At 32.5% G+C, this 72,089-nt stretch overlaps 1 protein-coding gene and 1 long non-coding RNA gene across 3 annotated transcripts; both read left to right on the top strand.

Annotated features, from left to right (window-relative positions):
• The first annotated feature begins 21,494 nt into the window (after nt 1–21,494).
• On the top strand, nt 21,495–22,677 carry LOC129943297 (uncharacterized). Its single transcript, XR_008781200.1, has 3 exons — nt 21,495–21,571; nt 21,693–21,852; nt 22,068–22,677. It is a non-coding gene; the product is annotated as an uncharacterized LOC129943297 (long non-coding RNA).
• Nucleotides 22,678–31,230: 8,553 nt separating this feature from the next.
• LOC129938778 (protein obstructor-E) lies at nt 31,231–70,386 on the top strand. Of its 2 annotated transcripts, none has more exons than XM_056046522.1 (5): nt 31,231–31,400; nt 60,086–60,295; nt 61,181–61,369; nt 61,465–61,675; nt 70,226–70,386. In XM_056046522.1, exons 1-5 carry the CDS (start codon nt 31,358–31,360, stop codon nt 70,278–70,280), a joined length of 708 nt encoding a protein of 235 aa, XP_055902497.1. In that variant the 5' UTR covers nt 31,231–31,357; the 3' UTR covers nt 70,281–70,386. The 2 variants fall into 2 exon arrangements, with proteins under 2 accessions (XP_055902497.1, XP_055902496.1); XM_056046521.1 differs by lacking the exon at nt 70,226–70,386 and adding an exon at nt 62,112–62,936 and having other exon boundaries at nt 31,232–31,400.
• Nucleotides 70,387–72,089: the final 1,703 nt, after the last annotated feature.

Below are 72,089 nucleotides of genomic sequence, written 5' to 3'. Positions count from 1 at the left end.
GCCCACCACTCCTTTTGTTGGAGTGGATGGCGGCGGCGAGGCCTGCCGCGGCCGTTAGAGCCCATTGTCTCTATTCTCTATCAATAATAATGCCGTTATAACAAATGCCTGTGATGAAATAAGTCAATGGGCATTCCAATTTTTCGCAGAATTGCACTAATTTACCTCAATCTATACGACTCGCCGCCCCGTGTTGCCATTACCATCAGGCCCCTTCCTTTTGTGAGGCTTGAAAAAGTTACCAAAAAGCAAAGCAAAAACAACAAAAATATAACTTGATTGCAGAGCTAGTTGCTTACTCATAGGTCGGCAACATGACGACGACGACGGAATCAACGTTCAAAAACCCAAAAACCAAAATCGACTGCGACAGATTCAGAGTCAGCGACAGTGAAGGTAGAAATTTAAGGGTGCACACACAAGGAGACCCGAACGAAAATGCGAAAATAAAACACACGTCTCCTGTCTCCGGTCTACGGTCTCACATGTGACTTACGCTGTTCAACCAGCACCGCTGCTCCAATCACTCATTCTAGAGGTCTCATTGGTTAGCAAATAATATCGTACGAGTACCTAGGTCTATCTACACACACCTCAGCATAATGGTATCCACTCGGACCCGTTCTGACTCTGAGTATCGGCTACAGTCAGAGCCACCTTGAAAACCCGTTGTTGCAATTTGTATGATTTTCTTTTTGTCTTTTGTTTTCGTTTCGTTTCGTTTTCCTCTTGACAGACCAAATAATGACACAATGCCGTTGCTGACATTCCTCATAATTCTCTGAAAATACCAATCATCAGACATCGGTAAAGCATCTTGTTAAGCCGGTCGGTCGTCGGCCACCTCTTGATCCGTAATGCTGCTAAGGCTGAGAAGAAAGCTCCAGAAGTAAATTCTCTAGGCTTGTTCTTGTTATGCAAATATTAGGTTCGACATTTGGCACAGCATTACTCGAATTCGAACAAACCGGGTTCGTATGGCATTATTATCATTTCAGAATATTCACAACATGGGCAACCGGCTTGAACCTATATACAACTAGAAAAGGTACTAGTACGTTCCTACCTTCAGAGAATCTATAGATAGAAGACCGCCATGTGAGTAACGGCGGCGGCGGCAGTGGCGGTGGATGGCGTGGCGTTTATTGGTTTGTTGTTTTACGCTGATGGGGAATTAATCAACAGCCAGCCATCAATATCGTGGTCATTACACCAACAACAACGGAACGGAACCTTACCTAATGAAACCGAACTCCATCTCCATCTCAATACTCCGTGATGTTTGCCCTGAGTGAGCATTTAGTTACGTACAAACATATTTGTTGTGTTGTTCAATGTTCAGTTCAATTCAGTTCGAGGGGGTAGGGTACTGGGGGGTGTGCAGAGCAGAGTGGTCCAGGTTGGTTTATTTGCTGGTTGAAGCTTAAGCTAGAGCTGGGGTTGGGTTTGTTATGCGTTCGTTCAAAGTGCATTTAAGTGATTCAAGGTTTCGGTATGCAGGAAGAGCATTGCATACACGACCGACCGACGACCGTCGACGACCATACGAGCTCTGTGCTGAGGCTGAAGCTGAGCTAAAATAAAGTCTCGAAAGCTAGTTTTTAAGTGTGAAATGCATTTATAAGACGGGAGTGGCAAGAAACACGAAGAAAGACAACCCACCTACCTTGTCAGAGTCTGTTATTTACTTTTTTCTGCTTTAACTTGATTCTGAGACTGACGACCGTAACGGTGGTGGAGGTGGCAACCGGCGACGGCGTGACAACGTGACGCGACGACCGACGACGAAATGGACAGTTTGAATGTCTGTGATGCAGTTTTGTGGAATGTAGGTGACCATAACGTTGTTGAAAATATATTTCCAAGTGTTATTACTACACGAATTAAACGCATACTTTTCATATAGTGGTTTTTATACATAATTTCCAGATCGTACATATAAATAAAAATACATAGCTACTCAAGCCTATACCTACCTAAGCTTGATCTAGTTTAGGTGAAGTAAACTTATTTCAAAATAAAGAAATCGGTAACTGGTTTTATCCGCATGCTGCATCTATGGGGAACTCCATATTAAAATACACTGAACGAATTTGTTTTTATTTTTAATAATTGTGAAAAATCTTTACATAAGACTTACTGTTGCTAAGAGATTTTTTTCAAAGCTGCTAGGTCAAAAGCATACAGTTCCTGGTACTTACTGTTATTTCACTAGTAAGCAAAGAACTACACTTTAAAATAAGCTATAGATACATTCCTTTGGCGTTCTTTACCTTGCGCAAAAAGTCTCACTAGATCATCATAAAAGTTTAAAGATCACTATAACCGGTTATCGTAAATATCTTAGTTAGTTGAGCTTCAATGATGTCAATACCCATGCTCTAAATTTTCAAGCATTTGGTTTGCAACAATTTTTGCCTCAATTTTTGCAGTACTTCAAATTCATACTCCGCTATCTTGACTGCTTGACCTATTGTTCTACTTGCAGTCGGCGCCCGCCATAACTTGTCGAAATCCATTTTAGACGTTGATTGGTCTATACAGCAATCCTGCTATCTTAACTTGGCTTGTTATATTGCTTATGGTTAACCTACATTGTCGTGTCAAATTATTTGGGATGCCGATATATCTAATAGTATAGTTCTACTCTATGCTATCGAAGGCAGTCTTAAAGTCTTTAAACAGATATTATTATTTCATATAAGACAAATTTAGTTTTAAGAAAATATCTCAAAGTTTTGACAAGATATTTAAGTCGAATTCAATTTTTACCAACTTTTGTCAATTTTTTCGTTCGATTTTTCTTAAAATTTTTCCGAATGATGAATTCAATATTTCTTATAAGTTAAAAATAGATGAAAGCAAAATTCTCAAATATTTAAAAAACAATTTGAGTAGAAAATCATTTTTTTTTTATTTTTTTAAGAAAACTGTCAATTCATTTTCTTTTATTTTACAAGATGTTGAAAACATTATTCCTCGTTGCACAACATTTTTTTGCTGTAGAATCAGTGGTTTGGTTAAAAAAAAAAAACAGTTAATTAGAGTTTTTTTTGCAAGAAATACATTTGTTTGGTATCATGTCACAATATAAATATAAAATTTAATTCAAGTCTCTAGTGTTATTGGTTCGTGAGATATTTAGGATTAACCAAAATGTGTACCTTTTTAACTTCACATAGGAAAGTTATTGTAATTGGTCCGATTTGTCAAATTGAAAATTTTGACATTTCTCGACATTTCAAGGTTCCTATAGTCAAAATAAAATTTTTTTAGAAAAATGTCTGTGCGAGCGTGTGCACTGTGCACAGGCTCTCAAGAAAATTGCTTGGGTGGTTTTTTTTACCATATCAGTGGGGAGAGGTGTTTCCACTAAGGCACCTCTCCTTATCCAGACGACAGCGTAGTTCCAGTAAGGTTGAACTACTTAGCGAACAGCTTATAAGGCTTCTTCGACTTTATATATACTATGGTGACTGCTAACATGAAAAACAACAGCGCTTATTTGGATGCGGCTTCATCATTGGAGCCAGACTAAGGCAAAAAGTCTTGAGCTATAAGTGCATCAATGAGCGCATCATGACATCAAGGATAACGCTTCCAGCATTATGGATGTACGAACTTTCCGAGGAGCTAACATCGATTCGGACCACTACCTCGTTGTAGCCAATGTAGCAATTCGGATTTCCAGACCCAAGGAAAAACAGGGAGGTGCTGGGAGAAGGTACAAAGTCGAATGGCTACAATCGCCAGAGATCGCCAAATCTTTTTCGGACCGAGTTACAAGTAACCTCTGTCGAAGTTCTTTGCCGCCAATACAATGTATCGAAAACCAGTGTCAACATTGCCAAGATGCAATCAAAGAAGCCGCCTCTGATGTGCTGGGTTTCAAGCAGCCACCAACAAAGAACCCCTGGTTTGATTAGGAATGTCGGCAGGCAGATGCAGCCAAACAACAGGCAGGCAAAGCGGCGCTGCCTAAAAGGACGAGAGCTGCTCATGAGCTCTATGAGCAGAAGAGGCGAGAGGAACTCCGACTTCTCAGAAGGAAAAAGACAGGGCATGAGAAGGGTGCGGTTGAAGATGTTCAGAGGTTTAATAGCAGGAATGAAGTTCGAAAGTTTTATGAACAGGTGAAACGAAACACTCAGGTACATAAACCTAGAACCGAAGGCTGCAAACACGAAAGTGGAAACATCTTAGTGGAACCGCAGTCAATGCTGAGGATATGGAAGGACCACTTCTTCAGACTGTATAACGGCGACGAGGAACCGCATTCCGCTATCAGGCAGGATGATCCATTCAATATAGACGACGAAAGCCAACAGCTCAGTCCTCCCGACTTAGACGAGGTAAAGATTGCCATATCTAAGCTGAAGTCTAATAAAGCCACCTGAAAGCCGAGCTCTTTAAAGCAGCTGGAGATAAGTTGGTTAGGAGCATGCACCAACTTATTTGTAAGATATGGTCAGAAGAAAGCATGCCCTATGAATGGAACCTCTTGCCCGATCCTGAAAAAAGAAGACCCTCTAAACTGCACAAACTATAGAGGAATCAGCCTACTTAACATCGCCTACAAAATTTTCTCTGCCGTCATATGTAAAATTCTAAAGCCCATCGTCAACAACCTGATAGGTCCTTATAAGTTTGGTTTTAGAGCAGGAAAGTCTACAGTTGATCAAATATTCACATTATGGCAGATCCTACTAAGATAGCTGGGCGCATGGAAACCAATGCTCCGGCCCGGAAAGTCTTCGAATCCACACCCACAGGACAGCGCAGTAGAGGAAGACCGCGGATCAGGTGGCGCGCATAAGTGGAAGGTGACCTCACCCAACTTGGAACGCGAAACTGGAGACATCTAGCTAGGGACTGAGCTAGATGGAGAAGTTTGTTGGGAGAAGCCCTAGTTCACACAGGACTGTAGCGCCACCTTAAGTAAGTAAGTAAGTTTAAAAAAAAGTTGAACATTTTGGTTAACCCTAAATATCTCACGAACCAATGATGCTACAGACTTAAATTAAATTGAATTTAACATATTGTAACGTAATACCATAGAAGTATATTTTTCAAGAAAAGTCCAACTAACGGTTTTTTTATAAACCGACAAAAATTGAAAAAAAAATTAGTCACCTCGAAAATTTTGTTTTCGATATTCGGTAGTTTTTTTTTTAAATTAAATCCACAAATAAAATCTACAAGGAATAGTGAGCAACTTTGGTAAAAATTTATGTTCGGTTCTTAAAAATTAGTTTTTTTTTAATTTCATAAAATATTATGATTGGAATCAACTCTGTGTCAACCTCAGGTTTTTAAAAGTGCCTCAATATCCTTCTATTGGTTTTCTGTAAAATAACAATTTTGTAAAATTAAAAGAGTTTGTTAATAGGGGGAGTTGTAGATAGAACAAACTCAAATATTAATTTTAAAGCAACCAAAACTTGTGCCACATGACTTCAGCATCAACAATCAATACAGCCCATAAATATATTTAAGGTCAATGGGTGTTTTGTTTTTTTAGGGCTAGAGAATTTTGTAGAATAACTGTCATTACAGTTCCTTACAGTTCATTAGAGATTTCCAAAAGCGCTCTTGTTGTTTTCAAGAAAATTATTCTTCTGTTGCGTGGTTTTGCAATTTGCATCATCGTTATTATTAAGTTTAATAAAAGTTCACTTTCCTTATCGAATCCAAAATTTGTCATCTTTACCTGTTACTAGTCGCATACGTTATTTTTTCTTAAAAAATGTATTTTTTTTAAGAAAAAATCGAAAACAGATAACCAACAAGTCGTTAGGCTATTTTTTACCGATTTTGAAAGCCAAAATTTATTCACCAGAAAATTCTGTGTTTGAAAGACTTCTACATGTACACAACCTAAATTTCTATTTAAGTCATTTACGTAAGACTTCGATCGAAAGTTCATGGATTTCTTTATAAATAACCTTAAAAATCAAATCAAAATATATGACTTGTAGTAGACTGCAAATTTCCACTTTGATGCAACGACAATCATTTTTGCGATTGGGTCCAGGTAAATTCTCACAATTTCTTCTAAGTTCTTAAATGTCATCTCATATATATAGTTGCTGAACTCGTTGTTCGTCTTAATGCTATCAATACCAAAACATCAATAGCCGCCACATTATGTCTTTTTAAACATGTAGCTATCATTTTTTGTGTTAATTCCTACTTCCCTAGTTTCTGATACTATTCACCATATGACGTTGAACTGGAAAGTATCCAAAGAACACTTGTCCTTATATCCAGTTCAATATCAATGTAGATGAAAATCCATATCTATTGACTTTTCAAAACTATCGGGAAACTGAGGTTTACTTAAACCTGGACTATCGAGTACTTCCTCTAACGCTAACAACAAGTCAATGGCATCACCTCAGTTATAAATAGCTCGCTAAAAATCGCCACAAGGGTGGGCCTCAGAGCTTTACTCGCTCAGAATAGAACGTAGGAAACTCTTTAACCGAGCCAAAGTCACAGGACTATCCTTAGCCTGCAGTATAGAATTTGGGTAAATATTTTTCTCAAACAAGGAAGAATCAAAATGCCCCTATCGTTTGCTGGTGAGTTAGGATCTCCTTTTTTAAAAATTGGACAAAATTGTGGCATTCAAAATAATTGAGGTATTTCTTCTTTTTCAAGAAGAAGATTTAGAAAAGACGGGAATGATTTTTTATAAAATTCAACTGGAATTCCATCTAGCCCGGCTGCCTTGCTGTTTTTCATGTTTTTAAGGGTTGCTTGCTATTCATTTATTGTAATAAGGTCGTCTAGGTCTGAAATAGTGATTGAGGGTGAAACATATTGAAATAGTTGTGAGTTTGTTGACGCGTTAAGAAGTTCCTTGAATTGGTTTGCTAGTAACTCTACATTTATTGTAGTTGCTAAAATATTTTTAACGCCACCTAACAATCTCACTTTAGACCACAATGATTTTGAGTCTTTACATTTTGATAAACCTACTGCTAAACCAGCCATAAAAGTTTTTGTTTATTTTTGCATACTCGCTTTTACGTTTTATTTGCATCTAGGTAGAGCGATTTAAAGAAATTGGACTTTTTTTCCTAAAAAATTTAAGCATTGCAAAGGACTTTTTTCTCAGTTTTATGCATTCCCAGTCGTACCACTCAGCATTAAAATATTTTGTTTCTATTGGGTGGCATGGTTGAACTCTTAATAACTTCTATTATTTTCCCAGCCGACTGGACTTCTCACAGGACCAGGATACATGGCTTGAAAGACTATTTACTTGCGCATCGAGTCTACGCTTGTACACTACTACCTGACTATCAACCCATTTATATTTTAGGACTAGTTCGTAAAATCGAAGTTTTGAAGTTTTATAAATGTCACTATTGGAAGGTGGGCTAAATAGCTTGCGGTTTGTACCTCAAAATCCTTTATAACAGTAAGCCAACCGCCTCTAGCCAAACAGTAATCTATCATAGAACAACCTTGACCAGAAATAAATTTCAATTCACCTCTGCTATCTCTTTTAGAAATTCCATTTACAACCATTAGACCGAAGTCCTCCACCAACTCCATTAAACGCCTGCCACAACTATTTATAATTACGTCCGAAGACCTTCTCAAACTATTAAACGCGTGCGCCGTGTTGTTCATCTGAGAAGCTGGATTTTGAAATTCACCGATTCTAGCATTTAAATCGCCTAGTATTAAAATGTTCTTAAAATCAATTTTACTTAAAATGGATTGCAGTTCATTAAAATCGTTATTCCAATTAGTACAATTTAAATAGGTTGGAAGAACGTAATATTGTTCATGCCTGTGATTTAACATTATAACAGTCTTTCTCCCTACAGATTTAATACTAACACAGCTTTTTAAACTACATCGAACTACTATGAAATAACCTCCACTTGCTCTTCCAAAAATACTACTGCGGGTGGCAGGAATAAATTTAATAAAAAAATCTTTGAAAAATTTGGCGAATTGTGTTTCATGACCATCTTCGAGAAAAGTCTCTAACAAAATAATAATATCAAAATTTAATATAAACCATAAAAAGTCTGGAATTGTTAATTTGTTTTTAAGGCCAGATACATTATAACATAAAATTTAAACAATTGATGATGTTGACTCCGCTGAACACTGCATCCAGGCTGTTGATGTTGACTGTATGATGGCGCTGCTATCGCATAGGATTCTTAATTATTAATGTAGCTGTCAAAAAATCGGAGGCCACTACCTCCAAAATTGTTTTTGACAAACGAATATTCCTTCGCATTGTTTACAATCAATCCTTGTGCAAAGTTGAAAGAAAACGCGAAGTTACTGATGTAAAGTTTTACTCCTCTTATTAAAATTTTCGCATTTGGTTCAAGCTATAAACCGCGACAATTTTAATAAAGTTATACGTTCAGCTTTTCTATGTACAAGCGGCACTGGACAACTTACTGTGCAACCTCTTCATATACTTATCAAACAAATAGCTGCAAGCTCTGCTATTTGCATCAAAGCTTAGTCGCAGTGGCTTAACAACAACATTGGCCACTCCTTAACTTTCGGGTTTTTAGAATCGATTCCAAAGCAGATGAACTCGCCAGGAAAGGTACAATAGAACCCATTCTACTACGTTTGACAAACGCTGTCATACTAATCGCTTCTTGCTATCGCTAAGCAGATCGGATATACGCTCGAGAAAAGGTTTCATAACCGAGCACTGTCTAATAGGACAGCACTCCAAGCGGGTAGACTTTTGCAGAAGATCTATGGACGAGGAAGAGGAGGAAACAGTTCTTCAGATTTTTTGTAAATGCCTTGCTCTAGCTCAAAAACTCAAGAATTACCTAGGGAAATTCTTCTATTCTTAAACTGGTTTCATTGAGCTTTGGAGAAAACATCATATATGGTTCTCATATGGTATCGCAATGGGCTATTTAATTGGCCTAAGTGTGTCCTATTCAATGACGGACAGCCACTTCAACCTATTCTAAACTAACCTACTTCCCAATTATTCTTCAGATATCTTGAGAAGACATAACTTATGAATTGGCCTCTTGTAGAGTTACTACTTGTACCAAAGAGAACCTATATTATCTAGAATCCCGACCTGTATCTACCTGTCCTGCCTGAAACACCTTCAAATTCCATTTGAAGTGAACTCCCTTAAGTTCCATATCGGTGACTGAATGTGAGTAGTGGAAAAAAAGCAAAATGGCAGATTGGACTTCAAAACGACTTATAGAATTTGTGTGTCTTATCAAAAATGACAATTCCACAATATCAATAATTCGTAAATCGATAAAATGTATCCATAAAACGTTGAAACACCCAAATTTTCTTTTAGTGTATTTAATCGCACAGAAAGTCAACAACAAAAAGATCGGAGGTGATGCCAAAGGGTTTGAACAAATACATAAATCGAAGTTTTGTCAAATGACTGCCCGTTGAGGATAAGGCTGACTCAGATTCGCAGATATTTAAAAGATATACTCAAAACAAAACTACAAAAAATAGACCATTACGTGACAATATGGAAACAGTATAGGTCATTGTTTAGAGCTTAAATTGTACCAACCCATAAGTTGCAGCTGCAAAAAAGTAGCAAAACTTATAAAATGTTTTTGGCGCGGATATTTCTCGCATTACTCTCTTACATGACGTGAAAACCAAAATAAGCTGCCTTCATATTAACAACATGCGTCCAATGTCCATATAGCCATATTATTCGTAATAAACTGATCCGATTTGTGTAAACATTTTTGTGCTACTGCGATATTTGGATTTTGGACTGCTTCCTTGATTATAACCAAACGAGATCTGGGTGTAAATCAATGGTGCATGACTTTCCAAAAATAGTGAAAATAATATTATAAAAGTCTACATTATTATTGGAAATATGAGTTGAGTATGAGTATAAGAAAGAAAAGAGGTTTTATGACTTTTGATGAAAATTATTCAATTAATTTTTTTATTGATTCGATAATAAATCATCAAACATTATAGACCAATAAAATGAAATTGAGTTGATGGAGTGCAAGGTTGAGAAAGTAATTTATTGTTCATAACCATTCGCCATCATTCTAATCACTTTCTTTTAGATGCATTTCCATTTATTATTCAGAATTTTCACCTACCTTTATGTAATGGAGCTAATGTTTTTAGAAATATTATATTCATGTGACATTAGACTTTTGAATATTTTCCTTTTTTATATTTCCAATATCGTGTTTATCCTTTCTGTATTGGTTTTTTCGAAGTGTTGTATTAAGAATTCTAAGACGTCATTAATTGGCTTATGAATATCACAAAAATAAGATAATTCTATTTTACTGCTAAATGGCATCAAAGAGTTTTCGACAAAAAAGTAGAATATTCAACTTTTTTACTCTAAAGCAATATCGATAACATTTGGTAAGCAAATTTAGTAAATATAGCGTCTTCTAACACCAACTTCCAGCTCTAGGCTTAGGTGTTCGTTTAGATTGTTAAATGTTCAAAGAAATAAACTTATGCAAAAATAAAGAAAAAACGATATTCTTGAATCGAAAATCTTAATAGGTCATCAATAATTCTCCATTAAAACGACAACTTCGGGAAATTTTTATATTCTTAACCTGGAACTCATTTTAAGACGAACTGATGAGTATAGATTTTGTTTTTTTTTTGTCACACGACAAGAATGTAGATTACCTTAACTTCGTTTTTTCCTCCTTTTTTTTGTTCAAAATTTCAAGATTAATGTAAACGGGTATCTCCTCTTATACCTTCCATTTTTCCTAGCGATTTTACTACGTTTTACAATATTTAGTATCGTTTTTAATGTTTAAAAAAAAAAACTTCTAGATCTCTTGCACGTACTCTAATTCCCACTGATCAATACATTTTATCATTCTTGAAGAATTTTTGAAGTTTACATTAACTTTTGGTATTGCTTAATTTAGACAATTGTTAACAATAACAATAATTTTAGGGCCATAAGACTGATTTTTTTAGAAAAAATAAATCAAAAAGCAGTCAAGTTTTATTGGTGTTTGGTCAATAGGTCTTCAGTTAAGGAATTTTAGAATTCTTTGAGGTACTTAAAAGGGGAATATTAAATGCCTTGCGTCGGATTTTTCCGTTGGACGTTTTACTTGGAATGGGCAATATTGGAAAAAAAAGAAGAAAATGAGATAATTCGACATTGAACTTCACCTAAACCTCAGAGTCAATGAAAAAATAAACCATCAAAGGGAGGGGAGGTATGATATTGATGTTTCGGAGAGCATTCAGTCAATATTCAATCAGTTATGGTTGGAATATTTTTTATTATGAGAAAAAGGGTGTATTCCACGCCTATTAAATCACAAACCTCAAACTTTTCATGTTTTCTTTTATAGTATAAAAAAAAAATCCAAGAGTTCAGAAGCAAAAATAGATCTGCTAGAGAGAAACCTAGAAACACAGTAAATACCGACTTCACTGCTGAAAACAATACTAAGAAGGAACCGTCTAAAAAAGCTGTTCAAAATAAAAGCGATGAAAATAAAGCTTGTTCTCGGTTGTTAAAAACGTGCGGAAGAATGAAGAGACTTCCATAAAAGAAATCCTACAACTTATTCTTTAAAAATTGATACATAGGATTTGAATATCAAACAGCTAAGAGAAAAGGTCATATCAATATTTGCCTGATGTCCGAAACTCATTTCTCCAATGTTCAAAGTCTAGATAATGTTATAGAAAACTATTCATGTTACCACGCTCCACATCTAGCTGACAAGGCAAGAGGTGGATCGGTGATTCTTATAAAAGAAAGCTTAAAACATTATGAAGTAACCAAAGTTTACTAGTAAAAATATGCAAGTAACAACTATTAGTATTGGTATGAAAAAGAAAGAGTTTAAGATAGCAGCTATATACTGCCAACCAAGGTGCTCCCCGACAGAAGATAACTATACAGATCTTTTTAATCTTCTTGGGCATACATTTCTTGTTGGTGGAGACTTCAATGCGAAACACACCCATTGGGGTTCAAGACTTATATGAACAAAAGGCAAAAGACTTTTTCAAGCTGGCCGTAAATAAAATTGCAAATGCTATTCCTTTATGTCGCCAACTTACCGGCCTTCAGATACTAACAAAATACCAGACCTTATTGACTTTTTCGTAGCTTAAGCAATCAAATAAAATGACATTAGTGTCGAAGGTAATTATGACCTGTCATCAAAGCATACTCCAGTGATTCTTTCACTAAGGGAATCGGAAGTACTAGAAAAAGGTAATCCAAAGCTTGTAAATAACAAAACAAACTGGAGTGATTTTAGGGAAAGGATTTAAGTTTTATAAATTTAAGATCTTCCATGGATACAATCGAGCAAATTGACCATGAAGTGAAACAATTTATTGCTGATGGGCAACAGGCCGCTGAAGAAAGTACTCCAACATTTTCTAATAAAAGACAAAATGAATTAAAATATCCTTTAGAGATAAGCTCGTTGATAATAGAGAAAAGAAGAGCTCGAAGAAAATGGCAAAATAGTAGATTTATAGATGATAAAACAACGGTTAACCGTATAAGCAACAATCTTAAAAAACAAATTTACAAATTCAAAAATGATTCACTCAGTACATTCCTAAGAAATTTAACGACTGATGCTTCAACCGATTTTTCGCTATGGAAAGCAGCCAAGCGCCTGAAAAGACCGCAGTTACAAAACTCGCCCTTGAAATTTCAAGATGGGAAATGGGTCGGTAACCCGAAAGAAAAAGCTAACCTTTTCGCTGAACATCTTGCGAATGTTTTTAAGCCATACTCATCAAATGCGGTTGAAAATAACTTACAGTTTGTTGATTAGATAGATGAAAGTAAAATGCCAATTGTACAACTTAAAGAAATAAAAAGTATATGTTCACATCAACTATCAAATAAAAAATCACCAGGTTACGATCTAATTACTGCTCAGGTTATGAAAGAAATTTCATTGACAGCCTTCATAAAACTCCAATATATAATAAATGCATGCCTTAAGCACCGGTATGTCCCACGATATTGGAAAATTGCTGTAAACCACCTACAGAAGTGACGGCTTACAGACCAATATCGCTTATTCCAATTATGGTAAAAGTTTTTGAGAAACTGCTTCTGAAGAGACTTAGCAAAATCATAGAGGAAAAAAAGTTAATTCCAAGCCATCAGTTTGGCTTTAGAAATAAACATTCCACTTGACAAGGTTTGGCATGAGGGACTTGAGTACAAACTGCAAAGGGATCTTCCCAGGCAGTACTTTGAAATATTAAAATCGTACATCTCAGACCGATTGTTTATAGTAAGGTACGCTCAAGATTACTCGGAATTGAAGAAAAGAGAAGCCTTTGTACCTTGTGGCCTAGGTCCTACCCTATATTTTACTATACACAAGGGATATTCCAGTTGGCAATCACACCATAATGGCTACTTTTGCAGATGGTACCGAAATTTTGTTAGTCGACAAATGTGTCTCTAAGGCAGCAGTAAAACTACAAAATGCCGTCGACACAGTGAGAGCTTGGACTGAAAACTGGCGTATCAAACTCAATGAAACAAAATCTTCACATATAAACTTTACAAATAAAAAGATAAACAATAATATTTAATAATCAAGCTGTACCTTACGCCAATACGGTCAAATACCTTGGAATGACTTTGGATGCAAAGCTTAAGTGAAAAGAGCACATCAAAAAGAAAAGAGAGGAACTAAACTTGTAATATAGAAATATGTACTAGTTACTTGGTAACAACTCTGATTTATCAATCACAGAAAAATTATGTATAATGAAGTACTAAAGCCTGTTTTGACCTATGGAATCCAATTATGGGGCTATACAAAGAAAACAAATACCGAAATCATCCTCAAATTCCAAAACAAAGTCCTTCGTGGAATAGTTAATGCACCTTGGTACATAAGAACTACCGATCTACATCGTGACTTACAAATAGAAATGGTTACAGAAGTTGTTAAAAAATACGCTGTATCGCACAACCAGTGATACTAATTCTGAAATGGAGTCCGTCTTGAATATAAGAAACCATGTTCGGAGACTAAGAAGAACCAAACCTCAAGAGCTTATGGTCTAAAAAAACATGGGAAAGTATTAAAAGTTTAAACTTTCCCCAAAGTGATTGTACAAAGTTAAGAATGAAAAATCTGCAGTCGATCCTTCAAGATTAGTCCTGATGAAGTGGTGGTTTTAGTGGTTAAGAGTCCCACACTACTTGATGTCGAATGCTGCCAAGTGTCTTTTGAAGATTTCCTCCTGTCAAAAAAAAAATATCGGATACTGCGCAAGTAAATCAGTGAGTTACGGATTTCTTGATTTTTGAAGTACCAAGCTGAAATTTAGTTAGGGGAATTTCCATGACAATGAGTTATCAAATATTTGTTTGGGTAATGCATTTCTAAAGGCCAAAAAAATCTCACTTGGATCTCATTGAACCCATTATGCTTCCTAGGAAAGGAGTAGGATAGGGAAAGGTAGGTAGGTTTGTTAGGATTATAGTTGGAGTACATCCCCGAACCATGCCGTTTCCTGGGAAAATCTTAGAATGTATCTAAGTGCAAAGGACGAAAAAGGGTATAGGTTGCCGAAAATATGTTTTCCTAATATTATAATTCTTCGTTTAGCTAGATTTGGACCTAGATTCCTCGAAACTCTACAAGCCTGTTGTTTCCAATTTATTGTGGTTTAGTTAGTTTTCTGCTCTAGTGGCTCGAAAATAATTGATACCGTATGGCTTGACAGTAGCACATATGGCCTTGAATGCTGCTTGTCCGTTGATAAATAACGGGTTATCCTACTACAAAAAATGGTGATTCTGCCACAGCCATATTACTATGCTGCGGCAATTTTTCGAACAAAATTTTCTAATAATCCTCAAAGAAATTTCATTACATACACAAAAAGTCACTGTTTGGCGCGCTCTTTGGTCCGGAGAAGTGATTGGACCTTATTTTTTCAAAACTACGATAGAACTACCATTACTGTCAATTCATATGATAACCGAATTTTTTTGCCTGCTATTGAAGAATACGACTTGGTAAATAAGAGGATTCAACATGAAGGTGCCACATGCCACGCTACTCGAGCGATTATAGTTTTATTAAATTTCCTGACCGCGTAATTTCTTGTCGTGGCGATATTAACTGGACACCAAGATCATGCGATTTGATACCGCTGGACTTTTTTTCATAAGGGCTAAGAAAGTCCATGCAGATAAACTTTTAACTCTTGAGCACTTAAAAACCAACATTCGTCAAGTTTTGGCTGAGAAAATTTAAATATAATGAAAACAACCATTTTATATGTGTTTTATTCACGTTTACTTTTGAAACCGCAAACTTTATAACACTATATTTTTATTAATTTCCAAGAACAAAGATCCTAAGCGGCTTTAGCAAACGTCAGTACTTCTGCTTGAAACACAGTGCAATAATCTGGCAGTTTTATTTTATTTTCTAAGGCACGAAAATTTAAAAAGGATACCAGAACCTATAGTCCAGAACCCCTCCGTTTTGAAATAACCCGTAAAGAACGATACATGATATATTTGTGTGACCATGTTGCGTAGAATGAAACTCACTGTACCATATGCAAAATGTGAAGGATCAAATCAGTTTTTTACAGCGAAACGTCAATCAGTTTTTTTAGAATCATGTCCATCCATCTTTGTTGAATAGCGACAACTCTGCTTTGATGTCACGACGAGATGCCACCTACAGACAATGGAGACGTTACAAACTGGAGCACTTATACAAATTGTATTCAAGACTGCGTAATCAAGTTGTCGTGATGGTCAGAACGGCAAAAGGACTTTATGGAAAAAAGTGCGTGATGCCAAATAATCTAAAAAGCTGACGTCGATTGTGATGCACTCAACAAAATGTTTACGTCCTTAAACTTTGTTTCAACCTTTCATTCCCTTACTGAGGAGAAACCAACTGCTATCAACAGCTCTCTTAGTCGTATAAGAATACAAGAGGAAGACATTGTAGAGGCAATAATATCGTTTAAATCCAAATGGACCCTAAGTTCTTGGGACTACTGCTTCCATATATACTGCGCCATATAACCTACATATTTAACAGCATATTGACTACTTCCACACAGAAAAAAAAAAAGTTGTCATATTAACAATCGTCGATAGTCAACCTGAAATTTGGCCAAATTGTCGCATTGACTACCAAAATAGTCAATATGACAACCTTATTTTTAAAAATTGACTACTGGATAGTCAATAGAACAATTTTCGATTGTCAATTTTGGGTAGTCAATATGACAACTGCGGTAGTCAATAGAACAACTTCAGTAGTCAATACGACAATTTGGTTGTCATATTGACTACCCAAAATTGACTATCGAGAATTGTTATATTGACTACCGCAGTTGTCTTATTGACTCCCGCAGTTGTCATATTGACTACCGCAATTGTCCTATTGACTACCGCAGTTGTCATATTGACTACCGTGGTTGTCATATTGACTACCAAAATTGACTATCGAGAATTGTTATATTGACTACCACAGTTGTCTTATTGACTCCCGCAGTTGTCATATTGACTACCGCAATTGTCCTATTGACTACCGCAGTTGTCATATTGACTACCGTGGTTGTCATATTGACTACCAAAATTGACTATCGAGAATTGTTATATTGACTACGGCAGTTGTCCTATTGACTACCGCAATTGTCATATTGACTACTGCAGTTGTCACATTGACTACCGCAGTTGTCATATTGACTACCGTGGTTGTCATATTGACTTCCAAAATTGACTATCGAGAATTGTTATATTGACTACCGCAGTTGTCTTATTGACTTCCGCAGTTGTCATATTGACTACCGCAATTGTCCTATTGACTACCGCAGTTGTCATATTGACTACCGTGGTTGTCATATTGACTACCGAAATTGGCTTTCGAGAATTGTTATATTGACTACGGCAGTTGTCCTATTGACTACCGCAATTGTCATATTAACTACTGCAGTTGTCACATTGACTACCGCAGTTGTCATATTGACTACCGTGGTTGTCATATTGACTACCAAAATTGACTATCGAGAATTGTTATATTGACTACCACAGTTGTCTTATTGACTCCCGCAGTTGTCATATTGACTACCGCAATTGTCCTATTGACTACCGCAGTTGTCATATTGACTACCGTGGTTGTCATATTGACTACCAAAACTGACTATCGAGAATTGTTATATTGACTACGGCAGTTGTCCTATTGACTACCGCAATTGTCCTATTGACTACCGCAGTTGTCATATTGACTACCGTGGTTGTCATATTGACTACCAAAATCGACTATCGAGAATTGTTATATTGACTACCGCAGTTGTCTTATTGACTCCCGCAGTTGTCATATTGACTACCGCAATTGTCCTATTGACTACCGCAGTTGTCATATTGACTACCGTGGTTGTCATATTGACTACCAAAATTGACTATCGAGAATTGTTATATTGACTACGGCAGTTGTCCTATTGACTACCGCAATTGTCATATTGACTACTGCAGTTGTCACATTGACTACCGCAGTTGTCATATTGGCGACCGTGGTTGTCATATTGACTTCCAAAATTGACTATCGAGAATTGTTATATTGACTACGGCAGTTGTCCTATTGACTACCGCAATTGTCATATTGACTACTGCAGTTGTCACATTGACTACCGCAGTTGTCATATTGGCTACCGTGGTTGTCATATTGACTTCCAAAATTGACTATCGAGAATTGTTATATTGACTACGGCAGTTGTCCTATTGACTACCGCAATTGTCATATTGACTACTGCAGTTGTCACATTGACTACCGCAGTTGTCATATTGGCTACCGTGGTTGTCATATTGACTTCCAAAATTGACTATCGAGAATTGTTATATTGACTACGGCAGTTGTCCTATTGACTACCGCAATTGTCATATTGACTACTGCAGTTGTCACATTGACTACCATAGTTGTCATATTGACTACCGCTGTTGTCATATTCACTACCACGGTTGTCTAATTGAAATCCTTAAATCTAATTGTCAATTTATTTTATTTTGAGTGAGACAAATAATTTGAAGTCTATATCTTTATTTGTTCTCCTAACACTTGAGTCGAAAACATTTTTTTTTGTTTTCAGCATGTTTTCGTGTTTTGCTAAAAAAGTTCTCAATTGAGTTTTTCGATGAAATAGTTTGATTTCAAAATTCAAAATTTTAGCACAAAATAAAATCAATATATTTACAAGATATCGTGAATCGAATATGTCTGTTTACCAATTTTAATTTTGATGAATTGAACTAAATCTCGAAAATAATATCTTCTATAAGATGAATGAATTGTTTCAAGCCAATATCTTAAATTTTTGGAAAGATATTTGAGTTGAAAATCAATTTTTACTAATTATTTTATGTTTGAATTTTTTCTTAAAATCGTCAATTAAAACTTTTCTAAAGTTTGATTGAATGTTGAAAAGCATAGTTTTTTAAATAAATACATTTTTTTTCTTAAAATATTCATGACAAATATTTTGTTTCATGTTTTTATTTTTATCAAAAAACTGACTGATTACAATAACTTCCTATGCTAAGTTAATAACAAATAATTAGGCAACCAAAGTAAATACTTAATGGTTGTCTTATAAATAAACGCTAGATTTTGACAAATAATAACGTTTAGTGAGAGTGTAGCAATGGTATTTAAATTCTCCTGGTTTTCCTGTGCTGAGATTCTCCAGTGTTTAAAAAGTGCATATACTTGACTTTTTCAAATAATTTTTAAACATATTGACGGCGCTTCAATTTTATCGGTTTACAAATCAACAGTTTGAAATACGAATACGTTTATAGAATGTAATAACTTTTACTTTAATAATAATATTTGTATGGTGCTGTAAACGTACAGGTTTTAACAGGTTTTAGTTTCTGCTGCCTGTTTGTATTGTTTTTTCTGAGCTTTCTGTATAATTTTTGCAAATTTGTCATAGTTCACTTTTGCACTTTTTTAATACATGTCCATAGAAAAAAGCTTAAAAACTTGAATAAAATATTGGAGAATTAATATTTATAACTTTTCCAAATGTATATGCCAAAAATAATAAAATAATTTAAAATGGTAAATTATAGTATTATTGTGTCCGTTTTCCCTGTTATCAAAAACCAAACCCCTCAGGTGTCTGGCACAGAACACCTTCATGGCAAAATCAAATACAAATCTGAAAATATTTAGATTCCGTTCAGTGTACTCGTAATGGAAGTAAGTTTTTCAATAATTTTTCTGTACTGTCGCGAAAGTTTTTTTTGTATTCAACCTCGAATTTAAAGTGTTTTGAGTGTATGTACCTACATCAGCGTAATGTTTAGAAAGTTATAACAAGGTATGTATGTAAAAAGCATTATATTTATTAAACACATAACTTTTTTTTTCAGAATAAAGCTATATTTAAAATTCATTTTTTTCAGTGTACAAAATTCAAACTCCCTTAATTTCCAGACTAAAACGGTAAATCAACATTTACAGTTATGTTAAAACTAAAGTTGTCATATTGACTACTGAATGTCATCCTATTGACTATTGCGATAGTCAATATGGCAACTTGGTAGTCAATGTGACAACTCGGTAGTCAATGTGACAACTTTATACTAAATTTTCTATTCAGTTTTTTCCCAAAATCATTATTCTTTCTTTTGCTTTGGCGTCTGGTCGCTAAAGAATTTCTTTCCTAAAATAAAATAATTTTTTAAGTTCTTAAATTCCAAATAACTGGAAATTATAAGTTTTATCTAGTTTCGTTATTGCATTATTAAAAACACCCAAAAGCTTCAATTGAAAAAAATTACAAGGTAAAACATTATATTAATAAGAAAAATATTTTGATATATAAAGTTACGGCGTCCTCTTTCAACTTAATATTTTTCAAAGTCATTAAATTCAAAATATTAAACCGACTAATATTGTTCAATAGTATCATTGGTGCATTTTGAAATACATACGTAAGAAATCTATTGAGAGAAATGTAAGATAAATCAAATAATATAATTAAAACAAATTATCTAAGGTATTAATACTTTAAAGAAATGCTAATTTGCCAAAAAAAATGTAAGGACAACGTGCATCACATTTTCCATCGCGGTTTTCATATTGACTACTGGATGTCATCCTATTGACTATTGCGATAGTTAATGTGATAACTCGGTAGTCAATATGACAACTTTAAAATTTTCTATTGAGTTTTCACTTTTTTTTAAAATATCATTATTTTTTCTTGAGCTTTGGCATCAAGTAGTAAAAAAATGTCTCTGCTAAAATTAAATATTTTCCAATTTCGTAACTTCTAAATTTTACGAAAAATATTAGTTTTAACTTGTGTCGTTACTGGATCTTTAAATAGATATTGAAATGTATGTGCATTAAATTGAATACCCCGGTTGTCATATTGACTACCGCGATCATCCTGTTGACTATTTTAAATTTAGATTGCAAACATCTTCGTTTTTTATATAAATGTAATTTATTTTATTTATTTTGTATTATAAATACACGATTGTAGTTAATATTTTTTCCATAGAGATGCAGGCATCGACGTAGAAGTTCAGAAAATTAAAAAGTGGTATGATATCCAAGCAGTATTAAAGAATGTCATGATAAGCGACCAAATCGATGTTGAACGTTATATTTAACAATGGCGCAAAGATTTTGGTGCGCCATTATTTGTTTCATTTTGAGGTTCATATTATGCACTTAGACCAAACACATTCTTCCTCAATGTCGTCAATTCTTAGCATTTCCACATCAATTCCCAAGGAAAAACTAGAGGAAAGCATTTAATGGAGTTTTACAAAAGAAATGATTGCTTTCAACAACAACAACGTTATTAAACAGAAAACTAAGAAATCATTACGTAAGTACAAACAACAATGAACTAGCTTTTCTTGATATACTTGAGTTTGCAAATGCTTGAAAATTAAAAATAGGTTTCATTTTTGATTAAAAACTGTTATAATACAAAATACTTATGATTTAATGATTCAGTACTAAAAACACATTTTATTAACAAATTAAACTTACAATTTTAGATACAGATACAGATACCGAAACTTGATTCAATAGCTTGAAGTATGACAATTTATCGGTCGAATAATTCAACAGCTTGTGGGCGGCATGCAGCCAATTAACTTCATCGAACAAAGCGAAATATTTGAAAAAGGGCCCTATTGTAAAAAAACTCGAGATACAGACTGGTACGTTATATAAAAATAGACGTTTAAGTTGTTACAAGTTTCTGTTTTCAATCAAATAACATACAATTTATGTTGAAAAGATTGGCGCAACATTTTAAACAATCTTATTTTAAGGGTTTAACAATATACTAGTTAGTAATTCGTTAAATATTTAAAAATTTACTAGAGGAGTCCAAAATTTAAAAAAAAAATGTTGCGTCTTTATTTTCATTAAAATCAAAAAATCAAAAATATAAAAAACTTTCATATTTTTTCAGTTTGTTTTTTTTACACATTATGAGAAGCTTTTTGACTACTAAAATGAAGCTAAAAACTAACTAAAATTGTTAACAGGTCAGTTTTTTTATTTCGAAGATAATATGAAGTTTGTCTAAAACAGTTCTTAACTGAGCACAAATTGATTACAATCTTATAACCACGTTTATATGTATGTTTTTTCTTATTTCGTTATTAGATCGATAAAGACTTTATAACGTTCTATGCAACCAGCACTTCAATACCTTCCTTGTGGCAAAATCATTGGAATACATCAAAAAACTTCATGAAGGAAAACATTAAGGACTAAAAGATTACAGAAACATTGAACGACTTGGGAGATACTAATTTTGGAGAAGGTACGTACAATTATAATTATGTTCCTTTTTATTTTATAATGATTGAAATACAAATAAAATTAAATCATAACCTATATCTTAATTATGTCTACATAAACAATTGAAAAATTGATGTGTCAACTTAATTTATAAATTCTCTGTATGAAATTAATAAATACATAAATGTCAAACTGTGCATTACTAACGGTATCCTTTTTTATTTTTATTCCTTTTAGGTGATTTCGTGCTAAAGATAATTAAAAGTATTCACTTCTAATTATTTTCAATAGCAGCAGTTTCAAAAAACCTGACACCGGAGCCAAGTCAAGAAGCAAGTTCACCATCAAAGAGTGACTGATGGCATTCATCTTTGAAGCAGAGACGATGCAAAGTATTAGAGGACAACATAGCATTCCGGAAATCCAGAGGTGAAACTATTCAACCTCTAATACTTACATTTTACATTAAGGGAACAAATTAATACTTAATTTCGTTATATGGTCCCAAATCAAGACAACCAATGTCATAAAAGCTGTGGACGTCTGTTTCAAATACTTTTTTTGTTCAACTTAAACTTTATAGAAACATGAATCCAGAACTGTCAACAATGCAACCTACGTTAAGTATATAATTTTATTTAATTATAAACAGAAGTAAGTAACTCTGTTGTTTTTATTTGTGGTGTATTATTTCTTGGGTTTACTTTTTTTGAAATTTTTTTTATTTCTTAACTACATTCAAAATAAAATGATTTGAACACAATATGTAAAGTAAGCACATTAAGTTAGAAAAACAAGTAAACAAGAATCATAATTGCAACACAAGAAATTACACACACAAAATAAAAATAACAAATTAAGCTCTTTTAGTTTTGTCCATCACTGTATAAGTTGTATTTAGTATTGATATAATAAAAAATATACCAAATAATCTATTAAAATAAATGTATTTATACAAAAAAACAAATTTTGTTTTTAATAAAATTTAAATTTTGAAGATTTTACAGATTGTAAGCAAACGGGGTGAGGCCACAACTGCGGTAGTTAATATGAAAACTACGGTAGTCATTATGACAACTGCGGTAGTCAATATGACAACTATGGTTGACATACTGACTACCGCAGTTGTCATATTGACTACCACAGTTGTCATATTGACTATCGCAGTTGTCATATTGACTACCCCAGTTGTCATGTTGACTATCGCAGTTGTCATATTGACTACCGCAGTTGTCATATTGACTACCGCAGTTGTCATATTGACTACCACAGTTGTCATATTGACTATCACAGTTGTCATATTGACTACCGCAGTTGTCATATTGACTACCGCAGTTGTCATATTGACTATCGCAGTTGTCATATTGACTACCGCAGTTGTCGTATTGACTACCGCAGTTGTCATATTGACTATCGCAGTTGTCATATTGACTACCGCAGTTTTCATATTGACTACCATAGTTGTCATATTGACTATCATAGTTGTCGTATTGACTACCGCAGTTGTCATATTGACTACCGCAGTTGTCATATTGACTACCGCAGTTGTCATATTGACTATCGCAGTTGTCATATTGACTACCGCAATTGTCATATTGACTACCGCAGTTGTCGTATTGACTATCGCAGTTGTTATATGGACTACTTCAGTTTTCATATTGACTACCATAGTTGTCATATTGACTACCGTGTTAGTCAATACGACAACCGTAGTTTCAATTTCTTTCAACCAAAGTTGTCATATTGACTACCGCAGTTGTCATATTGACTACCAAATTGAACAAAAATTTCAGATCTCAAAATTGACAACCGAAAATTGTTCTATTGACTATCGCGGTTATCGGCTGAAAATTGACTACCAAATTTTCATATTGACTACCAAAATAGTCAATAGGATGACTTTTTTCGTTCTGTGCAAGTAGAATGGAAGAAGGGCTAAGATTATTCCCATACCCAAAAAGCAAACAGGTACTGCTACAGAATTTCGGCTGATTGCCATTCTTCCGTTTCTTCGGAAGGTGTTCGAAAAAACTATTCTTGGGCAGATCCAAAAATATCTTATCTATCAACAACCTGTTAAGTACCTGTCAGTCTGGCTTTCGACCTAAGCACAGCTGCAAATCCGCCTTACTTTTTGTAACTGATGAAATAAGAATGGCAATGGAAAGTGATGATGTTACATTGCTAACATTGTTAGATTATTCAAAGACTTTTGATACTGTTAACCACTCAATTCTTTCTAGAAAGCTGCAAATTAACTTTGGGTTTTCCTTAGAGTCCTGTAAGCTTGTTTTTTCGTATCTTAGCGGAAGGCAACAATGTGTAATGGATACTTCTCCACATATCTTAACGTTTTGAGTGGAGTGCCTCAGGGATCTATCCTTGGACCAATCCTCTTCTTACTTTACATAAATGAGTTACCACAAGTTACTAAACATTGTTTAAGTCATCTTTTTTCTGATGATGTGCAGCTCCTGATAAGTCGGCCTTTTGGGGATAAAAATGATGCCTTAGCTTTAATGAACGAGGATCTGATCCGCATTTCACAGTGGTCAAAAAACATAGATCTCCGCCTTAACCTTGTCAAACCAACATCACTCCCCATCTATCGCAAAATCTTTGATCTATCGGGCTTAAACCAGTTGAAACTTGATGACGAAACCATTGAATATGTTAGAGCTGCCAGAAACCTAGGAGTAGTATTCAATCGCTCTCTCCCATGACCACATTAATATTGGCCATTGATAAAGTCTATGGATATCTCCGCCTTCTTCAAGTCAGTCGAAAATTCATCCCGATCAAAACTAAACTGCTTTTTTCTAAGGCCCTTATACTCCCAATTGTGCTTTATGGGTGTGAAATCTTTTGTAAACCAGACTGTGTGACTAGCCGCAAATTGAATGTTGCTTTTAACAATATTGACCGCTATATTTATAATCTACGTCGTTATGGTCACATATCCATTTTTGAGGTACGGATTTCTGGTTGTAGCCTAGACAGCTTAATAAACTTTCGCTCTCGGAGTTACCTGCATGAAATCATCCAAACACAACAACCTGATTATCTTTAGGACCCATGTCCTACAATGTAAGCGATACAACTTCGTTATCCCAATTGGCTATTTTCTGAGTTTTTAATCTATATAAGGCTTCAAATAGTCTGTTCTGGTGTATATTTTGCTTCAAAGGAATCACTTTTCCAGCTATAGAACTGTGTTGGACTTAACAATAGCTTTTGATCACCAGTTACTTCACAAATATGTTGGAAGGAGATATCAAGGAGCTTAAGATATCTTCTAAGTTTGATCGTATAAGAAAGTCCGTTACTTATAGGTACAGGTAGAATTTTTAAAAGAATTTTACAAAACAAGTTACCCAAAACAGTAAAATGGCGTATTTCCGAGAACTTGAATCTACAATACGTTGTTCTTTAATTTCCTCTACCAACTTTTATTGTATATGTATATGTCTATAATAGACAGGACCCATTTTAAAATTTCTTTTTTTTAGCCTTTTGTTGGAAACAGAGTTTGAATTACTACAGCACTTACTACTTATCAATGAACACACTAATCCCAAAAGCCAGCATGAAAATTAACCACCTGAAACGTTATAATAATTCTTTGAAAAAAATGGATTTGGTTAAGAATCGAAAATACTTTTTCCAATTGATAAAGTGAATGTTCTTATTTTTGTAGAATAGATCTTATTTATATCTTAAAGACTCTTTTCTAATTGTTCTGTAAAAGTTTATTTCAAAAATAATATACTTTTTTTGACTTTAAGTCTAATATTAATGTCGACCTTTCAGTTCAGAAAAAACTCTATCACATACAAACCACTCCATGATGCACCAGATCTTTTAGAGCTCTAAATACTTATAAAAACCTCATTTCAACACCAAAATATACTTTTATAAGGGAGCGGCGCCGCGCATTTAATAAATAATATCTAATAGATTTTAGGTACCTATAACATTGTAAACCTTCCTACAATACCTGCATAGATACAAAAATATCAAGTCTCAAGTTTCTCTAGATGAATTCCAGTAGTTTAATTTTATTTTTAAAATAGCGAGACAAAAAACACTAAACTCAAAAACCACATAACTTTAACAATGCCACACCACATATAAAACCAAATCAAAACCCCACGATTAAAAGAAGATGAATCCACCAAAATTCATATCTATCATCACAACATACTCCAAACCTAAATGTAGGCAAGTTTTTAGCCAAAAACAGAAAAACAAACACATCCACCTATCTATGCAACCAACATACAACTTTTAGCCCACGACTTTAGGTTAAACCCGTTAAACTCCCCGGAATTGCATAAACCTTTTTTGGCACGAGCTCCAAACACCGTTGTAAAAAAAACATACATATTTGATATTTTGTTTTTTTCCTCCTTCTTCTGCTTCTTCACCATATCGCGCACACACCTCCTTCATTCTCCATACATGGCTTATAGGTGAGCTTGTGTGTATATAGGACTTTCCTTAGGTGCTGCAATTGCACCCACAATACACCCCTCACACCCTGTTCTCAACCAACCATCTAACCCTACTATAACCAACCATCACCGCCAAAACCCAAAACCAACCTTAACAAAGATTGAAATTCATTTGAAAGCAATTCCAAACATACCACATTCTCGTAGCTTATAACGTAGACTCGTCGCGGTCGGTCGTAGAGCCCCGCGACAAAACAAGATCTGATCAATTTTACAATATTCTACTACAAACTATCTAACTATTTGGCTGGGTCTCTCTAAAAGTCTGAATTTCGTACTACGAGTAGAAGTACGGGTACTCGTATAATTACTAATGCCATTCCGTTTGAATAAAAATTTATTAAGAAAAAAGGAGCGACAATATTATCACATAACTGGAAATAGTTAATAAGGTACGACTAAGCGGTACATAATATGAAATGGCGTATCTAAAGCGAGGGTCATGGGTGTTCTGACACCCCAACTCAGCTTTAAAGTTCCTTAAGGTTCTTAGAGTTTAGTTTACATAAACATTTATTTATAGGACTGTTCGGTTGTTTTTCTGAAATGGAAAACAATACAAATTGTGTAATAACTTTTAAAGTTAATAATTTTAATATCTAACTTAGTTTCTCTAAGTTCTCATAGGTTGTGAGTATTTATTTAAGTTTGTATTTCATAGTTGATTTTCGAAATCGGAGCGTATTCTTAACAATGAGAGAGTAAATATAGATTGTGATAACAATAGAAAGTGGTTCTAGAAAAAAGCAAAAGAATTAAGAAACATACTTTTAAAAGGGTTTGTTAGGCTTTAATTTATTGATTTACAGCAGAAAAACATCAGAATATGCCTATATCTGGAATATGTAAAAGGACTTAATTTACCAGATTTAAAAGCAAGTACTGGTAGAATTGATTATTGGAAGCTAAATAACCCGTAAAAAAGTGTGCAACTAAACATTTGTCTACTTCTTTTTTTTTTTATTTCTGGCTTAATGCTACAAAATCCTGTATCTGATCATAAATAAAAAAGTGACAATGAGTCCGATATATGTATATAGACGAAATCAGATTGTTTTTCAACTCTCAAACCATTCCTGTATGAGAGTACCGTACCCGTTGTCAGAAATGTAAAGGACCTACAATTTTTAAGCCGAATCCGAACGGCTAATTTGAGAAAGCACTTTCCATGACAAGAATTACTCTTGGAGAATGTGTCAATTCCTCGCAAGAGGCAGTACCCTTGAAAAAACATTTAGATTTCACAGGCAGGGATGAAACCCAAGAACTCTGGAATGACAGACCAAAGCACTAACCATCATGCCACAGGTACTACCAGACTAGGGCAAAGGCAGTAACCAGAGAAGTAAATAACTTCGTTGTTTTTGGAGTCTTAAATGATTGAAAATAATGCAAATCTAAACCTTGTACAAAAGGAAGACAAATTTTATTTTGCAGCGATAATTGTCCGGCACATCCCAAAGATCTGCAAACAAACCAATTGAATTGGAAGTTTTACCCCAAATGTGACTACAAAACTACAATCCCCTGCCCGGGAAGTTGTTCAAAATTTAAAATGTCATTATCGCCTCAGAGTTTTAAAGAAATTATTAACGTAAAGGGTTACGGCCATTTTGTGTTAGTGACATCTGTCAAATTTTTGTTTGTTAATCAGTTGTGTATACTAAATATTCATGGAAAGTTACACGATTGACAGCACATTCACATGATAAAACTTTATTATCAAAATGAGTTCCTTAACACAAACGTTGGAAGCATTACTCCCATTTTATGGTAGACGTGGTGGCCCTTCGATTTTTCAACGTTTGGTGGGCAAATTTGAGACGACCGGTTGAGCCAACACCCGTTCGTTGAAGGAACGCAAGATCGGCCGAGAACATCCCGCAGTCCGTGAAAGTGTACAGCAGAACCCGAGGTAATCTTTTCCTCGCATTGTACAAGAATTTGGCCTTCAGCAGACCTAAACTTGGCGAATTTTGCGAGCTTTAAGTTCATGACCATAGACAACGCAAGTCCTTTTGTTCGCTGACTGTCATTCGAATCGTTTGGAAAAGGACCTCAATTTTTCCCAAATTTTCACACTACGGCAGATCTTGGAAAAAACTCAGGAGCTTCAAATCGATACCCACCATCTCTTTATCGATTTTAAAGCCCCGTATGACAGCATCCATAGGGAAGAGCTCTACCGAGCAATGTCTAGTTTTGGCGTCCCTGTCAAACTTATCCGTTTGTGCAGAATGACGATGGAGAATGCACGCTGTCAAGGTCAGAAAAGATCTTACCGATGTATTTGATGTCAAAAAAGGTTTTAGACAAGGCGACGCATTGTCACGCGACTTCTTCAACATCGTTCTGGAAAGAATTGTGCAAAACTCAACCGTCAACACTAGAGGCACAATCTTCCATAGGTCCATCCAATCACTCGGATACGCAGATGATATTGACATAATTGGAAGCTCAAAGCGTGATGTCAGTGGAGCGTTTTTGAGCATTGCGAAGAAGATGGTTTTAGTGGTCAATGAGGGCAAGACCAAGTATATGCTGTCATCAAAAAAGGACACTGAACGACGACGTCTTTGACAAAACGTCAGCATGGACAGCTATAACTTTGAGGTAGTTAAGGACTTTGTCTACCTAAGCACCGCTATTAATACAGACAACGACACCAGCGTTGAAATCAAACGAAGAATAACTCTTGCAAATCGCTGCTTCTTTGGACTTAGAAGGCAATTGAGAAGTAAAGTCCTCTCTCGAGCATCTAAAATCACCATCTATAAGACACTCATCATCCCGGTTCTCAATTATGGCGCTGAGGGCTGGACCCTGTCAAAGAAAGATGAGAGCGTCTTAGGATGCTTCGAGAGAAAAATTCTTCGGGTGATTTTTGGTCCCGTACGCATAGATGGAGAATGTAGAAGAAGATATAACGACGAATTGTACGGGCTGTACAGCGACAATGACCTAGTTAGCAGAATTAAAGTCCAACGGCTTAGATGGCTAGGTCATGTAGAGCGGATGGATATCAACGCTCCAGCTTGGAAGGTCTTCGAATCCAATCCCGAGGGATCAACCAACTTGGCGAGCATTCCACCTCAACTCACAACATTACAGTTACACGATTACAAAGTACAATTGACCTAAAACCTCTTCACCATTTCCAATATTATTAATGTTCAGAATTGTGGCTAGAAATTGCAACAGTGGATGATCAATTTTCGAAGAAAATCGACGCCACATTTTCATCTCTGTTTATTCGTCAATAAGCTGAACTCCAAAAGTGATTGTCCAAAAATCAATACACTTACAAAGACTTCCGGCTGCCGCCTTCACGGCGCCGTATTTTTTCCAAAATGAGGTCGGACACTCCGTTAAATAAGCGAATCTGCTTCTTATTCTAGTACAATTTTATATACTTCCCTGCTTTCCACAAATCTATTCTTTGTTGGGTTAGAAATAAGTTTTCAATCTATTCAATACAAGAAGCACTGAATGGACTTAAATTTAATATCCACAAAATAAACACTAGTGTGCCTCAAGGCTCCATTTTGTCTCCTACACTCTTCCTTATATTTCTTTAGATAACCTTATGTCCGATATTGTTTCCCTGGTGACACAACCGTCAATTTTACATATTTTACAGCTCGAAAGTCCATTAAAAAACTGGTATGTTTGCACTTCGTCACACCTTGACTCATCAGTTAACGAGTAAAATCGAGCTCTTGTGAAATTATCACGTATCTTAGGCTGTCAAAATTGCTTAGTGCTAAGGGTTTCTCCGTCAATTCACGAAGCCTTTAACGTCTTCTGATCTTATTTGATTTTACGCACTACACGAAAGTGGAAAGGTTTTCCTAGCTCCATATATCTAACTAAGTTGTTCAACACCAATTCTCATCGGTATCTCGAATCATACCCTCACCCCTTTCCTAAATGCTACTGCTGTCTTGAAGAATTACAAAAGTATTGATCCTTTAAATTTAAATTCTTAAGAAGGCATTGAATACAATTTTCAAGCTTTTATATTCATACAAAAAATTCAATTTTATGATTACCCCCCTGACTACATTTTAGGATCCGCCCTTGTGCAAATGATGTATATAAGAGTACAAGAGTAGGTGCCTATAATGCCACATCAAAGAGTACCTGTTGATTGTTAGTCAGGTCAATCGAGCTCAATGCACATTTACGACCTAAGCATGGCCAAATTTTTAAATTTTAATACTAATAAGATGCAAAACCAAAAAGTATCTTTCCACCTTTATGCATTGTATCTGTGACTTGATTTTAAACGGTTTAAAATATCAATAATATTATAAATATCTTTCTATTGGAAATTAAATGAAATGAAAGAAAGTAACAAAAAAAAAAACAAAAACACATTAGTTCAGACTTCAGAGTGTACTTAGACTATAAGCAATAAAGTCCAAAACCAAACCATCATCGTAATCAACTTTAACTTAGGCTTAAAGAATATAATGAGGAATATGAAATGCATGGCACACAAAGAGAGAGGTGTAGGTACCTATACTACTCAAATGTATCTGAAAGATACTTTTCGTCGTCGTCGACGTACCACACCAAGACGACGACGTTAAGAGACAGACAGAAAAAGAAAGAAAACAAAAATTACTGAACACGTACCAAAACCAACTACCAACATTTTTATAAAAATAGTGGTCTTTGTCGTCGTCGTCATCGTCATCACCAGCAGCACCATAGCCTCTATACCTATCTACCCCCGCCACAAAATTCAAGAAGTAGGAAAATATACAATAACTACAAAAACAAAAAAAAAAAAAAACAAGCCTGAAAATAAAACGGCAAAATTTTTGAGGCACATAACACAGTTTTACACCTCTTGGCCTGGTATAAAAAGCGAATGTAAGACCTCCAACCACACACAGTCGGTTTAAGCGTTTTGTAGTCGAAAGAGCCTTTTTTATTTTTAATTTGTCTCTTTTTTTATTATTTCTTGAAATAAATAAATTTATATATTTTTTATAAATTTTAAAAATGAATAAGTGTATGATTGTTTTTGTTGCCCTCTTTGGAGCCGGTATGTATCTAAAATAAAAAAAAATAAAACAAAATTCAAAAGTGTCATCACATCATCATCGTTTTAAACACACACAAAAATTTATGGGATTATCCTTGAACAGGAATTATTACCTTCTCTATAAAACTGGATATTTTATCAAGTGACTTTTTAATAAAATATAAACAAAAACTAAAAAAATTGTGAACATGAAAAAGGAAAAAAATCACAGTGAATTTTCTCGAACTGTCTGGAAATAATTTGTGATAGTGTTATTTTGACTCAGGTCTTGAATTTTTTTTGAAATGACCTGAAACTATCTGGAGAATTCTATTACGCCAAACGACAAATTTTGTGTTGTTCATTACTTTAATAAACTGTTCGTCTATTTAAAGAATTATTACATCAATTTAGTGTAAAAGTTCTTAGTTCTTATTATACGAAAAATTAATGGATTTATAGAAATAAAATGGATTTTCCCAGTTTTGAACATTGGATATTTTTAAGTTTTCCAAATAATCGAACTAATCTAAATTTCATATCGAGGATAATTGGAAAACATCAAATGAATGATTGTGCTCGAAATTCGAGGTCGCAAAGAAGTATCTAGAAATTCTTAGATCAATTTGTGCTATTTAGAATTTGACGCTTAAATTTTGGGAATGTCCTTCTACTTCTTAGTGCATTGATTTTTCACAAAAGTCTTCAAAGTTCCATTTTATTCACTTGCAAATAAATTTAAAATCTTGTTTTCATTAAATTTAATAATAGTGGACTTTAATTTGGACTGAATACATAAGGATACTTGCAGACCTTCAAAAACTTCTGATATTCAAGGGACCATAAGGATACTTGCAGACCTTCAAAAACTTCTGATATTCAAGGAACCAAATGAAAAAAATTACTCATTTTGATTACGTGTCCAAATTTAATACAAAATTTCAGTGAACAATTATTCGTCATTATGAGAAATTGTTAGAAGAAAAAGCACAAACAAAATTTGTTAAATTCAATTACCTTAAAATTTTCGTTGAATAATTTCCAAAAAAATCCAATATTTTTCACTAAATTTTGTATTCCCCAAAAATGCAAATGCCAACAACTTCAACATTTTAAATTATAATTTCTTTTTAATGTTACTAAAAAAATTGTCTCAATAATTTAGTTTAAATTAAAAAGAAAAAAATATGTTTAAAAATATTTTTTCAATTTTAACAAAAATGTTTTCAAACGTAAAATTTTTCTATGCAGTTGAGATACTGTATCTCAAATTAAACACGTATGCCTCTAACTATATTAAAAATTGCAAATTTCTTGCGTAAAAAAATAAATATGCAAATTATGTGTCTGTACCAACGTCTAAAAAAAAAACTAATAATAACATTTATATTGATTTAATGTATCTATACGTGTACATATTATTATTATTATTATACTGTTGCAGGTACAACATATTTTTGTATCTTTTTTGTTGTTGCTTTCGAGGACGTGTTTTGTATCTGAACGCATTTTGCAAGTTATTTTTGTATAGAAAGTGATTGTGAAATCTCTATAATGGAATTTGTATATCGATAGCAGGTTGATGGACCAATTATGATGTTTATTTTTTTATAAGCGACCGATATGACAGAAGTTTCAAGTTTTACTTAAAGTTTCATGAACGTATTTATTAAAACAACAAACAAGATTGTTGCAATGAAGAAATTTAATGATGGAATTTTTATAAAATTTGTTTTGCAAACACATCAAAGTTATTCGAAAATTATGTCCACGTGACTTAAGTCAAAGTTTTCACATTACGAATAGGGTGTAAATCTTCTGTATTTTACTGTTTTGTCTTTGGATTTCTGACAACACAAAATTAATGGCACACCATTTAAAAAAAATCTTTTTCAAACTATTTACGTAATGTACTAAGCTAAGAAGATTTGTCTTGATTTCTGACATTTCAAATTTATAGATCTCTTCTCCAGACTAAGGATTGTTTGCTCTGTTGTCCTGTTCCTGAACTGTCACTTTTTAGACGTGTTCAAATGCACAGTTTTTTATAGCAATGGATTAAAGTATTAAAATAGCTACAAAATTGCTTAACATTTCGAAAATTCCTAAGAAATACAATTGTAAACACTTATCATTTAATTTTTAAGGAAAATTTTCGTAGTCATCAAATCACATCAAAAATTTTGTAACTTTCCATAAAATCTACATTTTTCATTTAAATTGATTTGCAATGTTTATTTCAATATTAATTTATTTACGGAGTGCATAAATTTTAACCTTAATGAGTTATCTCATCATCTGAACTAGTTTCAATCATAAAATTGTCAACATTTTAGCCTTCAAATAAAAAAGTAAAACATCAATAAGATTTGTAACTTTTTATGAAGATGAAGTAATAAATGTATGGAATTTAAAAACAAAAGTTGCCGGCTTAATACATATAAAGATCCTGGTACAATGTGGTGTGACATTGGCATACTTATTATCTTTATACCTACATATTTATGAAAACCTGAAATTTAAAACTGGAAATGATCTATAAAAAATATATACGTATATTAAAAACCCCCGTAGCAACTATTAAATACGTTTAATTTTTAAGTAACGCACATTCTCAACTTTATTGCGACGACCATTCGATGATCATGATCAAGTGTTATGATATAGTTCAGATATTGAAAGAAAATAATGTCTCATGTTCAACAAGTTGCGTACAATTGCTTCAGGGGTGGTTTTTAATTATATTCAAGACATTTCAAAATGGTTTGAATGGCATTTATAACATTTATCAGCAAACAAGGTGAAAAATGTTGTTTAACTATTATAATTCTTCTCACAATTTGCAACACTTAATGTCAATATTTTTAGTAAGTTAAGGAAATAATTTCAATCATTTACATAAGTAGACACAAAGTTTCAATGTTGAAACATCAAAGGTAACAAGAATTATAGAGTACATATTATACGCCAAGATCAAGAACTCGTTAGGAATGAAATCATGGAAATTGTAATTTAATTATCTCTTACCTTATTAATTTTTGAACTCAACGAGTAACCAATAGGAACACTGCTTATCTTCTGCTGTATTTTTTTTAGCTTAGAGTGCCTTCAAATATAATTTTTTAAGTATTTGAACAATTTCGAAACAGTTTTGTCATTTTTGTACTGCTTTGATATCATATTCTTCTTTTTTTTCTCCTCTTTCTACTTCATCATCATTACATTCTTCTTCTTTTTCTTCTTTTTCTTCTTGTTCATCATCTTCTTTTCTTCACCATCATTCTTCTTCGTCTTTTTATTCTTCATCATTATCATTATCATCTTTGCCTTCTTCTTTACCTTCTTTACCTTCTTTACCTTCTTTACCTTCCTTATCTTCTTTACCAGCTTTACCTTCCTTACCTTTTTTCCCTTCTTTACCTCTTTATCTTCTTTACCTTATTTACCTTCTGAACTTTTTTTACCTTCTTTACCTTCCTTACCTTCTTTACCTTTCTTACTTTGTTTCATTTCTTACCATTTTTACCTTCTTTCCCTTCTTTAACTTCTTTAACTTCTTTACCTTCTTTAACATCTTTACCTTCTTTACCTTCTTTACCTTCTTTACCTTCTTTAAATTCTTTACCTTCTTTAACATCTTTACCTTCTTTACCTTCTTTACCTTCTTTACCTTCTTTAAATTCTTTACCTTCTTTACCTTCTTTACCTTCTTTACCTGCTTTACCATCTTTACCTTCTTTACCTGCTTTACCTTACTTACTATCTTTCTCTTCTAATCCTTCTTCAACTTATTGTTCTTTTTCATCATCATCACTATCATCTTCGTCTTCTTTGTTCCCTTTTTCTTCTTTTTCTTTACCATTATCATTTTCGTCTTCCTCCTTCTACTTATTCTTTTTCGTCCTCTTCTTCTTCTTCATCAACATCATTATTATCTTTTTCTTCTTTTTTCTCTTCTTCTGTTTCTTAACAAAACAAATCCTTAAATTCATTTAAGACTCTTTATCAAGATATTCTCTCCTTTATTCTTTATTTCTTGATCTAAAGTAAACACGATAGTTGAACCTGAATTGAAAGAAAAAGTGATATTAACTAAACTTCTTCTCAACCTTCTCAACAAAATTAACCAATCCTTTTTTTCCTATTCGTAATCTTTTCGATAGAACTCCTTTTGTTAGTTTAGCAATCCTGGAAAATAAATCTCTTAATATTTTTAAGTTTAGATTATTACTTATTTTAATACTTTGATTCTCTTTGTGTTCTCCAATTATTTTTTTGTGTTTCCACCGTTAGCCTACGAACCTAAACAACAATTGTGCCTTAAGTCAAAATAGTTAAAAATTTTATCTTTCTGATTTATTTGAATTTTAGTAAGTTTAAAATCTTCTTAAAACTATGATCACTCATTTGGAGCTTGAGATCCACTAATATAATAGATTTCCTAAAGGTATTAAATACGAGTTTTAAATATTTGTATCGGACTTTTTGAGATGAAATTGAAATGAGGTACTAATGTATCTTGGTTAAACACCAAATTTTACGTTTAAACCTTGATCAGAAGTAATACGTCTTTTGCACCATTTTAATCAGTTTCTACTTCTACATAATTTCATTATGACTTCTTTAAAATTTGAGTAGTTTCAAGTTTCAACAGCTGTCAAACTTAGCTGTCATTTGGAGTGTCATATTATTGACACGCTAATGGATTGCATACTAACTTCAAAAGTAATGATTCATGCATAAACTCTTTAAATATAAAGCATCCTGTATCCTTTAATGTATCTACAAAAATAATGTAACCTGTTTGAAATATCTATCAATTTTAAAAAGTCACATTCTCACAGTTCGGCAATGTAGGCATTAAAAACAATCTGATCCCAAACAGCAACATTCTTTTTAATTCTGTCTGCGCACGTACTGATTTATAATAAGTACTTACTTATATAACTAAAATTATTTCAAATCCCACAACAATCTAATTTAAAAAACAAATAATGTATCTCAAGTGAAAGGTAAAAAAGTAGATTATGTATGCAATGCACTGCACGTGCAAACGCCCACAAAAGGTCTTTTATAGCCGCATTTGAAAAATACTCTTACTACAGTCAATTTCCTGAAATACTTATTTTGATAATTCATCACTGTCACCATAATAATATTCCTTATATTATTATTCCTCTTTCACCAAAAACATCAAAAAGTATCTCTTGCATAAAATGAAAAAAAAACACAAACAAAATACCGACAAAAGTCGTGCTTAAAATAGGGATTAACTTTAAATATATGAGACGAGAGTATGTTGTGGGTTTTGTGAAGATCTTTAAGCTTTTTGTTTATCTTCTTCATCAACATTACAATCTATCTTTCAGCAGAAAACTGTGTATGACTATGTATGTATCTTTTCTTAACATCTCTCTTTTTTTTAAGTTGTCGTCGATTACATAAGTCGTGATTTATCGATAAACCTTCAGTTTAAGTTTCAGCACAAGCCAAATAAAATTTCAACACAAAACCTTCAGCAACATCATAAACGAAACTCAAAACAAAAACATCAAAAACCAAACCAAAACAAAAAAAAAAGAAAGCCCATCATCATCTTGCATCGTGCATTAAGACGCTTATACTTCACTCAAGACTCTATCCCTCCTTTTCATCTCCCTCTTCCCCCGTACCCCACAGTTTTCCATAATCATTCAAGTTGAGAAGCATCACTTTTACTTTTCACGAATCGCTCGATCGGTTTTTATAGTCAAATATAAAAGCTAAAAAAAAAGAAACATCTGATACAGCTTGATCTAAATAATCTTGTATCTTTAATAATGCCACACCGCATATCCACAATAGTTCAATATACTTTTTGTATTATGAGGCGTTTGTACACGCCACACGATCACAAATGAAGCAAGTTCAATGATTTCTGTTTGTTAAGCTTCGTTCACACTAATTTGATGATTGGTAACAAAAACGCTAACCACATTTAACTCATGCCACAACAAACGAACTACATTATACACAAAATATTGATGTTGTTTTTAACTTAAACAAAAAAAATAACAACAATTACAAAATAAATATATAAAATTATAATTATTTTGTATTGTTTGTTATTATACAACATTAATGAACTTGACTGTGGCATTCCACATGAGTTAAAATTATTTTTATACCGCATTAAATTTAAACCTGTGAAGTGTTGTTGAGCTTCATTTTCTTTTTTCTTTAGTTTAAAAAATCATTACAAAACAGATTTTTTGAAAACTTACATATCTCTGTATGTAAAACTCATTTCCTTAATTCATGAAAATGGTAATTACATGAGGAGAAGAAAATTTTGCAACACACATGAACACACAGGGCAAAAGATATAACCATAAATAAAAATGAGAAAAACTAAAATAAAGTTGACAATTTTGTCGATGGTAGTTACTTTAAAAAAAATAAAACTTATCACAAGAACTTAACGAACGAAATTTGATCAAATGTGTCAAAAGTGACAGATCTATGTGGTATTTGTCAAAACTGATGTTTGAAAACAATTGATCAGCCATTTTGTCTTGATTTCATGCAATCAAAATTGGAGAATATACCAATTAAAAAAAGGTACTAAAGATGCGTCAAAAGAAAAATGACAGATGACATTTAATGAGTAATTTGACGGATGTGCAAACATAAATAAAAAGTGAAAAAAAACTAAATACAAGTTAGTTTTACAAATGTCAACTTATTGAATAGTTCTTAATCCCTGTCATGTTTCTTTCCAGTGACGCATGATGCACCACTTTTCCAAATCGCATACAATAATCTGATTTTATGGAGAAAATTACATTTTTAGAGTATTATCATATTTACAGATCTGTCAAAGTCATTAGTCATAATAAATAATGTATGTATTTTTTATATTTCATTAAAAAAAACTTAAAATTTTCTAAGAATCCATTATCAGACACATTAAGCTTAAAACAAGTTCGCAAACAAAAAACGCATCCAACGATTTTCAACATCACGTTTTATATAAAAAAAAAAACATTATACAGTTATCAGAAAATTCTCTATAATATGTTTTGTTGGGTGTTGTAGATGTGTACTTTTATTATTTCTTTTTTTTCTCTCTGTGCATATATATATGGCGTGAACAGTAATTACTTTCGCTTTTAATTGAAATGCAATGAGCACTAGGGCGTGTAACAACATTTTCACTTTATTTTATCTCTCAGTTATTTACGTTTTTTTTTTGTTGTATATTTCATGGTATTTTTTTGTGCGTGAAATATTACACATACACACACACTGATATTTTTATGTATTCAACATTATTATTAAGAGTGAACACAACAACAAAAATATATCCTTTTGAAACTGTATAAAATAAGAATAAATAAAAATATAAAAAATGTGCAAAAGTGCACAAGAAACAAAAATTAACTCAATGGATGCAAAATGTTCATCCTTATTTAACATTGCAGATTTTACAGTTATTTTTGTTGCTGTAGTTGTTTTTATTAAAAGTGTGTTGGTAGTTTTTCTTTATTAGAATTGAAGTAGCGTAAATGTTTAATGACTAGTATCTTTTTGAAGAGTATCATTCACACTTCAAAAATTCCATTCACGATCACAAAACATTAAATCTTTAATGTTTATATTCACGTTGGGCGCCATTTTTCTTTAAAAGGTGATAGGTTCCAAGCACTAAAATAAATATTAGCTACCTTGTACTTAAGTGTAAGTAGGTTTCTTGTACTTAAGTGTAAGTAGCATGAAAGAAATTGAAGGACATTTCTTGTGTTAACTTAACTTCTGTTTACTCAAACGTTGGGCGCCATTTATGTTAAATTGATTCATTTTAACAAACATTAAAAGTAAAAATAGGATTCACCACTTTATAAGTTCTTAACTAGTGCACAAAATATTTAAAAAAAACTCTTCTAATGCTCTTTTTGCCTTTTTTTAATTTATATTGCCCACGTTGGGCGCCATTTATGTGAAACATTAAAACTGACTTTTTATTTCTGATGTGCAATTTGTTTACACCATTCATTTTTGGAATGAAAATAAGTAAAAATGAACAATATTTTATCATCTTAAATCTTTTTAATTTCATTTCATACAAAAAAAAAGGAATTTTAGTTGAAAAATTCGAAATTTTATGAAAACCGATTCATTGAAATTTTGAGTTTCTCTGAAATATACATACATACAAAGCTGCAAATTATTAATAATTGACTAAAACAAATGGAAAGAAAGTCGTTCGAAATAATCTCGCATTGGGCGCCATTTAATATACTTTAGATTAAATGAAAATTAAACATGAAATCTGACCTTTTGCAGTATTCCATTTATTCCATTATGTATTTCATTGATTTTGAAGGTTAAAAATAGTTTTTACTGCCCATATCTGTCACCATGATGTTAACCTTTTCGATTTAAAGCGACAACGACAATATTGATATTTTCAGTTTATAAATACACCAAACATAATCTAGTTTTTTCTCTGTTGTGTTTAAATAAACTTCCTTCATAGAAAAACAAATTTATTAAATAATAAACAAAAATTAAAACAAACTTACCATAGGTATTTTCTCAGAATCCTTCAAATTATTAACATTTTATTTACCCTATAAAGCTAAATTCATCTATGAAAATAATTTATAAAGTAAAAGTTGTTGAACTAAATCTCATAGAACCCCTTTTTGTTCTTTTATCTCATTTAAGTTTCAAATGAATATTCAAACTAGTTTACCTTTTTTTTTTAATTTTAACATACATTGAACTTTTTTAACTAGTTCAAACTGCATAGAGTAATTTAAATTAATGTGACATAAGCAAAACATAGTGAAAAAAGAACAACAAAAACAAATCACACTATTACCTAGAAAAGTGTTCTAAAAATGGAGATACATTCTACATATTTATTACTCATATACAACTTTAGATCACATATTAATTTGAATTTTAAAATAATACACAAAATGTCAATTAATTCTATTTTTGCAAAATGTTGAGAATAATTATTATTTTGTTTTGTTTTGTCAGGGAAACAGGTTATTTAAAGTGCAAATGGAACTTCCGGTTCTTTTTGAAGTTGATAAAATTATATTAGTTGATTCAACTTTATTATAATTGCAATATTGTGACTTTTAACTAAACTTGTTTAGTTTTATGCGCATTAACAAATAATTACATAGTTGATTAATGACTCATGAGAAACTTATATTTAATTATTATAAGAAGCCAAGAAAGTAGAAGGTCATACAATTCATTGGTGAAACTTGAGAGAATTAGCATAGTTTCTGAATAGTACATTTGTTGGGCGCCATTTAAGAAAATTCGTTGTTTTTTAAGCAACAATCCATTAATTTTTAAAGTGAAATTTGACTTATGTTACATTTCTTGAAAATCTTACAGTTTTACTTAGTTTTGCCAACTATTCATAGGAGTTCAACAATCGTTGGGCGCCATTTAAAGATTTCTAGATTCACTAAGTTCTTATTAGGTTAGGTTACAGTGGCTGTCCAAGATGGAAACGGACACACTTAGGCCAGTTTAATGGCAAATTGTGATACCACATGAATCATGAGGCTTCCTCCTAAGCTCAATGGAACCAGTTAGAGACCCTTACGAAACGTGAGAGGCTGATTATACTGATATGATTTAGATCGTTTAGATCGTTAAAGAAGAATTCTCCTTGGCAATTCTTGAGTTTTCGAGCTAGAGCAAGGCATGTGCAGAGAAGATGAAGAACCGTTTCTTCCTCTTCCTCGTCCATACAGCTTCTGCAAAAGTTATTTGAGAATACGCCTAGTCTCGTGGCGTGCTTTCCTATTAGACAGTGTCCGGTTATGACACCTTTTATCGAGCTTATATGCGATCTGCTTAGAGAGAGCAAGCACCTTGAACGTTTTAAATCCAGTGTTGGCCACATGTTTTTTGTGACTTGACTCATGGTCATGTTGTTCCACCTGGTGCCTGCCCTCCTCACAGCGTCTTGCATTAGCAGCCGTTTACAAGTAGCGTTCCTGGCGAGTTCATCTGCCTTACAGTTACTCGGAATGTCTCTCTGCACCCAGCAAAGGTGAATATTAAACTGTTGCGCCATCTTCATAAGAGATGATCGACTGTTATGGACTGTTATAGAGTATGTGGAGACAGGGTCCAGAGATTTGATAGCGGCGTGGCTATCTGAGAAAATACAGATATCAGATGTTAATATCACGTTTTCTTTGAACCAGGACAAGACTTATTCCTTTATCGCCAAAAGTTCCACCTGGAACACGCTACAATGATTGGGAAGGCGAAATGAGAGACTTAATTTCAGTCGTTCAGAGTACACACCTCCACCAACTCCTTCTTTTGTTTTTGACCCATCTGAGTAAAAATGTATTGACTCATCCTCCAAGAATGTCCTATCCTCCCAAAAAGATCTGGGAGTTATAGAACTCTGGAAGTTTCTAACGAATTGCAGTTTGGGATGGTGTAGTCTGTTTGGATATATAAGTGGACTGAGTTTTTGTTAATATTTGATAAAAAAAAAATTTGTTGGGCGCCATTTACGGATTTTGTTTTCTTTCGTTAGATTGAAAGAATGTTTTTTCTCAATGCAAAACTTAATTTTGAATGATGTTGAATCACCAAGTACCAAAAACACCAAACATAGGTTCCATTTAAGCATCCAAAGTTAAGTGTTCCATCAAAAGATGAATATTCATCAAGATACGTCAAAGTAAGACCTTTGTTGGGCGCCATTTAAGGACATTCTTCTTTAAACGTTCTTTTTGATCAAATTTCATTTTAATTTTTATCTTTGTAAACTTCTAAAGCATATTCTTGATATTTCTCATAAATGTATGCGTTTCAAATGCATTTAAAGTGCATTATAAATCAAAATCTAATAAAAATAGTTGTTTGAATGAAAAAACTACATATATAGGTTTTTTTTCTTCAAAAGAATTTTATAGATCCCACATGACACTTCATATAAATACACATATGTATTTAGGTACATATGAAGTGAAGAGTGTGTACATATTATTCAATGCCTCCACAAGTAATGTTCCTTCGTTTAAATTTCATGCTACAACAAATAGAAATGAAGTATGAAACAGAAAGGTATGTGTTACATAGATAGATAGATAGATTTATATATAATATATATTATGAAGAGAGTACGCTTCAATGTGTCTCAATTGAAGCAATACTGCTTCATTGAAATCCGTTTTCAACATTTTCATCATCATCATCATCTTCGTCGTCGTAGTCGTCGTAGTCGTCGTAGTCGTCGTCGTTGCCGTTGTCGTTGTAGTAATTCTCGTCGTCATCGTAGTCATCATCAACATAGTTGAAAATTGATTGCTTTGGCCCATCTGTTATATTAAACAAAGATGATGGTACTTCCTTTATTCATTTTTAGCTTTTTTTCTTTTATTTTGCTTTGTATATATATAAAGATACTATAACCTATCTACACACAATTTCTATTGCAGAAATGAAAGTAAAATGTAAACAAATAAATATATATCTATCTATATCCTAATATATCAAAAGATATAGATATAATTGTATCTATATATCCTTTTGATGAAACACATGTTCTATTACTCACTGACATACATATATACAAGTATTTCAACTGGTACTATATTATATACTATACACCTTTGTATGTAGTTTTCGTGTATTTTATACGACAACGATATACGATATATTGATGATGATCAAGATGGAATTCAATTTGGATTTTATTTCGTACTTCATCGGGCTACAGAGATATGCTGTGCTTCAATTCTCTGCATATCCTTTATATGCATACCCACATAGTACACACAATATCATGCAAAAGGTGGAACATGTCAATGAATTGGGTCTTTCTTCCTTTTATTTTTTTATACTTCTACTACAATTTTTATCCTTTTCTTCTTCTTGTTTTTTATTGATAGAAAATTAAATGAAATGAAAGGATATGTAATTTAAAGACTGCAAAAGTAGAAAATATCCATATTTGAAGGCTTATGTGCGCTGAAGAAGAATTTTCATTGCTTTTTTTTCTGAATAAAAAAAAAAAAAAGAATACCGATATGAAAATAGAAAAAAAAAGAAGATTGACATTTTGTGTGGATAAAGGTAAAGGTGCTATAGTAGGTGTTATATTGTTGCGATATTTTCAATAAAATATGTATTTTCTTTTTTATAATACTTACATAAAAGTATGGTGAGATAGGTTATTTTGAGTACATTCGCATTGAATTACTTTCAGAATTTATTAATACATATAAATATAAGAAATAAAGCAGATTATGACGCAGGTAAGACTTTGACTTATATGGTTTTGACAGATGTGTTGAAAATTGGCGCCCAACATAAAACCAAACAAAAAGTTCAAGATTCAATTTGCTTACAAAATATTGTTGTGATTTTTGTGAAATGACAGTGTTTTTGAGTGTGAAGATTAAATAAAACAAAAAGGAAAAGAGGTTTTATGGTAATAAAAACACAAATCGTGAAATCAGTGTAATTCACACTAGATTCCCCCATTTCCGTTCTTTTCTTATACAATTTTTAATAATATTTTCTACAAAGCTATATTGTAAACTCTATCCTTTCCAATGGCTCCCAATATGAGTCTATTTTTAATTGGGTTTAAACACTTTGACAAAATGTGCATACTTTCTTTAGAAGAATTCATCAATAACTTACTTACTTACATAAAGTGGCGCTACAGTCCTGTGTGAACTAGGGCCTCACCCAACAAACTTCTCCATCTAGCTCAGTCCCTAGCTAGATGTCTCCAGTTTCGCGCTCCAAGTTGGGTGAGTTCACCTTCCACTTGTGCGTGCCACCTTACCGTAGATCACACGAAAAACTTTTTTCTCGGTGCTTTCATCTGGTTTTGTCATAGTCCATGCTTCTGCACCGTATAGAAGGACCGGGATGATAAGGCAAGAGTTATTCTGCGTTTGATCTCAGCGCTGGTGTTGTTTTCTGCGTTTACAGCAGAGCCTAGGTAGACGAAGTCCTTGACTACCTCAAAGTTACGTCTGTCGATGGTGACGTTTTGTCCAAGACGTCGGTATTGTATGTCCTTTTTTGACGACAGCATGCACTTTGTTTTGCCCTCATTAACCGTTAAACCCATTTTTGCCGCCACTGCCTCAATACTCACAAAAGCCCCATTGACATCACGCTGAGTTCTTTTGATTGTGTCAATGTCATCAGCATATGCCAGTAATTGGACAGACTTTTGAAAGAAAGTGCCTCTAGAGTTGACGTGTGAGCTGTGCACCATTCTTTCAAGCACGATGTAAAAAAAATCACATGACAGCGCATCACCTTGTCTAAAACCTTTTTTGACATCGAAAGGTTTTGTTAAGATGTTTCCAACCTTTATGGAGCAGCGTGAATTCTCCATGGTCATCCTGAACAAACGGACTAGTTTGGCAGGGATGCCAAAACTAGACATGGCTCTATACAGCTCGTCCCTTGTAGATGCTGTCGCATGTGGCTTTGAAATCGATGAAAAGATGGTGGGTGTCGATTTGGTGTTCTTAGATTTTTTCCAGGATCTTCCGTAATGTGAATATTTGATCAACTGTGGACTTTCCTGGTCTAAAACCACACTGATAAGTACACACAAAAAATCACATATTATGGTAGAGAAGAATTTATAGGCGATGTTAAGTAGACTGATTCCTCTATAGTTTGTGCAGTTTAGAGGGTCAATACTGAGGTTCCATTCATGGGGCATGCTTTCTTCCGACCATATCTTACAAATAAGTTTGTGCATGCTCGGCATTCAAGCCATCCGCGGCCTTATTAGACTTCAACTTAGATATGGAAATCTTTACTTCGTCTAAGTCGGGAGGACGGGATTGTTGGCTTTCGTCGTCTATGTTGATTGGATCATCCTGCCTGAGAGCGGAATTTAGTTCGTCGTACTTATGAATTTCATTTCACCTGTTCATAAAACTTTCGAACTCTCAACATATTCGACCGCACGCTTCTCATGCCCTCTCTTTTTTCGTCTGCGAAGTCGGCGTTCCGCTCGCCTCTTTTGCTCATAGATCTCATAAGAAGAATTTAGCAATAAGCCTTGTGAAATATACAATTTTTCAGGTCAATAGGCTGCAAAAGCATATATGAGAGATGACTTTGGAGGCATAACTACAAATAAACCATTTTGTTGGTTATAAGGAAGAATTCATTATTTGAACAAACAGTTTCATAACAGTCTTTTGTTATGCAGCCCTTCACAAAATATTAATCTCTGACCATAAATTTCTTCAAAACTTTCATTTCAGTTCAAATATTCAAACCAATTTTAAATGTCCCGGCATTGGGCGCCAATTTATTCTTTTTATTTATATAGCATTATAATTATTATGTAGTACCCTTTGAGTGATGGTTAGTGCAAAGGGCAGTGATGGCAGAGGTTTTGGTTCATTCAATGCCTGTGTCACCAAATTTTTGTTTTACTTGCATTGCCCCTTGCGAGGAAATGACAAATCCTCCAAGAGTAATTCTTGCCATGAAAAGTGCTTTCTCAATTAAGCCGTTCGGACTGATTATGAAATCTGTGTATTGGAAATAAGAAGTGAGATATAAATACAATTTGTACAAGCGAATATTTCATTCCAAACCATCTTTAAAAGACCCGCATTGGGCGCCATTTAATTTGATTGATTCGTGCTCATAAACTTGCGATAGAAATTCGTTTGGAATTATGAATGTAATTTTCATGGGACTTTATGTGATTCGATGTGTGTACATAATTAATTTAAAACCAATTTCAAAAGCCCAGATGTTGGGCGCCATTTTATTTCAAACTGCTTCAATTACTTATTACTTTTGTTTGAAATTGGAAAAGTATATGTATAAAGAAGTTTCTAACCTGTGATTTATTGTAATAACGTATTCATAATGTTAACAAACACTGTTATTTCCTCAAACCATTAATTTTCCATCTTATACTTCAGAAGTTCCCCCTTTGATGAATTAACATATTACATTTTTTTATTTGTATATTTCTTCTTTTCACTTTTGTTAAACGCATAGATAGCAATTTAACAGTAATTTATGTAAAATGCTAAACGTCAACGACCATTTATTTCTATTTTTATCTTTACTAAACGTCTATATCTCCAACAACTATAAATATAGTGTCAATAGGGAAATTCATATAAGAAACAACATTGCACTGACACAAGGTATACGTCTGTCTTTATGCAATGCCAATGCACCTTAAACAGTTTATGTAAAGTTGATGTGCCAATATTTTTACCTTTTAGAAAGAAGGGAGACATTTTTAAATACTTGGCGTTTTTCTTTTAAATGTTAAGGCAGGTAACACACCTAAAATCAAATAGGGTAATTTTGTTTTTAATTTTGTTTTTCAGTTTAACTCTCAAATGTCAAATAAAATTATAACCTTTCTAAATTGAAAAGTGACACTAATATAAATAATATACAATCAAAATTATAATTAATATTTTTGAATACATTTGTCTGTGTATGCTGTTTTTCACGACACGTGTGTTGAAGATTAAAATTATTTATATCAAACAAAAATTCATAAATATGAATAAAAATAAAATTAAAACAAAACAAACAAAATTTTAATAAATAAAAATAAAGAACTGTCTAGCATCAAAAATGTGCCATTAATTAATATTTAAATTGAAATATAATGGACATGCACAAAAAAAAATAAAACGCAAAAACTGAGAATCACATGTCCTGCTGTCAAATAAATGATGCATACCAGTTTTTAAACATTTTTTGTGTTTTTTTTTATCTCCACTCTCTATTTTTGACAGTTGTTGTTCTTTTTTAATATATTTATTATTTATTATTCCATTTTTTTGTAGAGTTTTGTATTTCAATTGAAATATCAACTAATTAAATCATGTTTTATTCAAAATCATCAACTCAACTGACAACAAAATGCAACATAATTATGGTCATAATGCATTGAATATTGGTTTAATTATTAATTTTAAATGCTAACTACGCATAAATAGCTTTATGTGCGTTTTCGATATAAGACAAAAAAAAAGAAGTGACATTCACTTGACAGAAATTAAGATAAATCTCCCGTTAAATTAAGCAAAAATGTCAATCGCTGCCGCGTCAGAAACACACACATTTCTTCTCTTTTTTTAAAGGTAAACAACTTCAACTTTTACGTGTTTTCCGCGTGAATTGAAATTCTTTCCACGAGAAAAGGTCAAATGTTGATGATGCGAGATGTGTGTGGAAACAAAACCGGCACATTTCATTAAATAACACGATAACAACATTGTTGACAACAACTTTGTTGCATAACAACTATTAATTTAACTACCTTACCTACAAACAACCTACCGGTCGGTAATTTAATCAAATTTTGGGTTAAAATCAATCCGATAATGTGGATGTGTAAATTTCAACAAATTGTTACGTCATTCGAAAAAATGTAAAAATTGGCATGACCCAAGGCGGTTTGGCGGCGGCTGAGGTATGGCATCGCATGGTACCACATATTTCTGGGTTAGTAAACCAAGATAACGAGTTTTTGTATATTTTTTTTCTTATTTTTTGAGAAGCTCATCTTCAGGCTGTATCGTATATCAAGATCCACATAGGGTCTCACTCATCAGAGAGACAGGTAACATTAAGCCGATAAAGCTGACTGCCTGCGTATTTTTATTGATTTTGTATTCAATTTGATTGGAATTCATTTTTTTTTTTTTTTTTTGATTATGTAACATGACCAAAACAAAAAACAAACCGGTAACACCGCCACTGACTGTTTTGTATATAAAAATCAAGAAGTAGTTTCTGAATATGCGGTATAATTTTTGTGTTTTTTGTTTTATCTGAGTCTGAGCCTGCTGTTTCACTTTCAATTGAATTTTTGTTTTGATTATTTTTTGTATATTCCCTCTGCTGATGTTTTTACTTAAAAATAAATAATAAAAAACAAAAACAAAACACAATTTTCAATTAAATAAAAACCATTGCATAAGCAAAGAAATAAACTTATTTAGCGCCTGTACCTACAGCAACCAACGAAAAAAAAAACACAAACAAAATAGAGGCTTACAAATCAAACTGTGCTTTGATGTGTGGTTGTTTACATTGAACAGTTTAAGAGAGTTAGTTCCAGGGAGTTAACCCACCTACCAACCTACCTGCAGGCTTAAGCCAACAACAGAGCACTTTATATTGACTGCAGAAAGTGGACGGAAATGGTAGCAACTACGGCGACGGACGGTGGCAGTGGTGATGGCGGCACACCTTATTTTTTCGTCAGTTGTTACACTACTGCTGGGGTGTATGTAACTTTGATTGGATTGTGGTACTACTAACTGGAAGCTAGCTTGCATTGGATTTGAATTTTGTTTTCCTTTTTTTTTAAAAAAAACAAACCCAACCATCTGAAACAATTTAACCAAGCTTATAGTTCGTTTAGTAGAGTTTTGGGATGCAGACCAGTAGTTTCTTTTTTTTTTAAATCTACTTCTTCTTATTTTTATTACTCGTTTGTAATTTTACACCAAACTCTGATGCTGGAGTTTTGTTGTTGTTGGAATGGTCTTATGTGCTGTTTACTCTGATGGAATTGAATGAAAATATGGAGGGCATGGGTATTAAAGAAACTTTCATTTTTCATATGCGAACATAAGATGCCAACTACACACAGAGCATCAGAGTGGAGTCGCCCCCGGGAGGAATAAGATTATAATGGTGCCACCACACAACATACCATTCCAATGCCATGCCACACCACATCACACCACAAACGTCTTCGTCGCGTCGTCGCTGTTATTATCCGATGCATTTGCGTAAGTCAGAGGCCTTGTTTGGGTTTTCATTGTCAGTTGGGATCGGTTTAAATATGATTGTAATATGAGGCGTTGTCATTCGTGTTGATGTTGGTAGTGGCCTTAGTTATTCGAGTGAAATGATGTTTTTTTTTGACATTGAAGTTGAAAGTCTGGCATAGATGTAGATACATCATTTGAGACTTCTCATCTACAATTGTATCCTATATACATACCATTTCATTCCATTTCAAATGAAATTTTTGGCAACACAAGTTTTCAATTTATTTAAAAAAATATACAAATAGATACAAATTTACAAATGTACTTTACGTATTCCAATAGTTTTGGGATTTTTTTTTAGAATAAACTATAAAGAGCGTTTATATTTTCTTAGAAATTTATATTTCTTGTTTAATCATTTATTTTGGAGTGTTTTCAAAATATGTACTTTCGTTTTATTAGAAAAAAACCTCAAGTTCAAATTCTGAAAATTAACTTTCAATATTTCTAACTAACCCGAAATTCTTTTTAAAACAAATTAATTTGTTAAATCTGAGAATTCCACACTTTATGGAAAGTAGAAATTCAGAAATCGCCCTAAAATATTCTTTTTTATTCAGAGGTCTAAAAAGAGAAAGTGGGTCTTAGAAGGGGAAGGTGAAGGGGGTACCTTGAAGCTTAATTGAGCCCAGAACTTAATTACATATCAATTTTATTCAATGCAAATCCCGTTCGAATTAACTGAGATATGAAGCAATTTCTATACAAAAAAGTACGTATACGCCACGTAGCACCAAACAAACATAAAATGATTTTTATTACAAACCGTGGTTATTCCAATCAAATTTTTCTTTTATTTGATACTCATATGTTTTATTCTTCAAAATAATTATGTCTTGAGATTAACTAATTGATAAAGGGTCTTTCATTAACCGTTTTCTATCTTTCAAATGATTTATAACAAAAAATGTGGATAGGATTTCAGCAATATTTTTACTCGTTTGAAAGCCCTAACGATAATTTAATGTGTGTGGGGAAAAAAGTGTCGAAATGCCCAAATTTGTATCACTTTTGGCTGTTGTAGTTTGTGGCTTATTCCTAATACACCTAATAGTTCAGAAAACCGTACAAGTTAAATTCTAATAGGGTCAAATCGCACGATCTGAGTGGAAATTTTATATCATATTAACGTGAAAGACCCGACCATGTCTTTTATTCGAAACACTGGTGCAAAGATTAATGTGAGATACGATTTGTCGTATCTACCGTCCTCCTGGTAAAATCACTTGTAGTTGGTTTCCCTCCCATATTATGTAATTCAAGTGCAAAGAAGTTGGTTATTTTTGACCTTTACTTACTTACTTACTTAAGGTGGCTCTACAGTCCTGTGTGAACTAGGGCCTCTCCCAACAAAATTCTTCATCAAGCTTGGTCCCTATCTAGATGTTTCCAGTTTATCGCTCCAAGTTGGGTGAGATCACTTTCCACTAGTGCGCGCCACCTGATTCGCGGTCTTCCTCTACTGCACTGTCCTGTGGGTGAGGATTCGAAGACTTTCCGAGCCGGAGCTTTGATTTCCATGCGCTCTACGTGACCCAACCATCTTAGTCGTCGATTTTTTACCCTTCTGGCTAAGTCTACCTCACTGTACAGCCCGTACAGCTCAACGTTCCATCTTCTCCTCCACTCCCCTTCGATTCATACGGGACCGTAGATCACACGAAAAACTTTTCTATCAAAGCGACCCAAGGTGCTTTTATCCGCTTTTGTCATGATCCATGCTTCTGTACCGTATAGCAGGACGCAAATAATAAAGGTCTTATAAAGCAACACTTTGGTCCTTCGAGAGAGGGCTTTACTACTCTTATGCTTTCTTAGTCCAATTAAACAGCGGTAAGCAAAGGTTATTCATTGTTTTATCTCAGCTCTAGTGTTGTTTTCTTCGTTTTTTGTACCTTTAGCTCTCATAAATAAATTCATACTCTAAGAAATATAACATCAAAGTGCAAACAAAAGATGGCCTTAATAAGGATGTATTGAATATTATTGAATCCCATGGTTTTAGATCGTCACATAATCTACAGTTCTGTTGTTGCGCGTTGATCATTCTTTTAAAATGAACCTTATCGTTAAGAATATTCTCTGATGAAAATTAAGCTCAACCTCCAACTGATCCTTACCCTATAATCTTTTACATTCATTGCTTGGGTTACACTTTGTAGTATGTCCAAGTCTGAATTACGAAGCACGTACAATTTATAAAGTTGTGATCTTCTTAAGGCAGAGCTCTTATCAGGGACGTTAAATGGATTAAGTTAGGTAAGGTTAAGTTAGGTAAAAATGGCTGTGGATTCAGACAACCTTACTTAACCAAGGCCAAAAGAAAAGGGCCATTGTGATACCACATGAATCTAGAGAATTACTTCTTATAAGTCCAACTATTTGGAGCTTTTTATAAAGAGAAAAGATATTCGATATAATTTTAAGCTTGTTCACTGGGATTATTAAAAGTTTTGTTTCCCAGATGAAATTTGCGTCTTAGTGAAAGAGCAGGGAAAGTGCAGAGAAGGTGAGAGATTGCTTCCTCTTCTTCTTCGTCCATACAGCTCCTGCAGAAATCATTTGAGGCTACACCAAGTCGTATTGCGTGTCTGCCTAAAAGACAGTGTCCCCTAAGGACAGCTATTATCGAGCTAATATGAAGTCTGCTTTGAGATAACGTCTGCTTTGAGCGCTTTAAGTCCAGTGAAGGTATAAGTTTTGTGGCTGCGCATGTTGGTAAATTGTGTCACCTAAAGTTTGCTATCGCAAAAGCTGTTTCTTTTAACAGAAGTTTACATGTAGCTATCCATAAACCTATCTTCTGCCTTTCATAGGAGATGGATTGCCTCGATTTCTTTTAAATAGTTTTCCTGTAAGTTATGTTTTCAGCAGATCTTGCATTTGGTAGCCGTTCGGTTGTTAAGCCTTGGTTGAACATTTTTAGTTAGCGAAATTTCACTTTTTAAACCACATCAATTAATTTATCAATCCAAAATGTATTGTTTTTAATTCCTTAAAACATTTGAAATAAACCAACTTGACATACGAACCTTCAACATCACTGCCAAATATCATAGTTCCCTTCAATAAGCAATAAATTGTTCATTTGAAGTCCAAACAAGTTTAAAATTAGTTCAAGTCCCTAAATTAACTAATTGAATTTAAATAATTTTCTTCATCACTTCCAACACCGTTCCTAGTGTTGGAATTTTGTTTCTCTTAAACTTGAACTAAATACTTTGAAACTTTAAATATTTCCAAAAGTTACCTAATTTAACTTAACCATCCACTTAAGCAATTAACTAAATTTATATTAAAAAAATACTTATTTAAATTTATCGATAAATTCACTCAAATGCAACACTTCCCGTTTATCATACATCGTCTACTCACATCACAGTACTTGAATAATTGCATATATCTCCCAATAGCTCTTTTAACTAGTTGCCAGCGTCCACATTGATTGAAAATCATTTCACAAATTTATCAGATTTATTACAAATTCCCGCCCCAGGAGACACAATATCTATCTATCTGCATCTGAATATCTATCTATTTTCTAATATATTATAAATATATGTTGTCCATATATAGAGAGATATTGGCGGTATCCGCATTCCAAAGACCACAAAATGGTGCCACAAAGTGCGCTCTGTAAAATGTTTAATTAAAATACCAAGTATCTATATGTATGTACATTTAGATGTCCATAAAAACCCCCCACCCCTCCCTCCATTTTGTGTGTCCGTGTTTTGTATTTTGTCATCATCCTCCAACTTTTGCCTTGTTACTATTGCTGAATTGCTCAGAGGTATTTTAGCAATGAAAATCAAAAAAATTACAACAACAATAAAAAATAAAAAAACAGGACCGCCGAACGCCCACCCACTCTCTACTATGTATATTCCTGACTCGATAATATTGTATACAAGCGCATAAATGACGAGTTTGGTATCTGGAACAAGGGGTTTAAATGCCATATACATTGTGGACATAAAAGGGGTATGAGGGGGGGTTTGGTGGAGAATCGCGATGCACACAAAAAACGAAAGCTACAACTCCATCAATCAGTGCGGTTATGCAATTAGATTCTGCATACGTATTCACAAAATGCGATTCAGATTCAGATACAGATACAGATTCATTGGAATTAAGGTTTGGGGTTGTTTTGGGTTGTTTGGGGTTGTTTAGGGTTGGCAATGACGTTGTTGTTGGTGGCGTTTTGGTGTTTGATGGCGTCGAAGAGTGCCTGTATTATAGTAGACCTACCATAGGACTATAGTCAATTTATTTCAACTATATACCGCGCCATCACATCATCCACACTGGCGTCGATGATGTTCATTTTATTATCTCGCAGTTCTAGTGGCCGGCAGCTCATCAACAGTCCAAATTCTCATATAAAGATACAATATACTATAGAAAGATACTTCTCGTCCAACAACTGAAATTGGCGGTTGCAGTTCAAAGTAGAGTTTTTTTTTTGTTTTTTTTTTTGCAAATCAAAAATACAACCAAATAGAGACACAGAGAGCAATTTAAAATTTATTTATTTTCTTGTGTTGAACATTAATAATAGATATTTTTGTATTTATTTTGTTTTATGCTTTTTGTCTAGATTGTACAAATATCTACACACCATACAAAAAGCCATACACAAAAATTTTGTATTTTGAAAAATAAATAAAAGAATAATACAAAACTGAAACAGAAAATATGTAAGCTACAATTATTTTTGAAACGGCTGGTTTTGGAAAAGGTCATCCATGCGGGATGCAAAAACCAAACCGAATATTGTATTATTTTAATGAAACTGGATATTTTTATGTTTTTATGTATCTTTTATTTTTGTGTTTATTAAAAAACAAAAAAAAAAAAAAAACAGAAAAAAGAAAAAAGACCATTCACGGTGTATCTTATATATATTCGAGTAAATTGTATGTAAGTGAATGAGGTTTTCATCAACTTTGTAACTTTATGCAAGGACATTTTAATCTAGTTTTGTATGATGCTGATGATGATGATGATGGTATTTCATGCGGGAGCGAGCTTTCACTGGTTGTGTGTTCGGTGTTGTGTATTGTGTGTGTTGAATGGAGGAAATACAGGATGCAATAAAGTGTGTATGAAAAACAACATCTCCTCGTCGTCATCGTCGTCGTCCTCATCGTCATCATCATATCGTTGAATAAAAAGTCAGTTTTTTTGTAATTTTCATCACATCATCATCATGTCCACCTTGAGATACATTTTGTATCTGGTTTATTCTATCTTCATCATCACCGCACAAAAATACTTTATTCTTTTTTTCTGCACTTTCTGATGGTTTGCATCATTGAAAGATACAAAAAGAAAATGGTATAAATCTTTACCGCATTGCTCTGGAGGTGACTGTTGATGATGAAGATGAGGTGTGGTATGGTGTGGTGTGGGAAGTGTTATGGCGTTTGTATGATGGTGCGGTATGTTGTGTGGTGTTGCTGTTCAATCTTTTGTCCGATGTGGTTGTTAAACTCATCTTAATTTGTAGAATGTACCTTGAATTATGCAAAATTATCACACGATGAAAGGCGATACAGATTTTTTTTTGTATCTTTTCTTATTCTTCGTCTCATTCATTCTATCTCCCTCGTTCTCGCTTTTTGTATAACTACAAATGCTTTTGTAGCTTTTGTTGCTATTATTTGTAGGTATGGGTTATATTTGTGGCAAGTAATTTAAGATAATGATCATCAAGGATGTTTGGATATTAAAATAAATATGTATACCAAGGGTATCTCTACCCCTTCTCTACCTGATGTTATGTAAGGATTTTTGAAAAGAAAAAAGAGTAAAAAATGGTTTATTCATTTACGAAGGTGACCTGATACTCTATCAGTAGTACCATGAAGGTAGATAGAGTGAAAGCAATTTAATTTTTTAATCTTTTTTAATAAATTCCTCAATTATGGGTGTTTTTTTTATTTTTATATTCTTTTTGTTGCTCGAGAAGGTTAGGTTCATGGGATTTGTTTTTGGTTTAAAATATGGGGTTCTAAGAAAAGGGGAGAATGGATAGTGTTGCATCGTGAGAAAGTTCTTTTTAATAGAGGTTCTTTTCAATATGTAATTTTAATTATTAAGAATTTGATTTTGATGGGAAAATAATTACGTAAAAGGACATTTTTAAACCGAATTCCATAAAAAATATCAGAGTTAAAGAAATGCACTCTATATTAAAAAAAAGTCTTCAAAAGATAAACCAAAAACTATAAGATTGAGTTTATAATTTATTTTTAGACTTTTTTTTAATAATTTCAAAATTCACTTGATGATTGCCCAAAAATATTTAGGTTTCAAAAACTATTTATATATTCTATTTTTAAATCTTCTAAATATTTCATCGTGTTCAAGTTATCGTGATATTCAAATCAAAGCCCAAAATTGTTCAAGACTTATATTTCATTGAAAATTGGCATCTGCATTCTCTTATATATTAGTAAAAAATATGCGTAACACTACGTCTTCATCGGTTTCGACGCTCGTTTTTAATAACACTCCTTTTGTAAGCTCGATTGATAAAGCAGCACAGTTTGCTGTTAATTTGACGCTGCCAATGAGTGACATGACTCCGCCTGTACTTGAATGTGTAAACGATTCTATGGGACGAATCTTCTTTTGTACACATTCGGTTACTAGAGTACTTAAAAATCTTGACAAATACAAAACGCTGGCAAAACCGTTGTGTAAGCTTTTCCATCTGTCCTATTCTACGGGTTTCTTTCCGAGAGGATGGAAAACTTCATTTGTCCAGCCTGTCCCTAAAAAAGGTGAATCCTCCTCCCCCTCTAACTATCGCCCAATTACACTTACGTCCCTTCTTTCCAAGGTCATGGAAACACTGATCAATCAATTTTCAGCTTAAGAAATATCTTGAAGAACGGAAGCTTCTTATTGACCGGCAGTATGGCTTTCGTTGCAATAGATCCACTGGTGATCTCATGTTTTACCTAACAGTGGAACAAAACTTTACATCGTTCTGGAGAAAGTAAGATTATTGTACTTGATATTTCGAAGGCATTTGAAAGAGGTTGGCACCAAGCTCTCTTATCGAAAATGCATGCATTTGGCATTGATGAGTCCCTTCCATGTTGGGTTAGCAATTACCTTTCGGACCGTTCAATTCAAGTAGTATTGGACGGGCTCAAATCTGATATTCACAAAATAAACGCTGGTGTGCCTCAGGGCTCCGTTTTGTCTCCAACTTTCTTCCTTATATTCATAAATGATACTTTGTCTGAAACTACTAAAACACTACATAGTTTCGTTGATGAGAGTACACTCTATGGATTACCAATGGCAGCATATGATAAGCTCATTAAATTATGATCTTGACAGCTTTGTTCAATGGGGATTCAAACCCCGTAGAATTAAATGCTTCGAAAACTCAAAAGCTTAACCTTCACCCAATGCCACTATTTATGAGTGGTACTTGCATTGAGGAGACCGCTCTTAGTCCTAGGTATGTGCATTACAAATGCCTTGTGGTGGAGTGATCACATATTTGACATCGCCAAAAATGCTGCCAAGTGTTTATGTTTTCTCCGAAGATGCAAGAAGTTTTTTACCCCTTCTGATCTGGCTACAATATATAAAGCTTATATTCGTCCGACACTCAAGTGCTCTAATAACACGCTTGAGTCTCTTGGACAGAATTCAAAAAAGAGCTCTAACATTGATAGGTGACCGTTGTTTAACTGAAACGTTTGTATCTCTTGATAACTGACCTAATGTTTAATGTTTTTCATTATTATATCGCTTTTTTCATAAACAATGTTCTAGTAAAATAGCCAGTTGCAAACAATTTAACCATAATACCCGTTCCTTAAGGAATGCCCATCAGTTTACTTGTTAGCCCAATTTCAGACGTACAGTAAATTAGAGAGATTCTTTTTTTTTGTCGCACTTCACGAATGTGGAATGCTTTAACAGACTCAATATTTCCCACTCATTACAATGTGCAGGCATTCAAAACCAATATGCATTGGAATCTCCTTTCCAATCGTTTCCTCCCTTCCTAATTACTCGCACTGAGTATAACCATTATAAGGGTATTCATATCCCCTTGAGCGCGCGAACAATATATTTTTTTTTTTTATTTGTCAAATTGAAAATTTTGACATTTTGACATTTCTCGACGTTTCAAGGTCCCTAGAGTCGAAACAAAAGATTTTTTGAAAGATTTCTGTATGTGTGTGCGTACGTACGTCCGTACGTTCGCGACGTTTTTTTCGTCGTCCATAGCTCAAGAACCAGACTTCAAATAAATTTTGTTATGCAGAAAATAAATCGCAACGATGAACAAATCAAAAAAATTGCGATCTTTTACCATAGCAGAAAAAAAAAGCAAATAAACGATTTTTTATAAATCAAATAAACGGAAAAAAATTTGTCAACTCGAAAATTTTGCAACTAAAATATTATTTTATCTCCAAAACAATTTTTTTCAACGAAAAATAATGTTTTTGACATCTGATGAAATTTTGAAAAAAATCGAATTGACTATTTTTTTATAAAAAAATAAAAACCTAAGAAAAACATTACTGAAAGTTGGTAAAAACTGAATTTCGACTCTAATATCTTTTCAAAAATTTAAGATTATGTCTTCAAACTTATTTTATCTCATAAAATATATTGTTTTCAACATTCTGAAAAACTTTGAGAAAAATCGAATTCATAGTCTTTTTACAAAAAATAAAATCCTAAGCAAAAAATTAAATAAAAGTTGGTAAAAATTGATTTTCGACTTAAATATCTTTTCAAAATTTTGAGATATTGGCTTGAAAATACTTTTATCTTTTAAGAAATATTATTTTCAACGTTTAGTAAAATTGTGAGAGAAATCGAATTGACAATTTTCTTACAAAATTAAAAACTTAAAAGAAAATTTAACAAAAGTTAGTAAAAATTGATTTTCGACTCAAATATCTTTTGAAAACTTTGAGATATTGGCTTTAAACTACATTTATCTTTCAAAAAATATTGCTGTCAACATTCAGTAAAATTTTGAGAAAAATGTAATTAACAGTTTTTTTTTACAAAAAATGAAAACCTAACAAAACAAACAATACTACAACTAGGAAAAAATTTACTTTGGACTCAAATAGTTTCTCAAAAATTAAGAATATTGTCTTCACACTTAAAGAATAATTCAACTGACAACTTTTTTAACTCAACATCTACAAACTTTTAAGCAAGACGAATCAACAGACGGGATGGGAATTTATCAGTGTGGGTCGCATTCCAGCATCTTTTTTTTAAGCGATAATATAGTAATTAATGCAAAATAAATAGAAGGATGTTTAAATTACAGAAATGAGCACAGAATTTTTGTAATTTCAGTGTCAAAAAGAAAATCAAAAGTACATTTTTTGTTTAGATGTCGATCTATTTCAATTGTTGTTTAAAATGCTGTCCAATTTTATATCCCTGGAAGCATGTTTCGCTTACATAATAAATCAATACAAAAGTCTGTCTGTCTGACAAAATAAATTCACATTTAGTTTCAAAATATTAACAAATAATTGTTTCTATAGAAAAAACCTACAAAACTATGCAACAATATCATGTGAACTAAATTGAAAATTGGCAACTATAGTCTTCTATAGCATACAATATAATATGTGCCTTAAAGCTTGAAAAGTTGAATCATTGAACTAGAATATAGAATATCCAATAAAATTCGTGTTAATCTCTGATATACTCTGCTATAACCCAACCCACCTACGTTTGTATATTATACACAGTACAGTGTATAAAATGAATGTAGTTCAAAGTTCAAATATAATGTGATGCTCTCTGTATCTGTACACATATTTCGAACAAAAGCAAAATTCAATACGAGCACATTGAAGAACTTTTGTTTAGAACTTAGCCAGGATATGTTTATCAAATGATGACGCGCCACCGCTTGCTGTCGAAGCCGTTCATTGTAGTCCTTGTACAATCATCTCCGATATAGATACTATACAGAATAGATACTAAAACTATAGATAGGTTATGTGGGCAAATATTTTAATAGTTCATTATAGAGTTTTGTCGCGCTTAATGTCGTATGAACTGAAAAGTAATCAGTTCAGTGCGTTTTCAATATATAAGTACCCGTTTCTGCCGTTGCATCGCCAACGCCACCACCACCATCACCATAGCATTTAACTATAAAGGATATGTTATATTGTATTGAGCCAATATGGCTTTGAGGATGAGTATGAGGGGATACACGACACATACAGTTGATCTCCTGATGGTCTCCAAAACAATTATTATAGATCCTTTGTTCAAATGCAAATATGGCTATCTAAGTATCTATGTATGTATGTGTCTATGTTTTTCGGTCTATGGCTATTTTGTGAAGTGAATTTGTCATCATAGTTTGAAAATTCTAATCTGTGCAAAGCATTGGATAATCAAAAGGATATAAAGTGTCTCTATGAATTTTAGGAATTCCACATGGTTAATATGTGGAAACGATGAAACAATTAATATATACATATGTACAAGTTTCAGTGCATAAATATATGCATTTGTGTTGAAAAACCCACAAGAGAAATACCAATTTTAGAATTATTGGTATTCAAAAGTAGGTATGTTTGGGATGATGATGGGTGAATTATTTTCAATAGACAAGAACAACGCGATAATAATAAATAACCAAAATTTGTGATGTTGACGATGATAATAATAATGATAAGGATAACGATGATGATGATGATGGTGTGATGATATTGATTTGTCAAATATTATATAATTTATATTGAAGTGCGATAAATTTAAATAAGTGTTTCGTTTGCAATGTTTACTGATGTCCTTTTAATTTTGTTTGTTTTTTAGCTCTGGCCCAGGATTCATTTAAATGTCCTGATGATTTTGGTTTTTATCCACATGAAAAATCCTGCGATAAATATTGGAAATGCGATAACAGTGTTGCTGAATTAAAGACATGCGGTAATGGTCTGGCATTCGATGCTACCGATGAGAAATTCTTGGCCGAAAACTGTGATTACTTGCACAATGTTGATTGTGGAGACCGTTCACAATTGGGTGAGTAACTTTGAAATATTTTTTTGTTTACATTTAAAATTAGCTTATTCCTGACTTTGATTCAAGCAGTTTCATAGAAGTTAAGTGTTTTTTTGTATCTAAAAGAACTTTAAATTTGGCACATATTTAAATTATTAAATGTTACTATTTTAACGATTGTTTATGGCTGCCGGATAATCCGGATAACAAGATGGTACAGATGAGATCTACCAATATTCGAATGGTGTCTAAATTCAAATTATATTCAATATATAAAGAGCACGTTTAAAATACGGGATACCTTAAGTATAAAGAAACAAATATGGACACAATTCGGATAGTTCGGATCATGAGATCGTTTTAATTTGGATAACTGAAAATCAAATCTTATAATTATGATTTAACAATCTTAATAACGAGTTGTTGGAATATTATCGGATAGTCGCTATCTCAATTGTTCATTTGCGATCATAAAGTGAACTTCCGGATAGTTCCGAATTTCAAATATCTGCATATCAGTTACTTTCCAAATTACTTCAAACCTTTCATTTTTCATTGACGTGCAGTCGAATATTAGATACCATTATCTTATTTCAATAAACAAATATTCGGAAATCGTATTTCATTCGGATTATCCGAATCTCCATTGTTCTTTGATATCTGAAAATATTTAAAAACTTTATTTTATTGTTTTAAAACACTTTTTTAAATCCAAACCAAATTAAGTTGAAACTATTCTAGAACTTAAAAATTCTATAAAATCTTGTCATAAAAAATAGAGTTGCCTAGATAAAGTTCTCCTTCTTTAAAAAAAAAAAAACAAATCTTTACAGGCTACGCCTTTTTTTTCTTATTGAACCCAAAATATTGACTAAATTGTGTTATAATGAAACATTCTCTTTTTAGAACCACCAATTTCTTCCCCTCACTGCTCTCGATTGTATGGTATCTTCCCCGACGAACAAAAATGTGATGTCTTCTGGAATTGCTGGAACGGTGAACCCTCAAGATATCAATGTTCTCCCGGTCTTGCTTACGATCGTGACTCTCGTGTGTGCATGTGGGCTGATCAAGTTCCAGAATGTAGAAACGAAGGTTTGTATATTTTTTTCTTACACTAACAATATTTAAAAAAATGAAAAATAATAGAAAACTAATTACATATAATTTTTGTTACTTTACTTTTATAGAAGTTGCCAATGGATTCTCATGTCCCGCTGCTGGTGAAATCTCAAATTCAGGATCATTCTCTCGTCATGCTCATCCAGAAGATTGCCGTAAATACTACATTTGCTTAGATGGTGTTGCCCGTGAATATGGTTGCCCAATTGGTACAGTCTTCAAAATTGGTGATGGTGAAGGTACCGGAAACTGTGAAGATCCCGAAGATGTTCCCGGATGGTAAGTTTCAGATAAAAAGATTTAAAAAAAAAAACACAAATATTTATCAACCATCAACACATTTTTATCATGTTGCACGCTATATAAAGACTTTTTGGTGATAGGGCTTTAACATTAACAAAACAAATATTTTTTCTCGCTCTATTATACTACCCCCTGCCATACCATGCCTTGCCTCTCTCTCTCTCTCTATCTCTTTGTAACACTCTTGCTTAGTCTTAAGCTTTCTTGCGCTTATTTAAAAAACCTGATTTAAATCTGGAGCTAGGTAGTTTATTAGCTAAAGTTGATATTTAAATGCCTGCTAAAAATCGATGCACATTCAAAAATAAGAAAACAAAAAATCAGTCTCATATGGAATTCAAAATCAAAAAAAAAAATCAAAACTCGAAACAAATCAAAAAAAACCAATACCATCCATTCTCAAAAATTACAGTGAAGACTACTACGGTGACTTGGATCTGAAGAGCATCCGTAAAAGTGAACTCTTAGCCGGATTACACACACCGGAAGCACGTAACAAAGCACCCAAAGTAAAAGGCACTCCTGCCAAAGATGCGTAAATAAGAAGTCTTTCAACTTTAACCAATACAAAAACTTAAAAATTACTAAAAAAAATAGAAACAAAAACTTCTTCCACAGAAACAAAAACATGAATCCTTGATTTTTAATAATTTTGTTTGTAATTTGTGTTTTTAGTTTTCGTTTTGATTTATCCATTTTAATTTTATTTAATTCTTTTTTGTTTGTTATTTTATTTTAATTTTTTTTTAATTTCGTTTGTTTTAAATTAAGAACAAAAAGATATAAGTCTTATTCGAATCAAATACTATTGTTAAGTTAAACATCAAAATTCAATACTTAATTTGCCTTAAAATACCAACCAGGATATATAGGGTGGTGTCTTATTTGAGGACACCGCAAAATTGTTAAGTTATAATCAAAAAACAAAAACAAATGTTTCTTATATAACTAAGAATGGTAGATATTCGTATATAAATTTTAATTTTATATAAAATTCTTATCTTTTAATTGATAGAGAGACTGCTATTAGAAACATGAAGATGTAAAAAACAACAAAGAATCAGTTTAATTTTATTTTAACTGATTTTGATTTATAAAAATATGTAGATCAAAGAGAAAAATGAACGTAATGTAAAAACTTATCGGTTTACGTTACGTTTCAAAAAGTATGAGATTACAACAATAACAAAAAAGCCACAAAATATATACCGATAAAAAATGTAAGAACAACAACAACGTTTTTTGTAAAAAGAAAAATGTAAATCGATTTTTTTCTGAATTAAAGAAAAAGAAAATAAATTAAAAAAAAAAAACTTAAAATCTTTTATTTTTATTTTTATCAACAAATTTACTCTGACTTTAAACTTTTTTATACCTAACAAGCTTAATGACTGTTTTTTTTTCTATTATGTTGACTATTTTTAACTGACAATTGTTAATAACCCAAACTCATTTCTATTAATTTACTAAAAAAAAACTATTTTGACTTTTTTTTTATTTTTGTTGAGTATTTAGTTTTGCGTTTTATGGTAACATTTTTTTAATTTAATTTTTAGAGAACGATTTTGTATAGAATTTAATATAAGTTGGATGCTTGAAAGGCATGTTAAAATATTGTATTGATAGTTCTTAGATTATATTTTAGGCTCATCTTTTTTCCTTCTAAAACTTTTCTGAATTTCTTTTCTCTTTTTATGAAACGTAGTTTTTTAGTCCGTTTTTTGACATTTTGTTTCTAATTTTTGAAAGTTCATTTTAAAGTAGTACTCAATTCAGTCAAAACTTGTTTTGATTTTGTTTCTGAAAGTGAAATTTGCCGTCTTTTATTCAGGATCTAAAGTACTTACTAAAATATTTCAGTACCAGAAAATTTTTACTTGAAAATGTATTGTTCATACAATTCACGGCAACGCAAACTCCGAATATTGATATATCAACTTTTAAAGAACTGATAAGAGCATAAAAAATATTTTCAAGTACTTTTACTTCTGTAAGCTAGTACTTGCTAGTTTAAAAACAGGAAAGCTACAAAAATTTTCAAGTGCTTGGGTGCATTTTTCAAATAACAGGTACCTTACAATATGCTTTTGAAGTATACTTCAAATATATTTGTAGTGTTTTTAAGTACTTTAAAAATCAATTTTAATACAAAAATATATTATCGATTGGGATCATTTTGTAAATTGATTATAGCCTATTAATTCCCTGAAAGTAAGCCCCAAGTACTTGCTAAAGTCTTGAGTATAGTTCTTACCAAATAAAATTAAAGAACTTCTACTCAGAAGGAGTACATTTCTTGGTACTCCGCTTCTGCTTTTTTCATTAATCAAGTACTTGGAATTCCTTTCGTACTTTAATTAAAATTCCCAGTACAAAATAAAATTAATAGAAAATAGAAGGTATTGATAATGGTTTTATAATTTACGAGTGCAAGTTAAAATGAATACAAAAAAAGTGTCAGAAGTTTTAAAGACATGATCAGCTTTTTAAGATTATCTACAATAATTTTAAATGCAACTTTGTAGAAATTAATTAAGCTCCTTTAAGAATATTTCCATATTTTTTTTCACCTAAAGCTTTTCTCAATGTCTTTCCTCTTTGAATAAAATGTAGCTTTTGGGTCTTATATTCAGAACATAAAGTGCCAATACTGGGACTAACTGCAATATTTTAAATGTATTTTCTTCCCAGTATCAAGGAACTGAGTAGAGCATGCAAAATATTTTCAAGTACTTTTACTTCTGTAACTTAGTACTTCGTACTTGAAAAAAAAGAAAGCTTTGATATTTTTAAGCATTTGGATTAAGTTACCAAATATCAGTACTTTAAGGATGTGTGTAGTTATTGAAAGTACTTTATAAATTAATTTTTCAGAAAAAATACATTATAAATCGGAAGCGTTTGATAAAAAATTATTAATAGCCGAAAAATCTCTTGAAAATAAAATCTAAGTACTTAAAGTATTGCTTATGTCTCGAGCACTGTTTTTATCAAACAAATCTTTCTACTCAAAAAGATTACATTTCTATCCATTTAATTTTTTTTTTACTCACCTTCAACTTTTTTCATTTCTCAAGTGCTTTTAAATCCTTTCTTTTTTTAGTTCCAATTAACAGTACAGAATAAAAATTAATAGGAGAGAAGGTCCTAATAATGGTTTATATAATTTTTGAGTACAAGTTAAAACGGATGAAAGTATTTTGAAATTTTTCAAAGCTTTTGAATTTTTTCCTACGATCCTTTTAACAGCAAATTTTAAGTGACATAATTTAAGTCTCTTTAAAAATATTTTCAGCTTTTTTTCACTGTCTTTCCTCTTTGTAAAAATGTAGCTTTTAGTTATTTCTTGAAACTTTTTTTTTATCACAGTTTACAGAACTTAATGTAACAATACTGAGACTTACAACAGTATTATAAATGTAGAAAATTAATACTTGAAAATTTATTGTTCATGCAATTCATGGCATTGCAAGCACTGAATATCGGTGTTTCAAGTGTAAAAGAACTGAGCATGACCAATACTTCCAAGTAATTTTACTTCTAAAACATACGAATAGTACTTAGTAGTAATACAAAAAGAGTCTTCAAATGTTTTCAAGCATTTGTCTACAGTTATCAAATATCAGTACTTCAAGTGTGTGTATACTAAGTACTTTACAAATTAAAATTTCTGAAAAATACACATTTAATTGGAAGCTTTAGTAAATTTAAACTATCAAAAATCAATTTAAAGTAAAACTCAAGTACCTAAAGTATTGCTTAAATAAGGTGGCTCAAGAGTCCATTGAGAACTAGGTCCTATTGACTTACAACCATTTCCGTTAGTTGACAGGTCTAAGCCGAATCGGAACGGATAATTTGAGAAAACAGTTTTCATGCCAAGAATTACTCTTAGAGGATTATTTTCAATTCCTCAGAGCACGTGAAAAGCTTTATGCACTAACCAATACGCCACGTTTACTACATGTAGTTCATGTGTACCAAATTAAATACAGGAGAATTTATGTAGTACTTCTAGTCTTAGTACTCAGCTTTTACTTTTATCATTTCTCAAGTATATACTTAAATATATAATTTCTGGTTACAAGTTAAAATGAATAAAAGGCATTTGAGAAGTATTAAAGTCATGATAAGCTTTTTGGAGATATTTCTACAATTTAAGAATTTTTCAGATATTTTTCGCTTGAATTTTTTTCTAAATTTCTTTCATCTTTAAATGAAATGTAATTTTGTAGTCCTTCTTTGATCTTTCGTATTTATTTATTATTTAAGGTTATAATTTTGAGAACAAAATATTTAGACATTAAACATTTTTATAGTTGTTGTGAAAGCACAAATGTAATTGCAATTCCTAACACCACAGGTCAAAAATATAAGTTTTTCAAGTATTCAGTATTAGCAGTTCTTCAAATCAATTTTCTTTCAGTAATGAATTAAAAGAAATACCCAATTTTTTACGAGCATTTGCTTAGAAGTATTATATATCAGTACAATGCCAATTCATTCTGCTTTACAGTACCTAACCTAGAAATTCCTTCAAACTTAAGTTCAAGTATTTTAAATACTGTTTAAGTCTAGAGAATATGATACTTTACGAATATAAACTAAGGTATCAGTTACCTAGTACTTCTGCTTAGAAAGACTACATTTCTATTCTTGATACTCAATTTCTTTATTTGAATTTTGTTTTCTTATTTTCATTACATTTCCATAAGAAATTTAAAGTAAAAGCAAGATTTTGGGAAGTAAATGCACAAGTAAGCATATTTCTAAGCATAACTTCAAATATTTAAAAGACCATTGAAAGCACATTAGATATTAAGTTTTAATAGAAGATAATGTTGTTCAAAACTATTTATATTTACCAACACTTTTGTTGTCAACTAATATCTGACTACAAGTATGAAAAGTACTGAATTCTATAGATGAAAAACTCTAACCAAAACTTAAAGAAAGAATTACTCTAGCTATAGAAACACGAAATTATATGATCAGAACAAAAAATTTCGACAAAGCTTAAATTAGGTACAGAGACTTAACACTTTCATGTAAATTTAACAGAGGATTAAATGGGATTAAGTGTCAAACGAAAGTCTATAAGCACTATCCAAAAAAACGAGGTATTTAAGACACCAATTTTAAGACTTTTAAACATCATTTTAATCGAAAAAACAACCTTAGACTAATATAATTTAAGAAACAGTTAATACACAGACATGATAAGAGCTCAACAAATTTTAAAACACAAAAAGATGGAAGCATTATCGTCCAGGACTACTTGAAAACTTGGTTTTTTAAAAGAACATTTTTTTCATAACATAGCACAACCAAATAGTTGTTTTACAAATTTTTTTGACTGCTGTTCTCCAAAGTTCCGAGAAAGAATGAAAATCATTTATTTGTTGATATTCTATAGTTTTACACTAATTTTGAAATAACCGAACTTCACCCTCATGAACTTAATGTCAATTTCGTATATAATTGTACCCACTTTTGTATTTCTTAATACCAAATCAGATCACAGTGTTAATTAAAATATTCATAGAGACATCTTCAGAAATATTGTCTAAAATGTCATTTGATATCAGAATTATTTTCAATTCCTTCTGTCTCAATGACAGAGTTTTTTTCAAATGTGTTTTAAAACCAATTTATTTATAAAGTTCGTTAACTATAAATATTGCTTTTTCTAGTACATACATATAAAATCATATAAAAATAAGGCAACATTTTTCGATAAATATTTAAGTCATTTTGTCAACAAAATAAGCTCGCAGGATTCTGACATAAAATCCAAGATACTTCTCCTCAAAGATATTTTGTATATCAAGTTATGATGTCAGTTTACATACACTTTACTCTAATACCTTTTTATTTTATTTTTTGTATTTACACATTTTTGGAGTAAACTTAAACAAAATCCAAAAATAACAAACTAGAAAGCCCAATTAAAACTTTATTTTTATGCTCGCACTGACAAAGCTCTTTGCTGACGGAATAAAATAAAGACAAAAAAAATTAAAGTTTAGTTTTATAAAACTTTCCAGTCTGATTCTGTAAGCTTTCTCTTCCTTTTTGTATAGAATTTCCTTAAGTCCAAGAACTCTGCGAGTGAATGTTTTGTTTCGTTGATATGTTGACAGTATAGAGTTTTTGGCAATTAACAACAATGGGATTTATTTAAATCCTATTTTTCATTTTGTTTCAATTATAATATTGTAATATGTCCAAAGACAGACTTTGTTGTTAATGGTTTAAATTAAAATACAATGAATAATGAATTAAAAAACATATACAATCTGCATACATTTTTAAAAGCTTAGAAATGTTTTAATCCTCAGTGTAAAAATCTTCAAATTAAATTTGATTAAAAACATTTTTCCTCCCTTAGAACAGAAAATCCAAGGAATTTTTTCACATAACAAAAACTGATTCTTTCGCTTTGATAATCACATTTAAAAAACCTTTTTAAAATTGTGCTATAGTCTCTCAAAACTCAAGATGTACGATTGTCATCTTATAACTAAACACAATTTGACAGAAGACAATTCTTTGAAGTTAGGAAAAAGGACTTAGGTCAAAAACTGGTCAAGCAGACTCAATAAAGTTAAGACGTTAATATCAAAGCAATTGTGAAAAGGCTGTTGAACCAAATCAATAACAATTCTTTTACCTAACTCCAAAGAAGTAAGAGATAGTTAAAACGCAACATCACGAGATGAACTGTCGTCTTTTTGTTGTCAAACACTGTTTGACAATATTAGCACTCGCCTAATTCACTGTTTCCATTTTTGTGTCTAGTGTTTGGTAAAGCATCAGCAATTGAAACAGTATCCTGGAACTTTTGAACTATCTTTCCATTTTAAGATACAGCTCTTAAATGGCAGCACGTTTCCTTTAAGTTTAATGGTGTTTGCTTCTTTTCTGAGCCACAAATGTATAACTATAGAATTTTGCACACTTCAGAACACAACCAAGAACAGTTAAGTTTTTGAACAATTTTATTAGCCTGTGGCCAAGAATCCCTTCGCTGCTGATGCACTATACGCTTTCAATACGGCATTAATTCCATATTCATATTCTTTCTATCTTATCGATTTAAAACTGTACTCAGGAAGTTTCTTACGTTTAGTAAATAACCAAAAGTTACAAGGTACCAAGTCTTATACAAATGATAACGAAAAACAGTTGAAGAAATTTCCTATTTCGGTACCAATACTGCTCACTTTGAATTTTTTTCAGCTTATCGATACTCAAACTATCTAGGTGAGGTCCTGGACAGTGAATTGGAGCACCAAATCTTCGATTTAGTTAATATGTAGTTCAAAAGGAAATGTTAAAGGTCGTTCTGATCGTATCACTTCTTTAGCGTTTCCTCCATAAGCTTTTTCGAAATAGCTTGCTCACCAAAGATTTTCTGCAAAAACTTTTTAGCGCTAGATTTTATCCGAAACACAAACTTTGTAGAACAGCATTGTTGAGTAGTTTCGGACATGACACATAGCCATATGACAAGATTAGGAGCGAAAGCCCGCAAAAAATAGTAGTAACTACACAAAGTCATCTAAATTTATAAATATAATGCATCCGAAAAAGTTCAGGCTCTGCACAAAAATTGTTCTTTTGTCTCATTTAAATTGGTAAAGCACTTTAAATAATGTTATATTGCATAAGATTAATATTCCTTTTTTTTGTTGCCAAATATTAGAAGTGTTTTTCTGTTTTTGTAAATTATTTAATTTTTAAGATCAGGATTGCACAAACTTGCAACCATTCTAAAAACAAAAATAAAATAGCTTCACTCAACATTATAACAAAATATTTAAGTCATTTTTGTAAGTAACAGTGTTAAGAAGCTGATTTTGGTACTTTTAAACTTTTTGATCACAAAATGACTACTTTAACTTTTAGTAATATTCTAATGCTATAAGACTTCTGAGATTCTGACAATTCATGTTGAAAGGTCTGTTTCCGACATTTAGGTTTGTTCGCTTCAATTTTTTTAAAGAACAGACACTGATGAGTTGATGTGTTCGAATTCATCAAACATCAGTATTTTTAAAACAAGCCAATTATTAAATATTTAGGAACATTTCAAGATTATCTTTAAATCTTAGTACTTAGAAAATTATAATAGTCAACTACTTTTGGACTCTTATAATAAAAGTGCATAGTCAAGTTTTGACTTACTTTATTATATATTTCCTTAAAATTTGGGACTTAAGTTTAGAAACTGAGAAAATTATTGTGTTTGTATGCATACATTTAAGCATGAAAAAAATATAAGAACATTTTTGAAAAATTCAAGTTTCTTATGAAAGAAAGTTCAGAAACAACTTATTATTATATTTTTAACTTTCTTTTGAAAAATCAATAAAACTTCAAACAACTTCAACTAAAAACGGAAAGTGTGCAACCTAAATGTGTAGTGTTAACTTTCTTACGACTTTTTTATTCAAATTTCCTTCTATTTCAAATAATAATTCTTTTACATTGATTTACTTATTTTTATTTCATATTTTTTAGCGTGGACTACTATGGTGATGTAGATCTGAAGGCATTGAAAAAAATAGGATACTAAGTTGGATCACATTTCTGGTAATAATAATGGTCTCCTCAACATGGCTGCTTGAGTTGACGACAAAAAAATTAAACAAAAACATAATTAAAGCAACGATGATGACAAAGTAGACATTTAAGACTGAATGAATACAAAAAAAAAACACAAATTTAAAATTAATTAATCGCAAACACGTTACAAAATTTTAGAATAGCAACATTTTTATTTTTATATTTTGAAGAAAAAAGAAATAAAACAAAATTATTTTATTAATTTTTATTTATTGCTAAAAACATTGTTTGCGATTAAGAAAAACAACAAATGTCTACACAAATAAAAATTGAGTTAAGCTTTGTAAATAGTAAAAGTCAAGTCTTCTTATATAGAATTTAATAAAAGAATAAAATAAATGAGAAAAAAAACTTTAAACAAAGTTGTTTTATTTTAACGAAAATAAGTCACATTATCGACGTTGTCGCAAGCAAATTGATGGTCCTTAGCGAGTTGTCTGTGTGCTCATAAATACCATTTCTTACCGGCCATAACTCAAAAACCAACAGATCATATATTGACTTCAAATAATTATTATTCTTTAGAAATTAAAAGGTCTTTCAAAATGCAAGGAGTGCATATTTATTGTAGCAATTTAAAAAAAAGTTAAAAACTTGGTTGTTTCCACATAACTCCCGAACCGATAATGGATATTCAACAAAAAAAATCAACTAATAGTCCGGTCAAATTAGACCAAAAAATCAGTAAACCCACGACAAATTCAGGGGAAATTCTTAAAATTGTTTAAATTATAATTATAAACATTGTCTTAAAAGTCCCAACCGATCCCATGTAAGGAAAAATTTTTAGCGGGGTAATAAGGTCCAAAAAATGAGTTTTTCGCGATTTTCTTGAAAACGGTAAGTTCCTATAAAAAAGGTATCAATAATTTTTTCCCTAAAAGCCACCGCTTCTGAGATATAACGATGCAAAAAATTGCAAGCGTCATAAACGCACACGTTTCCACGCCACCTCTGAGGTAGTGTACTTAGCGCGTTTTTTTTTAACGTGGTTTCCCCAATAGGCCTATTCCACGGGTCTGTTGTGATTAGATTTAGAAATTAATAGTTTATTCGTCGGATTCGGAATCGTCAATCACTTCTTCTTCTTCCTCTTCTTCTTCTTCTTCTTCTTCTTCTTCTTCTTCTTCATCCTGACTAAAGGTGAATTGTGTTAAAAGTGAAGCATCACATGTTTCTTCGTCAGTATTAAATGAATCCTCTCTACTCATACTACTTCTCATAGCTAAGAGAGGAACAACTTTATCGGCACGTTTTAATTTAATATCATGAAATGTCAGTCCTATTATTTTTGCCATGGAAGCAAGTCCAACTTCACGAGCTTTATAACAGTTGATTTTATCATCACCAACGCCACCACTAGCGATCAATACAATTTGGTTAACCTCTGGAAAAGGATTATGTATTGAGAACCATTCCAAAAGTTTTCGTAAGTCTTTAGCATCTTTTTTTACTCGTGAATCACTTGCATCAACATGCTGCTCGGTCGTATCCATCCTAACATTAGCCAGATCTTCTAATTTTTCACAAACTGTATTCATTGCATGCATACTATAAACCCATTTACTTATGACACTCTGTTTTGTGCTTCTTCTTCGAGCAATACCTCCATCTGTCTTCATAGCTTTCATCATAGACTGCTCAATTACCATGTCCGTTGAAGTGCCACAGCTTAATTTGTCTGAACGTCTCACAGTGAAGAATCCTTCTGAAATTTTTTTATAGACTTCAGGATCTATGAAATTCTCTAATTGTAGCA

Source organism: Eupeodes corollae, chromosome 1 (assembly GCF_945859685.1).
Source record: "Eupeodes corollae chromosome 1, idEupCoro1.1, whole genome shotgun sequence".
NCBI lineage: Eukaryota > Metazoa > Arthropoda > Insecta > Diptera > Syrphidae > Eupeodes > Eupeodes corollae.
The sequence above is the reverse complement of the archived record's forward strand: the minus strand, read 5'-3'. Positions and strand labels throughout refer to the sequence as shown.

Excerpts from the sequence above, each read along its gene's own strand:
- LOC129938778 (XM_056046521.1), top strand. The coding sequence starts at position 31,358 with ATGAATAAGTGTATGATTGTTTTTGTTGCCCTCTTTGGAGCCG. Across the intron at positions 60,296-61,180 it reads TGGAGACCGTTCACAATTGG|AACCACCAATTTCTTCCCCT; the intron begins GTGAGTAACTTT and ends TTCTCTTTTTAG. Across the intron at positions 61,370-61,464 it reads TCCAGAATGTAGAAACGAAG|AAGTTGCCAATGGATTCTCA; the intron begins GTTTGTATATTT and ends TTACTTTTATAG.